The 61,941-nt window shown below is 40.8% G+C and overlaps 2 protein-coding genes across 2 annotated transcripts; one reads left to right on the top strand and one right to left on the bottom strand.

The window, feature by feature from the left end:
- Positions 1 to 3,624: 3,624 nt before the first annotated feature.
- On the top strand, positions 3,625 to 34,687 carry LOC145451745 (uncharacterized). The gene is made up of 26 exons (XM_080329982.1): positions 3,625 to 4,060; positions 4,519 to 4,689; positions 6,192 to 6,368; positions 7,324 to 7,961; positions 13,950 to 14,040; positions 14,095 to 14,147; positions 14,202 to 14,278; positions 15,399 to 15,547; positions 17,806 to 17,856; positions 18,519 to 18,638; positions 19,089 to 19,208; positions 19,278 to 19,451; positions 20,388 to 20,516; positions 20,577 to 20,696; positions 20,764 to 20,913; positions 21,868 to 21,990; positions 22,056 to 22,187; positions 22,671 to 22,793; positions 26,499 to 26,696; positions 26,883 to 27,092; positions 28,686 to 28,774; positions 29,164 to 29,326; positions 32,962 to 33,058; positions 33,143 to 33,282; positions 33,368 to 33,574; positions 33,866 to 34,687. The coding sequence occupies exons 1-26, from the start codon at positions 3,979 to 3,981 to the stop codon at positions 34,414 to 34,416; spliced, it is 4,335 nt and encodes a 1,444-aa protein (XP_080186108.1). The 5' UTR covers positions 3,625 to 3,978; the 3' UTR covers positions 34,417 to 34,687.
- A 2,505-nt stretch (positions 34,688 to 37,192) lies between these two features.
- Positions 37,193 to 47,989, bottom strand: LOC145452507 (lysosomal thioesterase PPT2-A-like). Its single transcript, XM_080330684.1, has 6 exons — positions 47,524 to 47,989; positions 47,135 to 47,288; positions 45,319 to 45,414; positions 45,149 to 45,256; positions 43,253 to 43,485; positions 37,193 to 37,583 (listed from the first exon to the last, which is right to left on the bottom strand). The coding sequence occupies exons 1-6, from the start codon at positions 47,683 to 47,685 to the stop codon at positions 37,431 to 37,433; spliced, it is 906 nt and encodes a 301-aa protein (XP_080186810.1). The 5' UTR covers positions 47,686 to 47,989; the 3' UTR covers positions 37,193 to 37,430.
- Positions 47,990 to 61,941: the final 13,952 nt, after the last annotated feature.

The following is a 61,941-nucleotide window of genomic DNA, read 5'->3' as shown; positions in this document are numbered from 1 at the left end:
AAGTATACCATAGTGAAAACCTCTTTTTTGAAATGACATTAACATGTTTTAAGACCAGTGTTTTAAAACATCTTTTACTTCAAATGCAGCCGTTGTTCGGAAAGAATTTGAATAATTTTAGGATAATTATATACCTTTAAAAAAAAAAATTTGTTTCTTTTAAAAATGCCTTTGTTTAAAACATGTTTTAAACATAGTGTTTTAAACAACTGTTTGTCTTAAATGCCATTCTAAACACAAGCCTGACGCGACACAGTTTTGGCAGTAGAGTTAAAACATAACATTTATTGAAAGCAGCTCCCGAAATTACAGCATATATCTGAAGTCGCCTTGTTCAGCAAGTCGTCAATTTATATAAGTCTTTTACGTTGACTTAGTGATCCTGTGCAGTCACATAGAGCATTGCATGCTGATCTTTCAATGATCAGCATCAATATTACTTGGTAAGATACACTTGCAGAGCGCTTTTACTGGCTGTTCGAAGTGTTGCTTCGTGAATTCGTCGAATGGTCGTATATCCCACCAACACCAACAGTCAACAAGCACCTCTAAATGTATGTTATGCAAGAAACAATATCACGCGGCATTCTTTCAATGGTTACATAATAGTTTCTATAGCCTCGGGTACATCAATGCCAGTTATCAGTATTTAGGGTTGCTCATTTCGAAATATAGCGTGACGCAGTCAATTTTCGTAATAGAAATTTGCGTTAGACGTAATCCCAATGATGACCCAAAAGTAACCAAAGCGCCCTCGTCGTATCATATAAACGTGTACGTATCGCTTCGGATTTGCACATGTGGACAAATTTCCATTTCTTCGCTGCTGCCATGATCAAGTAACCTTGCTGCTGTATTCCGAATTGCTATGCTATGCTATATACTTATACTAAACGTGCGAAAAAAACTTCGTTAACAGTCAGCAAAAGATTGTCACGGAAGGCACCATTTTATTTTAACTATCTCTGTGATATCAAGGACACTCGTTTGCAGCCTATTTTGTTTTGCTAAAAGTAAGCGTACGGAACCGGCACTCAACGGGGGACAACTGAATTGTAGGGTTTGTTCAAATGTGACGAATTTCACAAACAAATGTACCTGGCTGAACGTCATCCGTCGATCACCGGTAATGTATACCCATGCTTAACGTAACCAGACCGCATTGGCTCGCCTAAAAATGTTATCGAATGTGCTTGCATCACTGAAGGTTTTCCACACTTCTGTTATGAACAGATGTGATATCCATACAAACGTTGAGCGGTCATCTTCATCAGAAAGTTGATCAAGCCATCTGCACGGAAGGCCCATTCATTCCGTGTATAAATTGCAATTGAGTGCTGGATCATTCGCCACGCCTCGTGTCCACACTGTCCAACTGTCCGTGTCCATTATTTTGCAGAAGAATTCAAAATTACATGTTAATATTCCTATCAGAAACAAATCGTGAAAATGATATACGATTTGATAAATTTGACTGCAATTAAACGGTGCTTCTAGCCTAGGACGGCGATGTCACCCATTTCCAAGAAATATCTACAGACGCTGAAATATATCTCATGAAATTTTAATTTTAAAACCATGTAGTAGCAACTAATCATTTTTTAACGGAGGTAATAGATGTCCATATGTTCTTGTCAGTGGTAATGGTATCTGAAGCAGAACCAACGTGGGGGAATTTGATGCAGATATTCCTGACTTGAACTTAACAAGTACTTTTTGGTAAGGTTATGGTTAGAACCATATGTTGATTGTTGATAAAATCCCAACAAGACTTCTTCCGCGGTAATTTCTCATGATTTATAATAGTTTGCATATGCACAGGAAGGTTTGAGAAATTAGTAATTAACGCTTGAGCGGGCAAAGACGATTACCCTGTCGCCACTTGCGAGCGATGAGTAACAGTAGCATGCCATATAGTACCCATATCATGCATTGTCAAACTCCATGTATTGTCAAACTCCATGTTCACCTCTGCGATTTAAAATTTCACGGTGGTTGCTGTCTTAACATGGCCAGTGGATTATGTTGACTGAGACATGTCTCTAGAAATATGTAGCAGTGCAAGCATGTCTTGAACAGATTTTGTGTTGCGTGATTTCCCGCAGGCAGCAATACACACGGATGCGTTGTTGTATGCAAAGTGATCAAGTAATCATATCGCATATTGATGGGTAAATGGCAGTCGTATCTGTATTACCTAGCTTCTACAAACCCAAGCTAAGTAATAATTACGTTGCTAAGTAAGCTTGTTTGATTTTAACTTTGTTATCTGCTGTATGCAACACCGCGTAAATTCTGCAAACTTGACGAAAACGTATCGTTTTAATCCAAATTAGGCGTCAGTGGAGATGTCAAGATCGGGAAACCTTTACAATTAGCTTAATCATGAAATACTATTCTTACCACGATTCACTAATGACTCTATTCGTAAATCTCACTCGTGCATGTAACATACAACTACAAAAACAGACAACTTGATGCGCATTTGAACAAAGTCGAGACAAGGATATGAAGATTTAACAAATCGCTTAACATGCCATGAAGAAGATAGCATCAGTCATTATTTATATTTCGGTATTTATAGCCTTGACAAACACGAGTCGAAGGAAACATATCGATCTCTGGCACATGTTGTGTAATTGTTCCTGGCAGCGACGTCATATGTGTGACTCACTACTGGTTTTTCACTGTTTCAATCGTGTATACTCCGATAGAAGTTATTGGATATGGCGAGCAACATCACTTCTTTCCTAATCTCCATATTCAACAACAAGACGAATTTCTGTGAGTCCGAAGAAGATTATGCAATCTCTGTCATATCGTGTATGTAAGTCTACCAAGTATTAAACTTACGCAAATAAGAAGTTTGTGTCAGTATTGGACGTGTATGGCTGTAAGCATTGCCCATGCTGCATTTTATTGTTTGAAGACTAGAAGAATTCTCTCTCACACACACACTCACTCTCTCGCTCTCTCCCACTCTCCCTCTCTCGCTCCGCGTCACATCCACCGCCCTGTTTATCTAATTCACAGGACCAACCATACTTTTCCCATCTAAAAACAACCCAGGATAAACTACCAATTGCATATTGAATTTCTGAACCTCCAAGTGTCTCTTCCAACCCACGATTTCTAGATGACGTCTGCGTTCTGAATTCGTTTTATATCATATCCATGTCCGTTATTTTCCATTCTAGATTCAAATACCTTGTGATTCTGGTGTACGATCACCGTGATAGTAAAGTGATGCGCTGTTACACGTTCTACGATCTCAATGATTTTATTATTATTTGTAGTGAATTGGTATTGAATATTACATTGAACCTGGATCATTGTAATTTGCACAAAAACGCTTTTAAATTAAAGTTGAAGGAGAAAAGATGCCTGAATTGATGGTTTTGAGCCTCATTGTTACATGTAATATCACCGTCGCTTATTTGGGTGAGAAAACGTATCGAGTCGGAAGTAATAGGCAAAGATTGCAGAGATCCGTGCTGCATTACAGCATTTCAACGCTTGACTGAATCTCAAGTACCTGGGAGGTTGCAAATAAGATTATGGACTCCAGACTCGTTTACTTTTGCGCTACGCTGAACTCGATTGTTGGTAAGGTCAAGAAAGCCTTCCGAGTAAAGTCCTTTGATGTGGGGGCCGAACAAAATTAGCAATCAAGTGTAAAATGCGGCACTATGTAGCTCAGTTAAATGAGTAACCTCGAAGCAGAGTTGTGATCCACCAGCGTGCGGTAATAGTCTAGCAGCGTCGTATGTACTATACGGATTATCTGACTGGGCAACGTTTTCAGTAACGTTAAAGACAGCAACTGGAAAACCCTTAATTGGAGACTTTTGAAAGGATATATATTGTTTTGTATCAGCTCGATACCTGCGGTTTTAATGAATTTTGTTGCACAGGATAGTCGATTATTAAGTTTGATATCACATAGCGGCTAGTTGTAGGGCAATACAGCAATATTTCATGAGTATATCGGCGATGAAACTCAACATGAAACTTCTGTTTGGTGTAGTAGGAATTTTCGTGATTTGGAATCATGACGCTGGTAAGTACTATGTGTGGTGAGAATGGCAAGTTTATATATATCGCCTACCCTAAATACGAAGTATTTGTCACGTGGTTTCACTCTGAACAAATGAGATTTCACTGATATATTGTACATTGTAGTCATGAGGAATGCAAAGACAGATGCAAATATGGGGAGACCCGGTCAAACGTGATAGTACAAATTTAATTTGCATCTACTTTTTCTCTGACGTTATATATAATAGTGGCATAAATAGAAACGGATGAGTTTCAATCGCACATAATGAAGATTCGAAGCAAGTAGGCCTATATGCGTAATTGTACTTATATAGGTGTTTTGTGAAGGAGTTATTTAACTTTAAAAGCCTTAAACACTATCTAGCTTTGACTTGAGCGAAAATGATATCGTGGGAGAACGTCGTAAGAGTATTGTGTCAGCTTCAACACGTGCAGGAATGACGGTACATTTAAATTTAGATGCGCAGTCCCGATGTAGCAGCCCTCCGACAATTCAACAAGGATACAGCTTGGTTATTCGAGGTGGTATGCTCGCTCAATATTTCTGCAATAAAAACTACCACGTTTACGGGACTAGAATGCTGTCCTGTGTACAGGGATCCTGGCGAGGAACACCGCCACAATGTGTTGGTAAGTTAGAGATAATTCATCAAAATACTGTAGATGTATGGAGGGGAGGTACACCAAGACCAAAGGTTATATGTTACCGTTAGAAGTATGGTTCACTAACATTGTGCTTTTGTGGTAGACATCCTCTCGTCTTATTCCATAGGATAAGTAACCGAAAATGACGATGTATGTAGACATTGTAGAGGGTGGACCTATTTGAAACAAGCTCAAACATCAACTGACACACAATTGTCCCAGACTTCTACTTCGTGGCTGCTCATATCGTTGGGAGATGATGGGTGTCCTGCAAGACACAGAGGTCTATGTAGTCGGCATTGGTACACAAGTAGAAATCGAATTACCGTCTATTCGATAAATCTCAACTAAAAGTTGAGATTCATAAGACATATCAAAACTATTTCGAGTTGAAAACGCAAGTCTCAATTACTCAAGTAATTAGGTTCAAAAAGTAGTTTCGTTTAGGGGTCGCATACTTTTAATATTGAATTGGAGTTCTCTACTTCCGATGTTACAGATTGCATTTGAGCGACTAACGCAAGATTACCCAATGACAGTATACCCATAGCTGCAATTTTCGAAAATGAATTCAGTACCATGATACTGGAGCGATTTCGGGCAGTTGTCATGACAATTTCATAAATGTGGGCGATTCAAAATTACCCTAAACTGTAAATTCAAAAGTATGACAGGGGAGTAGTTTAGCCTTAATAACCGTTATGTAAAGGTAGACGCAGTCTAACACCTCTAGCACTAGACTAAGCAATACATTTAGGCAAAATCTACTTGAGAACTCCGAAAAGGTAGAAGCACTTGATTACTCACCACCTCAGGTATATAGTATAAACTATATTGTACAGTGGTTCTCGACCTCAACCTGTAATATTGGAAACTTCATGTAATGCTGCCCTTTATATATTGGATAATTATGCGTGTATTGATTGAAGTTTCTGCAAGACGTAGCTCTCGAAATCAGATTTGAAAGATGACTAATTTGTTTTTGATTGTTCAGCATGCTTTGAAAGAAATGCTACTTTGCTGTTTGCTATGGCCTCCTATGCCTAACCCTCCTATGGCTTATACTGCCTATTTCCGCTTAATTGTACTGTCGGAAATAAACAACGTGTGTTCAAAAGTATCAGTCTCTTTCAAATATAAATTCACCGAAGCGATATGTCGGCTACTTTCAAATAATTTCGCAAAACACTTGTACCATTGGAACCTACCCTCAAAGCCAATCATGAACGCTCTATTTACGACACAATGCGGTAAAATACGTTCCAAACTTGTAAATGAATTTAGAAATTGACGTTTCATTTCTCTAAATATTGGGCAAACGTCCAACTTGCATATTGGAACTGAGATTCTAAAAAAATCAAATATATTTGATGCACCGGCTGTTGATAACCACTGCGTTAGTACACAGTAAGTATCAACGACACGCCGTCATATGACTATATGCAAAATGATTCCGACGTTTTAGTAGCATTTGCTTACATTCAAAGCCGCGACATGCGATCGACTTGTCCCGCCGCTGCACGCCGACCGACGAGAGCTCCTCAGAGGATCTGTTATTATTTATACATGCCGTGACGGATTCACTCTCGACGGAGTTGCTGAAATATATTGTGATGGGATGAGGTGGAGCTCGCCTGCGCCGAAATGCCTGGAAAATCGAGAAGGTGCTGCCGTACATTCTTAGCGAGAGGAGTGTTTATTCACACCTAAAATGTCCTACATGAAAACAGAACCTACCCAACAGTTATACTGCAGTATAAATCAAACACAGCATTTAAATCCAGCTGTTGCTCCACAAATTAGAATAACCACAAATGAAGTACCAAGGGACGTTCACACTTGGTCATAACACTGCTGTACACAATGAAACAATGAGTAGCCTACTATCTCCCCCACAAAGTTACGAAAGGGACTAAGCTAGCAATTGAATATATGCGGATAAAGAAAAACGCCGGTTGATAATGATGATTGGTTGATAGTAGGGTTGCATTTAGAACAAAAATCAATTTAAAACAAACATGTTTAAAACAAGGGTCTTGTTTGAAACATGTTTTTTTATTGTTTTTCTTTCAAGCCATGACGTCACGAAAGTTTAATTAGTACGTCATTGACATTTTCAATTGAAAATATAGAGTTAATAAAGCTCCTTTGACGAAGTATCTGTACTATTACTGTTGAACCGACTATTTCGTGGAGGGTTCCAACTATCCCATTTTGATATACGTCGGCTATATCCGGGGGTTTTTGAAAAGCATGTTTTATGGAAAGTATTTACACAATTATGGCAAAACTTTACCACTTGAAAAATACAAAACAAATGTAAAGGCAATATGTTTCAAACACTGTTTTAGAAAATGCTTTGAACAAAGTAATTTAAAACATCCCTTAAGTTAAAACACAAAAACAAGAAAATATTGTGGAGTCGCTTACAGATCCAATGAAGTATTCAATGTACACCTCGAGAACGAAATTTATGAATTTTGAGGTCGGTTGTGTGTTCGTGCGCCGCTTTTTGAGTGTGAATACGCAGCTAAGGGTGCATCTTAGCTTCCAGCTAAGGGTGCATCTGCTTTCCGCATATTTAATGCCAGAAACCATTCACGATACACTGCATTTCAGAGAACCTGCTTCCGCCGGTTGTATCGAAAGAAATTCCCCAGTCCACTACTCCGGAAATTATTCCAAACAGCCCCGAACAAAATTCCAACTCCCAAAATAGCTCAACCTTGTCCCCCATACCGTCTCAGAATTCACCTATCTCTGGGCAACTACCTTCGGGTCGTTACGTCAGCCATTCAGAAAACACTCCGCAATCGCAGTTTAGCAGGTACGGCGCCCTTGGTAAGAACGGTGTACTTAGTTTGTACAAGACGCCTGGCGCGGCTGACGCTGTATCGGCCGAAGACGAGCTGCCTCCAAGAGAACGTATCATGCCACCCGCAGAGGCGAATGGTCCCGACCCGTCGGATTCGATACCGTTGTCGCCCGCTCTACCTCAGCAACAACGATATCCTCAGTATCCACAGCCTGATATCCGCGTTATTCCGACCGAAAGGGTGTTCAACTGGCAATACCCACGTGGTCGGCAGTACTACCAACCGCGGCAACCTTATGTCCCGCAGTTCATTCCGGCCTATCAGATTGGCGGTGCCGTTCCTCCTATGTACCCACAATCCTCTTACTATGGGCGTTCGAATCCGGGAATAATCTCGTCAAATTCGAGGATTATCAACCCACGGCCGAACTTCGCGAATCACGTGAGTTGATTTCTTCATATGCTTGCTATGATATTGCAGTAGATGTTCGACAGATTACGCCGTACGGTGTGCGTCGCGATGCAAGACAGAGTAGTGTGATTTGCGTCACTCAACTTTAAAATATACATTTTTTTCAACTATAATAATAAATTGGGCGCCCAGTATATTGAAAAACTGAGGATTATTAATTCTAGTGATTATCTTTGTAAATAGTTGCATTCGTCACTTGCAATCTTCGGAAGATTTGTTCCGTCTTATGACACAAAGGTGGTTTTGCCAGAACACTGCCTGCGTTGCGAAACATAAATCATCATGCATTACAATATTGGTATTATTATATTGCGGAATAGAAGGTTAAGGTTGGTAGATCTGAGAATGCATATGCAAATCTTAGACATACTCTCGATGCTGTTGAAGTAGGCATATCGGCGCACTTTACAACTAAAGTAACGAAATCGATTTGCGAGCGTTGTCATGTATAAACGAAGGGAACCGAAGGTAAATAGAAAAACTTTGGTAGGTATTCTGGGGCCTCGTATGAAAATGGTTAGCCTTTAAAGCTATTGAATAGGCGGTTCAAGTGGTTTAAAAAATAAAATAAAAAAAGGATAGTAATTATTTGACTTAAGTAGGGCGTAATACGTGATTGTAGAAGTACATCGGTCTCGCAGTTTAACATACATTTGGATATGAAAAGTAGCAATGATATCACTTATTCACAAGATACATTCATTTCATTGACCGTCGTGCAAAAGGCCGTTAGGAGGCAGGCGATAAACGCCAAATCTTTTTGTTAATTTATAAACAATGACAAAAACAACTACAGCAACAGAAGACATTGCCTTCGCACGATTGCAGATTGTTCACAATAGGGTTGTCATACGCCCGGTATTTCCTGGACATGTCCGAAATTTCGCTGCGTACGGGAGGAAATGCTGAAATATGCTCAAATTTTCGGAATTTTGAATGGATGATTGAAGGAAGCTCAATTTTTTTAGTAAATCTATATAAACAATATCTTAATTGGGGAAGATTGATTTTACTTGAAATTCTTCTTCGCGCTGGGCTGCGCGACATTTCGCGTCACGTGTATTGTCCTATTTCATATGCATACCAAGCCTGTCGTGGCAAAAACTGCAATCACAAATAAATTAAAACAACCATTATTTACTGTAATACGTCTAATTGTAATCTCCATTGTAAGAGAACGGTATGCTCGCAGTGTCGGTAAGGCTCCTAGCATAGGCAGTGAGAAAGTCCCGGAAAGGGTGCTGACCTTTTATCAGTAATCAGCTTACCAAATTTTGAGGTAGCAGGGCTGTCAAATATACGATCGGCGGGCAAGATAATTTCATATAGCCCGTGAAGAAGTATGTTGTAGACCCAATAAGAATACTGACCCTTGCAATCACCAGAGCTCAAATTGTAGATATGGCCCAATAGCCTCGTTCAGGGGTCACCAATGCGGCACCCGCGGGCCCCAGATAGCCCGCGAGGACGAGATGAGTAGCCCGCGAGCCTGTTCTAAAAATAGATCGAATAGCAGCACTAACCAGTGAGCCTTTTTGTAGATTGATTGATTTAGCTATTCATGTATAAATCATAATAACATGTAACTTACAAATGGCAAACACTTAAAGTGATGATATCAAATATGCTCGCAAATACAATTAGTAACCATAGGCGTGCCTATATAGGCGACATGACGAAATGCCATCCAGGGTCTTCTTGAAATGGCGGGGAGTACCCTTATGGTAGCTCAACGTCCAAGACAAGGGCAAAGGAGTAAGCAACATTACCATTCGGTAACAGATAGCCGTGAAGCACTAGCAGATTTTCAAGATCTGTATGCCTATTACGTATAGTATCTTTTGACACAGCTTGATTCTCTTACACTCGACGCAGTTGAGTACTATGTTTCTAACTTCTGTAATCATAGCTGCTCTCCGGTAGACTGAAATCCATTGAACCTGGATGCTGAGCAGCTAGAGATAGGAATTGTAACACTGCAACATGACCTCCACCGCAAAGGCCACCAGGCTGCACCAAACCTTTGGTGCATTGTTGACACGAAAAAGTACAATGGTTTATGACAGCGGTTCTCAACCGGGGGTCCGCGACGCAATTTCAGGGGGTCCGCGAGACCTCTAAATGCTTTAAATGGCGATAATGTAATTTTTATTTTATTTTTTAATTTGAGAAAGCATGAAGCAGTTTCGCACCACAACTGCTAAAACCTCATGACTCATATCATCATCATAATCGTCTAACATGAACTATTGTAGTGTGGAAATTCATTTTCATTGCCAATTTTCCAATAACCTGCATATACAAACATTTTGCTGTTTAGAGACGTTTTGTTGATGTTGGTGGAAAATTAAAAATATGGAGATAGTAACGTCAATCAAGGTGACTTCGTAATTTCTGCGAAACCTTCTTGATTTGAAGTTGTCAGTCTCATCAAATTAGTGAACAGTCGTTTGAAATATAAATTTCCGAAGTATTTCCCTAATTTGTCCCAATGCAGGGATTGAAACCTCGCCACGAAATCCATTTTATCCTGTGATATACATAACCACTATTTTGCGCAGCCTCTTGGAGGTACAGAACTTCAATATACAATTCAATAGTATATTCATATTGAAATGAACCCGAATATTTTCGGCTGACACTCGTCATAAATCGGACAATGATATACCTGCTCTTAAAGCTCGGCTATCAGATTTGGCGCATTCTTATTGCGGATGCCCTGTCGACAAGGCTGATTGTTTGATGAACAAGTAGTGTTTTGTTGCTATCAAAGCATTACGCCCCAACCGTTAAATTCATATCACCAGTTATATTGGTATGCAGCCTTGTCTTGGTAATGTTCAATTGTTCATGGTCGAAAATGTTTGCTCGTAAATATATATTTAAACCCGAACGGAAAGTCGTTCATGACAGTCTTTCTCAGGTTGGAAAACTCGGATGCATTCTTAAGCGCATAAAATTTGTCTATACTTTTAGATTAGGATTTCACTTTGATGGTATAAACTCTCTGCGGGCCGATCACAATGCCGTCGCGGGCCGAATCCGGCCCGCGGTCCGTATGTTGGCCGTCCCTGCGCTAGATGCTGGACGTGATATGTTCATAAAATATATATTTCTTCATTTTGTTGTCATAAATGTTGCGATCACGCAAAAAGTATCGTCGGAAGCGTTATGCGTTAATATATTGCATTAGCCTCCAGCTATCTTTGCGGGAATGGTTTTCGGCACTCCTTGCTCATATCAAAACGAAGACGCGGATTTTCAAGACACGACCACGTACTTCAAGAAATACAGCAGCAAAATTAGCTTTGAAATAATAAAAGTTTACCAATTTCTACATAAATAGTATGACGTTATTTTCAAGAAAAATCATTACTTTGCTGTTGATCACAAGCCTACAGTTCATATTTGCAAACGACAGATGAAGGTTGCTCCATAATAGAGCTAAAATTGAACTAAAACTTGATGGGGTCCGCGAGGGTCCGTGACGGTCAAAAGGGGTCCGCGAAGCCAAAAAGGTTGAGAACCACTGGTTTATGAGCATAATTTTCAGTGGGTTGTAGTTCGTAGAATATAGATACTTATACGGTTTTGGTTTCGAATACTTTATATTACCCCACGTGAGCTCACACGATAATCAATAACCAATGGCGCAGACCGCGTGCCATTAAAACTTGAAACAAACAATTTTTTCTCTACGGGTCGCACGTGTTCGACTAGAGAATGACACAATTGAGTAGGGGAGATGTGACACCGATGGATCAAAAATTGGAAAATGTTCGCTGGCCCCAAAATGTTCAGCCGAAAACAGCAGATCTTTTGCCGGCTCAGCACTTTGATACAAGCTCCACCTATCGCGCACATATACATGAATATCCGTCTTTTCAAGAAATATTTATGGACGTTTAAAATTTGTTGCTCGAACGTGTCATCGGTCCCCACCCGGTGGGTCCAATGGCACACGACCCCGGGACCTATGACACATATACCCTAAAAAACTCAGATGTGACAACTTTTCTTGCTCAGTATTATTATCTAAGCTATAGCGAGCCAAAGAAGAATTTTCGGTCGCAACCGTCAAGAAATAGATTAAATATTGACTCAAATGTGATCATAAAATCACGTTTCGATTTAGGCTCGGACTTATAAATTTGAGGGTACATACATATTGCCCGAAAATCGACAGTGTGACGTCCAAAGACCTCGTTATAGAGATAAAACATCATATTCAATTATTACATAAAGATATTCTCTACGTAGTCATGTTTCATTTGTTTCATGATTAGTATGCTTGATTATTTTGCTTGATTTGGCTATTGCATCATCGGTCCCCACCCTACTAATTTTGTACATGAATCGAAAAAAATTCCACTTAAGGAAAGAACTGAAAAAAATAATAGGTTCCATTATATAGCCTGATACAAGCCCTAGACTTCACAATAAAAATGATTGCTGGTTTGTTCGTGTTGAAGGTTACAAAGAAAAATGTATATGTCGATCTAAATTTAGTTTACACCCCCCAAAACAAAAAACATCTGTGAGGGACCCCATAGTTCGCGCATGTCGAATTTTTTTGTATGTGAGGAAAGATGTTGCAAGCATGCAATTGTAGAAAAGTTCACGGAGTGTAATCATGGAATTATCATAGAGAATTTTCAAAGTATTTTCGGTCCCAGTGATCCATCGGTACCACATCTCCCCTACTTTTATGCCACCTTAAAGCAGGGTTTTAATCAAGTCACAAGGTTCCCAGTCGCAAGTCAATTTCACTTCAACAGTTTTGACTCGAGTCAAGTCGAGTCATTTTCAATTCACCACCGAGTCAAGTCCGAGTCCAAGTCACGGAGTAGAGTGTCGAGTCCTAGTTATAGTGTTTTGACTCGAGTCCGAGTCCAAGTCATTGTGTTGACTGTTCAGTTTCGAGTTAGTGTCATCTGAAACCCACTTTTTACAACTCTGCTCGGCGATATTGAATGCTTCGCATTCATAATATACAATAATTTTCTCACTTTTAACAGTTCCTGGTAGCATATCCAAGTACCAGTACTGATGGACGAAATAATAATAGCGTGATTACTTTACTATTTTTCGAAATTACAATCGAATGTCTGTCTTCATCGACTTAGTCTCGAGTCTTATGACTTGGTCCGAGTTATGCGCCATGACTCCATTACAAGTCGAGTCAATACATAAATCGACTCGCGTCGAGTCGAGTCTTTTTTCATTTTCAATAAAATGACTGGAGTCAAGTAGAGTCACTGAAAAATCGTGACTCGTAGCTGACTCGAGTCGAGTTATGCAAAAAGGTTGACCCCTAGCCTTGTTAATTCACTGCCTCTGTTAAAAATATTCACTCCTATATACAATCGATAGGCAAAGCATTGGCAGTGTTGTTGTTTTTGTTGTTTATTAAAGATAAATGATGGCCTTATCGCCTGACGGCCTTTTGCACCACGGCCAACATTGGTAGTGTGATGTCATATGTTTTCATGCGTCATTTTAAAAACAGCTAGCAGGCGCTAAAGAGTAGGCCTATCCGATATTTGGGTCACGAAAATATGGTAACCTCACTCTCAAAATATTAGAACATACTGGATTTAGGGCTCATAATGCTCACCACTGCTAAAAGTGCAGTGTAGAAGTTTCAACCAACAAATAAAACGGGTGGCAATACAATTTCGAGAATCTCGATTTCCAAGCATAAATTCCAGGGGCAGATTTCACCACTACAATAACCTATGATTAGCAAGTCATGTATATAGCGTCGTATATATATTGAATTATAATATAATTGGTATCAACCCTTTTTATGCGGCTGATAAGGACATTGGAAACTGCATGTTGATAGTATTGGACTGTCGACGTAGTTCCGCTGCTCTTGCATAGTGCAGTCATTTAACGGCATAATTAATTCATATGGTTGCGCCATAATATTCCTTATGACTGCGTCATTTCCAGGTGCCTTCCGTGTATCCTGAATATGGGAAGGATGAAACAGCGTTTGAACCAGTCGAGCCGACAGAGTCCATCCCAATTCGTACGAATACAGGTAATGCTGATTAAGATCCGTATGTATGCTGTTCGAAAATCGCTCTTTCTGCAGCCCCTCAGCCCACGCCGCCATCAAGAATAAAAGTTCCACCTTTATCCACTGAGGTAATTCGCTAAATATGTACTCACTTTAAAATAACATGTATATCTTATTTTTAGTCGTCTGAAGTTGCTTCATACAGTGGCATAAGTAAAGCTTGCAGCAAGCCACGCAAGCCCATGCAGGGATATTTTGTGTAAGTAATTCAGGTTTCTCGTATTTCGGTAAAGCTTTATCGAATCTAAGGTGCAAAAGATAAACTATCTCTTTCAAGTTTTGTGTAATGTGTTTCGCACCATAAATTCTCCTAGGTACGTCAACATATATCTATGACGTCACAGGATCGTAAAGATGTTTTTTCCTTTCAAATAATCGCCTATTAGCCTTTTTAAATTCTACTGTTGTTCTGTTAAATGTATTGCATACCATGGATATCATGAATACCATGGGTGTCATCTACTATGTCATGGATTCTCAAACGTTTTTCTGCGCGCCCCCTTATAGTGCGGACCTTGGACCGGAGCCGGATTGGATATCCTGCCGGATATTTTCAATTTGGGCCAGAGCTGGATCAGAGCCGCATCATTACCGGAGCCGGATCGGAGCCGGACCAGAGAATTGAAAAACAGGATCGGAGTTGGACTGGAGAATTTGTCGAACCGCTCCGCACTAACCCTTGATTATAGTGAAAAAAATCGCCCCCTTCCATTATCTCCATATAAACAATATTTAAAAGAACAACAAGAATGTTCGCAATCCCAATGCATTTCTTATTGGCATGAAAGATGTTATGGCTGTCGTTACACTTCTCAAATATGGAATTCGGATTATATCCAGAAAAACAATCTTCAGCTCGTTCTAAATCGCGCCTCCGTCAGATGCGTTCATGCTCCCAGTTGTTTGTTTTTTGTTTGGTTTGGGGTATTCATGGTGTTTGTCGACTACTATGGTCATTTACACCAGGCCGATATTCTTCTTATTTCTCCGTAACTGCCGACTTATAGCACGGCCCACCTCTAGGCTTTTGTAAGACACCGCTGACGCGGATAAGGTGGCGAGGAGGAGCCTAGGTAAACCTCCAACACTTAAGTATCGGAATTCGGAAGTCAACCTCGGTCGGACTCGAACCCGCACCCATTGGTGTTGCAGCCGCGGGTTATACCACTGCGCTATCTCGCCAGTTGTTTGGAAATCACTGTACTATATGCAATTAGTTCCACATTTCTACAATAATACTTAAACATGCAAGCATAATTCCAAACATAACACTTCTTCCCATTATGCTATTTTTACGGTGAAGTTCTAAATTTCCGCAGAACGCACGCGTTACCAAGAGATTATGAAGGCGAAGCGATGTACTTTGTTAAATATCATTGCTTAAGAGGACTATCGTTGGTTGGAGGCGACAGTCAAAGCTACTGCATGAGGAATGGGCAATGGAAAGGAACAGTACCTCAATGCAAAAGTAAGTAGGGTAGCTTTTAGTGTATGCTAAACTGTCGTGGTATGCATTAAGCCTCTCCAACAGCAGCAATTTTAAACCTGGGTTAGGAATGCTCTGTTTGGGGGTACGAAAAGGCTGATTTTTTTTGAAAGGCTACCGAATGGGAGCGCTCAAACTAGATTACCACTCCTTTTTAGTCACGTTGTTATAAGCTTACGAACTGACAAAAAATAGCTTAATCAGGAGTGCAGGGCGGATAGGTGAATTCTCCGAAATATTCGTTTGTAGTCCTGCTCCCTGCTTCAAAAATACTTTCAATCTTATCCAACTCCAGTAGCAGATTTTTTACTTGGCATGATAAAGGTCCGAGAAACTCCGATAGGTCCTGAGAACTCAGTAAGAGACTGCACAAACAAACACTAATTCGATGAAATCTTACCGTTACCTTTGTTGTAGGGAACTGCAAGAACTGGATTAAACAATGAGCAATTGAACGTACATGAATTCCAAGAGACAATTCAGTAAAATTTTGACTGGTCACATTCGTACCCATCAAAAACGCCACTCCGCCTCCAGTTGGACTCCAGTCATACTCCAAAATTCCGATCCAGCTGCAAATAAAGTACAAGTTACAGCTTTGAAATCCGAGCAATACGCAGCGGGCTTTGAATGTATTCTCTTCACTAGCACTGAACTGTTTTAAGTAACTTTCTTGAGTTGAAACATTAATAAAAATCGAACAACCACTATGCCCATTTTGCAGTGTGCTTCGGGTGTGCTAGAGTGAACAACTGGATCTCAGTTAAAGAAAATCCAGTATTAAATAAAAATGCCAACCCACTTATCTTGCCTCTCTTTCACTTGGAACAATAATTGCGCTATACACAATTACGCATACTCTTGAACAGCTTCTTGGAGGTACGGAACTTCAATATATAATTGACTATTGAAATGGACCCGGATATTTTCGGCTGACACTCGTCAGAGGTGATGGTCAGCAACTAGTAGAGAATTCAAAACAACATCGTATATCAACAATCGTATCCCTCTTGAGTAAAACATACTTTTCCGTAGTTAGCTAGAGGCGAGCAAGAGCTGCTTAGTGACTTGAAAAATGGTTCAAACAAGGCAAAAGTGTAAGAGTCACTGTTTTATAAACACCAAAGATTAACCAGTAAATTGGGAATTTTTAATCCTTGTTGAAAAATCCAATTTTTATTGGTTGGTGAGGTCAGGTTAGTGATTTATGTCCGTGGTACTTGGCTGGGAAAAGTGATTCGAGCTCGGGAATACGAGCCGAGTACTTTTTTTAATGAAGTTTGAAAGTGACAGTCAATACTTTTGACTTATTGATTTATACGTCTATGATGGTAAGGAATAATTTTATCAAGGAGGAAAATCTTTTCGATACTCTCTCTCACACCATAGAGACCTTTAAACCTCTGCTCTGCCATATCACAGCATTGAAAACACGATGCAAACGGACACTCACGAATTTCCGTGACGTAGCGATCAAACTCTGGTATTTACTGTAGACCCATGCGCGATTATTTCTTATATGGTTGGACTGGTCATATTTCACTTATGGTATTTGTGGTCGAATAAGCGGTACATATTTCAGCTTTTCTAATTTCCCATATTAGGCATGACGAGAGCATGACGGATACTAAAATACGCGACTCGACGGTTAATAAAATAGACTCGTAAGCAAAGCACCCGGGTACTCGATGTCGGCAGCTCGCGATTGGAAACATTGAATAGTCACGCATACTGAACTAAATTTTATATTCAAAGCCACAATCACGTCAAGTTAACCGGAATCAGGCGAGAGCGAAAACGTTGCCCGGCCTTACTTTAGTGTGCCACGCAAGCTGACCGTCCGGGAATTGTAAGGGCATGCCTCCGAATAGTCGGATTCACAACTATGATTCTTCTCTTCTAAAATGTCTACGTCAGCGGTCGCGTTTGTAGTGATGAAGATGTTGGTTGGCAATGATTACCAATTACGCCGACGAATTCATTGGCATACGATGTAAGGGAGAGGATTAACACATCGGATACGTGCTCAATAGTCGGGTTTACTCTAGCAAGCTGCACACATACACACATTTTGACCACGGCTTGGAACCGGCCCCGGTTTTCCCACCCAGCGGTTTTGTTCTTGGAAGACAGACATAAGAGACAAAAGACGAAGCTTCTGCTTGCAGAGAACAGTGGTGTCACCAGCTGGCCACTGTGCTACTCTGGCTTTTTCTTACAATGTGAACTTAAATTTGCAGAGATTGTCAAGTGCGAAAAAGGATATATGAAGCAGCAAGATGTATGTGTAGGTAAGTTGGTTAGGGTTACCATACGTCCTCTTTTAAGAGGATTTGTTCTCTTTTTTGACTTTTTTGAAAGTGTCCTCGGAGGACGTCCTTTTGTCAAATTTACGGCCAAATTCGACTGACATACCGTAAATCAGCACCGAAGTAACGCGCTCCGGCGAGTATTTCAGGAGCTCAGCCGACAAGTTGACCATTTTCTAGGTCAACCACCTGATAATGTGGAAGAAAAACTGTATTTCTGTATTTTGGGCACTGAGCAAGAAAGTTGACCTTTTTTTAGTCACCCACGTGATAACGTGAAAGAAAAACTATATTTTGGGCATTGAGCGAGAACGTTGACCTTTCATTTTTTTAGTCAACCACCTGATAATGTGAAAGAAAGATTTACCCATTTTCTGGATTTTCCTCCGGTTTTGCAAGTCTGAAAATTCTGAAAAAGTGTCCGTTTTCCAGATTTCCAAAATATGGTAACCCAAAAGTTGGTGGCACACTGATCTCACTGAACATTGTAATTGAAGTTAAACGGATTGTTTAACAATATCAATGTGTCTTCCTTCTATCAATAAACAACTTCATGCTTGCTTCACGGTCAATTGTATTTTTTATTAAATTTTCAGTAAGACAGCATGCCTCAAGAATACCTCATTGCGATTCTATTGCTCTAGATGTAAATGAATGCGAGAAAAACAATGGAGGATGCGCTCACACGTGTATCAATTTTGAAGGGGGTCATAGATGTTCGTGTCGATCTGGGTTTCTGATGTATCGAAAAAACGATTGTGTCGGTAGGTATGAGCAAGTTGTTTGTAAATACTGACGTCGGCAAGTTAAGTCACTATATCTGGGAGGTCCATCCCAGCAGACTGCTGAATTAATCATTGTTATGGCAATATCTTGTCACTTGGTCATAGACTGATAGAGTTTACCTGCATCAGGAAGACGAAGAATAGTAGCCTATGTGTTGATCATCTTTATTCCATCGATCTCCAGTTACGAGAGCCGGTAATATTGGGTGGTTGTGCCATTCATGACTGCATTTGCTCCATACTGCGACGCACATTTGCTGTTAGTATAGCCTACGAGGGAATTGTTGTTTGCAATTGCTGCTCTCTTCCATTACGATTATGCAGGCGCTTTGCAGTCAATTTATTACTCATAGATTTCCTTATGTTTCACAATGCACCAGTGTCATGCTTTATTATATTTCATTTCACGGTTTTCGCAATTAATTGAAGACATCGATGAATGCCAGACTATCGAATGTGAGCACGGATGCAGAAATCTTCCAGGATCATACGAATGTTCTTGCCAAAGTGGATACGTTGTATCGGACCGAGACCCAAGCAAATGTATCGGTAAAATTGCCTTTTTCAGAGAATCGGTGATATTTTTATTAGAAGGTCGTACCGTATTCCAAATTACAGATGCAGACGAATGTGCTTCATCAAGTAGCAGGCCGTGTGATCATCTCTGCCAGAACACGATAGGCAGCTATCGCTGCGCCTGCCAGCCAAATTTTCGACTTGGCGAGGACGGGCGCGCCTGTCTTGAAGTCTGCATGCCCGGATACGCCCCGAGAAATGGCACCGGGTGTTTTGGTATGAAATCACTTCGTTCACGCTATCGGTCAAGCTTCATCGTTGTGTCTCACAATATAACGATATTTTGTGATTTATTTTCCAAGGCAGTGGTTCGCAAACTGGGGAGCGTTCTCCTTTGGGGCGTGAATGTATCAGAAGGAGGGGTGAAGCTACGGTCAAATTGGAATATTTTTCGCGCTCCGCGCGATTTCTCTTCCGATACATAGTTGTTACTCTGTGTATAGTCCTGATTTCATATTTGACAATTCTCTCATCAACAGCAGACATTTCCATCCCATCAAACTATCAGTTGGGATTGCAAGCATTCTGGTTGGATTTTGTGATATAAAGATAAGGGGGCGCGAAATTTTTCACTATCTTAAAAGGGGCGTGTCTGAAAAAGTGTGAGAGCCACTGATCCAATTAAACGTATCAATCCTGAATTCGAATTATGTAAATTGACTGGTCGGTGTAGCCGGGTTACTTTCAGATGTAGTAAAAGTAGTCTGCGTTTCTAATCGAGCAGAAGTAATATAAGTAATCCTTTACTCAACCACAAGTAGCAATTTTAAGGCATGCCGAAAGTAGAAGTGCAAAATGAAGACCTTGAAGAAGTAGCGCAATAATGCAAAATTTATTTGCGTACTCGGAAAACGTAGAAGTAGCCTACTTCGTTACTGATCACCTCTGCCTACTGCAATCATCATGTGGAACATTGCTAGGTGAACTGGCGGTTTAATTCACTAAGATATCTTCAGATTGCTGTAAAAAAAACTTCAGATCATGGCGCTTGGTGCGGCACTGCTTAATCAGACATCGATGGGTGTCCCCCTAAAGAGAAATAACATCGACCTATAGATTATCCACCATATTAAATGCGACCGATTAGATTTCTTCCGGATACCCCTTGTCTCGGAGCCACAAACTTACTTTGGCTGCTGTTATTTTTTTCAGACGAAGACGAATGTGCAGAGCATGGCGGTTTGGGAAACTGCGCGCATGTGTGCAACAACACCGCGGGGTCCTATTTCTGTTCTTGTCACGAGGGCTATACTTTAAAAGCGGACGGACAATCTTGCTCAGGTGCGCAATTCAATAGCACCAATTACATTTGTCTAACTTGGCATGTTTTGAAATGATCAGACGTTGACGAATGTGAATATGTCTCGCAATGCTCATATGGTTGCTTGAACACAGTTGGCAGCTACAACTGCGTATGCCCACCGGATCAAATATCGTCCGAAGACGGCTTGTCCTGTTTAGGTTTGAACCAGTTAATCTTCTCATGTCTATTCATAATATTCATGATGCTATTCAACGATTACTTCAGGTTGTCGTATGAATTATTATCTGGAGGACGTTGAATGCACTGCATGCCCTGGTAACTCTAGAACCGAAAGTATTGGGGCAATTTCAATTGACCAATGCACATGTATTCCGGGATACGGTGGTAACCCGCGTTTGGGGATTCCTTGTACAGGTAAGACAATACCATAGAAATGGGAGAATAAGGTGCTGAACTAAGTACTATATAATGACAGCCGAATAGAACAAAGGACTTAACACGTGATTCACGATTGATTAACCGGATGCAGCTACCGATTGCTTCGTAGATAGATATTGTATGCCAGCGGTAGGATAACATTATGTCTGGGATAGATTAGGACTGTATTGCCACTCGGTCACTCTGCCTGGGCACGTTCGAACTTCGTTGTCACCTCGACGCTCTTGAGTATGTTCGCACAGTACGCTATAGTGACAAAAACTGTCTGAAGTGGTCCCAGATATGATGTAGATCAATGAGTGGAAACACAGTCCGAATACCCCCAGACATGGTGTCCGGGATTTGGCTGCCAGCCGGGAGAGACGAACTAATCTTCTATTACCTGAAGTATATCCGACCGAATAAAGTCGGTGAGACTCCAACCAGCAGATCGAAGGGAAATTCAGTCTTCTTTGCTAACATTAGTTGAGTATCCGTTCCTTAGAGCGACTAAAAATGTTCCAATATGAACGTAATTTGCGTTTCAACATTCAAATTCCGTTCCAAAAGGAACTTACGGTAGGTGAGTGCAGGAGCTATGGAAATGTCTGCTAATAGACTGGGATAGGACACCGATTATTTATACACCACGTCATGATATGACATAGGCCTACACACGATATGTGCGCAATCTGCACCTACATACCGTGAGTCCATAATGTGCATATGCCACTGGACAACGAAGGTTCAGAAATAGCATTGTAAGGCTTTTTAAGTATTGCACCACCCCTAAATGCCATCCCGGTAGTGCTAAGCGGGGACTTCATGGGTATCAGTATTACTATTCATGTCTTTGGTCTGACCCGGTCGGGGTACGAACCCACGACCTACCGATCAAGAAGCCGGACGCTTCGCCATTACGCTATCTAGTCTTCCATTTGATCTTTATAGATGTGGATGAGTGCGAAGATAGTAATTATGGTTGCTCTCATCGATGCGTCAATACTCCAGGCAGTGTTCTATGCGTATGTCCGATCGGATATATACTAGACTTCGACGGGCGTACCTGCATCGGTGAGAACATGAAATAACTTACGCTTTCGTCGAAAGGACGCTGACCTCGTGAAGGTTATATCCAGATGAAGACGAATGTCTCGCGCAGCCTGACATTTGCGGAACGGGGAACGAGTGCAGAAACTCTGACGGAAGTTACTCTTGTGTATGCATGAAAGGATTAGAAAACAGTCAAGTAAACCCAACGAAATGCGTAGGTAACTATAGTTCTAGGATTGTCGACGCATAGTTCTTATATTCATCCATTTAGTTTTAATAATCATGTAGTTTTCGGTGGCATTTTTATTTATTAATAATCGGTTCCGGATCTTTTAATTCAATAGTATATGTTACTATTTTACGGTAGTAGAATATGCATACTGGAGTATCACAACTTTCTAATAACCATGTCCGAGAAAACAATTGAGACCTGCCGACATTATCAAAAGCTCTGTTACTTAACAATATGGCAGATTTCTAGCATCATATGTTCGTACTCCACCCGCAAGTCACTGTCCGATTGATCCAGCATAAATATGCTGATGCCCGAGATCAACTCAAGATTCGTTGTACCGACAAGCCTATGTTGGAGAGGCGTTATAGTTCTCTCTCTTCATTTCCGTAATAATCACGTTCTTATGAAACTTAATATCAATGGATATGTATTGAGTAACCGGATAGATCACAATTTCCCGTTTTAGACGTGGATGAATGCCGAGTAAGAAACGGCGGATGTCAATCCCGTTGCCATAACATGCAACCTGGTTTTCGATGTTCTTGTTACGGCAATAAAGTGCTCGCAAAAGACGGGAAAAGCTGCATTCGTGAGTGCATTCATTTCGACCATTGTAACTCCGTACTGCTAAATCTAATATGAGTCGTGTACCGTTTAAAGCGTGAAATGACTCACATTAACCAGTACTCTGCCAACATCGCAAAGTATATTAAAGAAAGTACTAACGATGCCCTATATGCCTCCTTACACGAAGCCCTACACTCTTAGCGGTAGAACTGTGACTTTTCACCCATGTACGTGCCGTGATTTACGGTTGTAAATACACACTCGTGGTACACGAGTCCAGAACTCACCTCAGACATACACCACAGTATAAATCAAACAAAACATTTTAATCCGAATGATGCTTGCACGCAGGACGTAGAAAGGCATAGCCTACATGCAGTCACGAAGGATTCTTAACCGCGCTATTACTGTGAGTTAGGTTGTCATTTCGTGTAACACCTTTGGGATGCGAATGCACACTGCACAGTCTTAGCCATGAGCAGGCCGTGTTATTTTTGGCATATGCCAAAACTGCCAAAAATAACTTATTTTTGGCATTTTTCGATTTTTATTTTTGGCAGTTTTGGCATCGTCCTCTAAATAGATAGTTTCAGCCTCGAATTAGTCACAAAAACGCTTTATTTGGGCTAGTTTGTCAAAAGACACCACAAAATGTGCAGCATCCACGTATAATCAGTGCCAACGAACAATAAGAAGAAAAAACCTAACGATTTCATATAGGTTAATAATATCAAACAAAACCACAAAATGTGCAGTATCCACCGGAATCAGTGCCAATGAGCAAAAAAAAAGAAAGAAAAGCCTAACAAACACGCTCAACAGCTGATTGTTACAGCTGTTGAATAGACTTAAATTCATTTCTCGCCCAGCGAATCTGGGAAATATCGACTTCAACAGTATAGCCGCTGAGGGAAAGAATGTTGCCAGTCATCCACAAGAGGTTTTCAGAGCTTCAAAATCGTTGGAGGGCCGAACCGGCTTCCATGCATCATGAAAAGAGATCACTTCGCCAGTGCCATCGATCTCATCGCGGAAAGAATTTTCTTCCCGATCCTTTTCCAGGAGTTCCCTGTGTTGTCTCTCAACACATTCTATTTAGTAGCCCGACTATCATTTCTCCTTCAGTATACCGATATATTTTCGGAGGACTTTTGTCACTTCAGGTGGCTTTAATATTACCAACTCGCATGGAAGAGTCCTGGGACGGTTAGATTGTTTAATAACATTGACGCAACAAGACTGTCTGGCAAAACGAGACTATGCAGCTCAGAAATAGCCAGACAGTTTGTTGCGTCACCATGTTCAACTCGATCGCGATGCAAAAATCGCGGTTGATTTTGGGGGTTCCAGTTCCATGAGCAGAATATAATAAGTATAACGTAAACCAAATGCAGTCAGCCGTTCAATCTCGCTGTACCCACACCATTTAGGACACCATGCTTTCACCCCTAATGGGTGGGCTGGACCCAGATTAAGAAACCTGCCTTTCACAAACGCTCTTCTCGCTTGTAAAGCGGTCCTGTTAACACAACACCATTAACGAAATGCACTATTTGGCGGGCCGTGTTATTCTTGGCATATGCCAAAAATTGTTTATTTTTGGCATTTTCAAATTTTTATTTTTGGCAGTTTTGGCATCTGGCTCCTGAAATGCCAAAAATAACACGGCCTGGCCATGAGTGTACTGGGTTGAGCACTGCTTCAATATCTCAGTTGTCAATTACAACTATTGATCGTACACAAAGCATCCGTGTTAGTAAGTGTTAACATGCACAAGCGTGTGGGCCCTATATAAGGCTACATGTTTTACATCAGTGCTTCCCAGCCGGTAGGTCGCAAAGCTATCTCAGGGCGGTCGCGAATAATGTAGCTATGTTACAGTCTCCCCGATGCAATATGCGAAACACTTTCTCTCCTCGCGATTAGACGATCAAATACACGTTCTCCTCCTCTAAATTAAATTGATTTGCGCCCGTGAGCGCCGCAAACCACGTTCTGGTGCTCTCAATAAATTCGTGAGCCATATTTTCGTAGCAGTCATTTTCATTGGAGCGCGCATCTGGACATTGTGTTATTGTCTATACCTGAGAATCGGAATTCATTACTTCCCCAAGAAGTTTCGCGTACGTTGATCGGGAAATACAGCAATCCAGCCCGATTTGGAGCTATAATGAGCGAACAGTTTCCGCGACGCAAGCTATACTCAGTAGCCCGTTGTGTTAGACGCAAAATACTAATTAAGGACGGGATGAGCGCTTTCCCGTTTGTAATCATCCGTTACGTGTATTAATTCATGTCTGCTCGATACACTCGTGTGTTCAAATTATCACGCAATGTCACGTGTCGGTATCTAATTTAACTCGTTAATAGGGCTGGGCAAAATCGAGTACTCGGGTGATTCGATTCTGAACTACGCATTATGCTTCGAGTCGCATATTCGAGTATTACTCATTATGACGTCATAACAGAATGTAATATGTCGAAGTTCAAATATGTACCTTTCATGCCACCACAAAGAATATAATGCCTCTTATCCATCACATTAAAGATACTTTAATATTTTCTCGACCATACCGATCTCATTGTACTATGTGACAATGTTTTGGGATGATCATGACTTTAGAAATGTGATATTTCCAGTCACGTAGGTAACTTTGTAGTATGTAGGCTACTATGTACGATACGGCTAATCAAGGTTTCAAGGCCTCCACATTGGTAAAGAGTATTGAAACTATAGTATATATATATATTTCTTGTTTATAAAATAACTTTCAGTGGTGAGGAGCGTATAGTTTCAGTACTCGAAAAAATCGTCATTTACTACTCGACTCGAATCATTAAAATTAATACTCGATTTAGATTCGAGTACTCGAGTCCTTGTTCCCAGCCCTACTCGTTTCTCATGTGACGCATTGTGTGTTGAATTATGTTCTCATACGTATTTTTCATATCTCATTGTGGGTCGCACAGTGAGACTGTGGTAACAAGTAAGTCGCGAACTGAAAAAGGTTTGAAAATACTGGTCACATACATAACCCTGTTTGAAAACTCATTGATGCTATTTAAATGCCTTTTGTTGACTTGTTTCGTCGCGCATTTCATACCAATATTCAAAAATGACAATATTAGTGAAATCGAATGAAGCACAAATGACTTATTTTGGTCTAGACCAGTGGTTCCCAACCTTTTTCGACCCATCGCCCCCTTCTCAAGGTCCACACCGATCATCGCCCCCCAAATTTTGTGCACCGATAATTGGGCATACAGACTGCAATCACCGGCGGGTTGACTAAAAAAAAAAAAAATAAAAGGTCATCTTTCACCGCTCGCAGCTGAAAATAACGTTTTTTCGCTCCGCATTTGCTAGGTGGATGACTAAAAAAAAAAAAAAAAAAAAAAAAAAAAGGTCAGCCGTTTTTACGCGTCATCGCCCCCCTATCGCCCCCTTCGCTATTTTCGCCCCCCGTCGCCCCCTTTGTCCATTTTCGCCCCCCTGTCGCCCCCTTCGTCATTTTCGCCCCCCTAGATCGCCAAATCGCCCCCTGGGGGGCGATATCGCCCACGTTGGGAACCACTGGTCTAGACAGTTTTTGTGACCTGTAGAACTGAATGTCACGCTCAAGTGGTGCAATATGCTAGCACATATCTTCTATCATCGGTCGTGTAAGTCTTTAAAACGATGCTTCTGTAATCTGACCACCATTACTAAAAACGCAAACGATTTCAGAGACTGGCCAGACTTGCTCGTCTTTGGAACTTATCCCGCACGGCGGAGTGATACCGAGGTCCTCTTGTTCCCTGGTTCAGAGCGTATCAATAGGGAAAGTGTGTTTCTACACGTGCAGGAGTGGCTACAAACGATTAGGACAGTGGCGCGTTACTTGCGGTGAAACTGGCTGGTCCGGCAAGCCACCGCAATGCCTTCGTAAGTTGAAACCTCCTGTGATATGTTTGTATGAGTTGAAATTTCCACAGTTTTGTTACGATTTCTTATCTTCCTTATCTCGATATTGACAGCTGGCTGATATATTTGGCACCTGACTAGGTCTTCCATACCACGAGTTAGGTTTCAAAGACAAAAAGTTGAATATCACATTCATTCCAATTTCAGCCCAAAATGTATGTCCACCTATGGATGTGCCATCCGAAGTTCGCATCTCACCATCATCATGTGGCACTACTACTAGCTTACAATGGAGACTTTGCCGTTTTTCGTGCAAGAACCCATCAGACCGATTGAAAGGGAGTCGTTCAACAAGATGCATGCCTGGAAATCGCTGGGAAAACCACGCACCCACTTGCATAGCCCAGGTATCTATAGGTATGTCGAGCATATGAGATGTTCTATACATTTTCAATTTGCCCACCATTTTTATTTGGATCAAAATTTCGGCGTCACTGACAGTTCAACAGATGCGTCAAAAATTTCTATACATAGAAACATACACTGATCTACTGAAAATTGAACTGTACACACGCAAGATAGCACGAACCCAGGATACCAGTCATTAGGGCTATATACCAGAGGTGGTCAAAGTAGTCAAGAAAGCTACTCAAGTAGAAGTAGAAGTAACGACGAAAAAATCTACTCAAGTACGAGTAGAAGTACTTCTTCCATGAGCAACCTAAAACTACTTGAAGTAGAAGTAGAATTAACTGACTTTAAAAGTACTCAAGTATTAAGCAGTTGTGAAAACGATCCTAATTCGTTCACATGGGTTATAAAAAGGTGCAAATTGAACCATGCGAAAGGTGACGAGCATGATTCATATTAATGCATACCAGCAGATATCCAATTTTCGACAGCATATGCATTCGTCCGCATCATGGGATGAAAATATTAGTATTGATATGGAAATGCGATGCTAATCCTCTGTTTACTCAAACAGCACGTTTTGGAAAATATCATGGTATTGCGCACTCGCCCCATATTATAAGGCCTGTAGTTTAGTCGAAGAGCAATACGGAGATGTTGTGTTGGATGCGGTGTAAACACTTTGTGCGATTAGTAAACGTTAATAAAAAAATATGGTGCACCGTAAAAATGCTATATTGTATAGCTTTAGTTCTGGAAATTGAAGGCATTACTATAGTTGTTTTTATACTTCAAGATGTACGTTATCCAGACAAAAGAACTGATATTAATTAGAAATCAAAATATATGGTACTGGGAATTGAAAGTGAAATATAAATCTAAAAACTGAACATGTATTTAATGTCTTTGAGTCCAGAAAGTTTCGAAGGTTGGTATGCTAAAACAGCTCTAAAACTAAAAAGTCAGAGTCCACTTTTCCAGATTAGGACACGCCATGAACAGCTAGATTACGGTATGATAAGTAAATGCTAGATTGCGAAACATCAGTTTCAAACGTTATGATGAGTCATATATACTGTGATAAAATATTTGATATGGCGAAGGGCGACAATGCGGTGTGAACGGAACCACGCCAACCCGCTACGGAAATTATATTCACCGATACTTTCGTGAAATCATACTGGATACTCCGCAGTCACTGCGCTCGAAGCGCGACGAACATTCTGTGCTTAACTCAGCTATTATGAAAATTAAATGTCTATAGTCCGTGAAAACAGCCCCGCAATTTCTCAGGCTTTTTTCCTGATTGGAGGATTAAACTACTTCTACTTGACAAACTGAAAATAGCGAAAAGTAAGTAAGTAGATCACAAAATATTATGAAGCAGAAGTAGAAGTAGTGAAATTCAGATCTACATGAGTAAGTACCAGAAGTAGAGGAAAACTACTTGAGTACTTCGAAAAAGTAGAAGTACTTCGTCACTGACCAGTGACCACCTCTGCTATATACGCATAAACATAGCCAAACCTCTTCATATTTCAAAGTTTGGATATGAAGCATTATTACGATGTCCCTACATTTCATGTAAACCATTTGCAGCGAGTGAAGAACCCGACTTACCATGGATCAAGTGTCCATTGGACATGAATGTGAGACTCGCTCGAGGGCAGTCCGGTGCACTCGTAAGGGTGAGTAATTGTTTCTCCGACCTATATAGTATTTCATACTTTAAAGCTCATGATCTTGGTCGTGTTACTATAATCTTACGAAATTTTATTCCTGAGAACGTTTTCCTACATAACGGGGCTAATCACAATATGAAACGGAAACGAAAGCAATATATATATGTGATGATAACATTGCTACCTTCCTAGTCTTGCTATCCGCGATTCAAATATATAAATAAAGCACACCGTTATCATTTATTTTGTCGTTAGGACTCAGCCTCGATGATAAATCCGTTGAATTGAGTTTTGTTGAATAAAAACAGGAGAAAATCATTTGCAGTATCGCTCAAATGACTATTGAGTCACACTGAAGTGTCATTGTTGTATTAATCCATGGGATTTTTCGTAAGGTTTTCAGGCCGGTTACCAACATGAACACCACCACGCACGCAAGGAGTGATGGCATCGAATCAATGAATTTCTTTCCAGCAGGAATTACTACTTTGACATTCACCGCTTTCTCGGCTGACCGATTGCAGAACGCGTCATGTGACATGCACATTCGTGTACGAGGTAGGGTCATTTTCATATTCGTGGTATAAGCCATAGTCGCCGAGTTGCAGGGTGGCGGGGTGGCGCAGCCACCGCATACAATAAACTTAAACTCCCGCCGTCTGCAATTTCAAATTATCAGCGCTGTCAATTAGCGAGTCCGTGAATGCATTGCATGTAAATGCCAACTATTTACCATTAACCGATACGCGTGCGAATAATTAAATACGCAGCTTCGTCGGCGACGACGAACTAGTGCTTAAAATGCCCTAATAAATTGTATTCCGTGGTTAGTAATCAGACAATCGAAGTAACCTCGTTTACACGTCGATTTCGACATGGTAAAATGAGCATACAATTGTCGCGATGTCAGACTTGGAACCCCATTGCGCTGTATGCAAGTTGAGGAATTACTGGTCAGATGTGCGCTTTCTCGTTTGCTATCTTCTGTAGGCTACTAATGCTTGTCTGCTTTATACACTCGTATTTCCTCGATGTCACTTGTCAGCGTTTGATTTGTTATTAATACTGCACATTGTGCAGTGCACTGCGTTGAATTACGTTGTCAAATATTGATGCAACACGAGATTATCGGTGGCGCAAATTCTGAATTTAATCGATTAGTTTGAACGGGAAACTTCTATGTTCCAATGAACTTCATTGCTGGACGGACTCTATCGAGCGCAACCATATCGCGGATCGAATTTCAAACCTTTGGGATATGAATTTCTATTGATAAGGTAGCGACATGCGGCCATATTGCTCGTACTGCAATAACACGTGGATATTTAAAACCGCACCATTTTACGATCAAATTCCACTGGCTGATCGGAGCCTACGGTAGGCCCCAAGCTGATATTAACCAGCGCGTTGTCGGGATTAGAACCGCCGGTGCGTAGCCAGGGAGTTTCTCATTTATAACTAGAAATCACGTCCTTTTGAAATGCCAATTCACTAATTCGTATTATCGATGCTGCGTACTACAATTAGCGAGAATCAATTGTATGCGAAATGGGTCATCGATATCTCATGTGCACTGTCGGCGGTGGTTTGATTTAGCGCGTCCGCATGCAGGCCTGCTACCGTCCGCAGAAACGCTTTCACCAAACAGTAACAATCTCTGAGTGTAATATCGTTTGTGTCTATGTATCTTTTTCATTAAAACTTATGCCCGCGTATGAACAAATTGTGCTCGTTGCCATTGCCGAATCAGGGTATTTAGGTATGACTAGCGCACCCTGTAGTATTGCAGGTTTGCGGCATGTCTACAATTTCGTTATCAGCACAACCTTGCCGGCCGATTGTACAGTACGATAAAATTGATCACTATTATGTATTTCGCACAGCGTACTGAGGCTATAATTTCAGCAAACTTACGATCCTTATGAGATGTACAAATTCAACCTCATCGTTAGAAACGTAGATTTCATCGCGCGTTCTGAGAAACTTCATCTCCTATAGCGATTTGACGACCAAATATACGTTGACCTTCTACAAATGAAAGTGCATTATTTGCATCGATGAGGGCCGCCAGCCGCGTTTAATTTATTTTGTGAATCATTTTTGTGATAAATATTCTCGAGGCGCGAAGTTGGACAGTGTTTATTGTGTGTGACTGGTAGTTGGAATTATTCCAGTGCCCATAATATTAATCCAATTATGCTTTGCGAACGTAAATCGGGGAATGCAGCAATGCAGTCAAAATCGATGTTTTAATCAGCAACCAATTTTCGTGATGTGTTGGCGGTAAGTGATAATTACTGATTGGCCGTGCAAGTTTGTAATCATAATTCTTGTCTGTCTTTCGAGTTCCATAGTTATCGCGCAGTGTTACTGCTCAGCCCGGCGACGAATGCCGAGCGCGCGGTCATCAATCACCTAAATTCAGCGGGAGATCGCGTCGCATTACATTATGGATAACTAACCTACGTAGATTAGTTATCTATAATTACTTTGGACGATACGCGCTTATTAGTCGCAGCCCCGCGTAAAACTGCTGATACGACTTGTTTAATGGCAACTGAATATTAGCGTCAGAATGATCATTTCAAAAGGAAGAGGTTTCGATGTACCCCTGGCTACGTGCCTGCCGCCACCCCATGCAAAAATAAAAGTCGGCGCCTATGGTATAAGCTATAGGGAGATATCCACCCGGACATAAGTTATAGGCGGTAACGTTATGTCTACACTAAGATCCATCAAGTGTAAACTTGTTAAGTGTTGTTCGCGGTGTATGGGCTGTCCGAGTGATATAGTCCTACGCTATGGTCTGTGGCACGGATATCTAGAACTCTAGATCAGTGTTGGGATCAAGTCACTACCTTCGAGTCACGAGTCATTTCGAGTCATTGCACATTTTGTCTCGAGTCAAGTCAAGTCAATCGATTTTACAAGGTGACTCGAGTCAAGTCAAGTCACTCGAATTTTGGACGAGACCCGAGTCAAGTCAAGTCAAGTCACGAGTCAAGTCACAATTCAAGTCAAGTTGCCTTTTCGAAGTATGAGGCACGATAACGTCATTGCACTTTGCTAGCCGTCTTAAATACAGATTGAGTGGTCATTGGTCATCGATTTTGAACCGATGAACGAATATAGAGTTTAATATACACGCAAGAAGGCGCTGTATCGATCACATATAAGTAGAACTGCTAAATCTCAGTTTATAGTTACCAGCCAAGATAGAGAATAGATACGAATTGATAAGATGGAATACATTACGCATTTATTAATCATTATGATACAATTCGAGCCTGCTTCAATGGTTGAGGACTATATAAACTATATTTGAATTCAGTTCCAATAAAACAATAGGTTTAGTTAAGGCAAAAACAAAGAACAGAATTTAGTTTACTATACTAGTTTACGACACCGTAAGCTGTAAGCTTCGATCACTTCGTTTGCGGTCAATTTATTTGTGACCGAACAATGGAAGCTCAGTAAAATGCACGATCATTAAATGATCAGGTTCACGGGTTACACCAGCGTTTGGCGAACAATCCGAACATATGCAGTATACAGTGATTTTTATCGACACCTATTACTTAATGACTTGAAATTGACTCGTGAATTTTGCTCCGATTCACGAGTCAATCCACATTTCTGAAAGGCCAAGTTAAGTCATTTTATCAAAGTGTCTCGAGTCAAGTCAAGTCATACGAAAAAGGTGACTCGAGTCATCCCAACACTGCTCTAGATATCCCTGGGTCTGTATTAATATTTTTTATGTGTGACATGTGTAGGCTACATGTCGCGTGGGTTTCTGTATGAAAATGCGTGCGCACAGCTTAATTGATCATAAGGGAGCTTGTCGATAATGAGTAGGCTACCCCGGGTGTAGGCTATATAGCCCTTCCCCAACCATACATGAACAGAACGGAATACTTTCGCTTTTCCTGTGTACGAATATTTAGGCTCGACTTGATATGGAACTAGATGATGTACTTTATATTGTTGCGTTGATTTGATCACCACATTTTTGCCAACTTATAGTGATCTCGTAAGTTGCTCTTACACAATAACTAATAGGGGATTTTATCAATTGGTGCTTGAACCCGTCATTCACCATTTACAGGTAGGCTACAGCACCTAGCTCTCACAAATCGCAGCGATCGAAAGTGAAATCTACTACTTATCTACCTATCTACTTTTACAATTAGATCGTGAAGCTCCCACTATAAGAAAGTGCCCGGGAAAAATAGATATCGAATCGACACATCGCTATCCAGAACGATTATGGAGGAGTCCGGTATTCAGGTAAATACGTAAGACCTAATCCGTGGAAACAGCTCGATGAGCTGAGTGTTTAACTGTATCCACTCACCAACATTTTCTTTTCAGCGACAATGTGGGAGTCGTGTCGGTTAATGAGTCACGATTTCCGTCAGGCAATATAACATGGGGCCGATATAGTGTATCGTACGTGGCGAGCGATGCAGCAGGAAATATGGCGGAATGTGCATTTCTGGTTATCATTAAACGTAAATTTTGAACAATAACAGTTAATTTTCCCGAGTTACTGGATGTTTTCTGTCATTGTTAGCAATCCCTTTGTTCCTTTCCAAGGTCCTGCGTCCCGGAGCCAGGTTATGAGGCGATGTGGGACACCAACCGGGCCACTTAACGGAAATTCGAACTGCCAGACCTGGGCCCGAGGTGTATACTGCGATCCAGCTTGCAATCCCGGTTACGCATTCGAGCAAGTTCCATCTCCATATGTTTGCGGAAGTGATGGTTCGTGGACCCCAGATAACCGAATACCAGACTGTATGGGTGAGTATGAAATGCATAGCCTACTCGTAGGGAACAGAGGCGTCTGCATTCACACTCAAAGGTGGTAAACGAAAAGAGAACGTTCATTGGGGTGTCGATCGAATATTTCACAAGACATGTTAACGAGTGAATAGAATTTTTTTACTATAGTGTGTTTCAATTCAATGATGAATACAGACTCTTTTGGCTGAGTGTGCAGCACGACTACATCAATGGATTGCGATGAAACATTTGCTTGCCACCAAACGTGATACATCTCGTAAGTTATATCGACTGTCTTGTGTTTTTTAGATATGCGCTTGAAAGAGGCGAAAATCAGAAATAATCGATTGCAGACGGGTAACGAACTGTCTGTTGTCGTTAGCACCACGGTTACACCCAGCGCGGTGTCTATTTTCCTACATTCTTCAACGCCTTCCACTACTGAACGGCGCATACCTCATACCACATTACCTCCACGCGAATCAACCCCCAGAGAGCATGCCAAACCACCACAATGTCCTTTCGGAAAAGTTCCCGCGGTCTCAACCGGAGGGCTTGACGCCTGCGTCAATTGCTCTAAGGGATATTATAAGCCGCGTATAAAGACAGCCATGGTTTGCATGCCTTGTTCGCCGGGTTTTTACCAAGATAAGGACGGACAAAGTTACTGCAATCGCTGCCCTAACATACCGTTGCAATCGTCGCGGTCACTGCGAGGAAGGCACGGTCTCATGGGTTTCAAATCGATAGAAGAATGCGAGCTCTTAAGTAGCTACATTGCTGGAAATCGCGCACGGAAGGCGACATCCGAACCAATCAACAGCAGGCCGAAGACCTTACAAGCGATTCCGATAGCGTAGAACAAATTATTCATGTATTTTATTCACTTTGAATGCGTATTACTTTTTATACATATATTTGCTTATATTTCGGAACATTAGTACGAATGTCAGAATCGATGGGAAGCTGTCGCAAGAGGAATGGATTGGTAACATGTACATTGTACAATTTGTACATTGTACAAAGTATGCGATCTAATCACATAAGACGCTTCCGAACTGATAAGAAATACGATTTTAGATGTTCGACCATTCTCTTCGCCGCGTGAGAGAATAACAAAGTTTATCATTATCCGTCTGTATCTGAACAGTGCATAACGTATGCGTGAACTCACATATCACTCAGGGATAGAGATTAAAATCAAATGAATTTCCGGCTTATCCCCTATAGAATCCATCTTGGTGAATGCCCTAATTAACGACATTGAAGGTGCGTGCCGCAGATTACAACCTATGACTCCATAAAGACTCGTGTCAATGAAATTGATTATTAGGATTTCATATGGAACTTGTAATAACAGCATTATGTCACAGTAATCTACCGCTACGACAGGGAAATGTATTCATTGCAGACAGACATTGTACGACCAAAAGGAATTTATACATTAAAATACTATAAAGCACAAATATTAGGACTGTGAAGTAATATTGTCGCTTGCTTCCCAACAAATTTATGACACACACAGAGTTGTTCAAAGTGGTCAGTATTGCTACTCAAGTAGAAGTAATTACGTATGTTTCTATTTGATTACCAGTAACCGAAGTAATTTCCCAGGCTTCGTAAAATTACTTAGAGTGTACTTAGAAATTGATGGTTTGAAAAGTACTCAAGTATGGTGGCACAGAATAAACATGGTGATGAATTCCCATAGTTTTGGCAGTTAGTCAAGAGGTAAATACTTTACCTCGTGCAAGATTCATCTACGCGACTTATGCAAAATGACTAATGTTATTATAATTAGGTACAATCTTCTAAAATATATTCAGCAGTTGCCGTGATGGCGATAACAATTTGTGACTGAGACAATTTAACGCATAAAAGTGATATAAACTTATCCCAAAAATACTTTTTACTTTTACAAAATCCACAATATCATGTAGTTTGCCTAAACACCGTAGACCTAGAATTACACCAAAGTCATACCCACATCAATAAGTAGTGCAATCAGGCAAAGCCTACCTCAGTACTCCAAAACAGTAGAAGAACTTCATTACGTAAAGCACTCGTGTATGATTACCAGTGTTGGGATCAAGTCACTACCTTCGACTCACGAGTCATTTCGAGTCATTGCACATTTTGAATCGAGTCAAGTCAAGTCAATCGATTTTCAAAGGTCACTCGAGTCAAGTCAAGTCACTCGATTTTTGGAGGTGACTCGAGTCAAGTCGAGTCAAGTCAAGTCACGAGTCAAGTCACAAGTCAAGTCAAGTTGCCTTTTCGAAGTATGAGGCGTGGTTACGTCATTGCATTTTGCTAACTGTCTGAAATACTGATTGAGTGGTCATGATTCCAAACCGATGAACGAATATAGAGTTAAATACACACGCAAGAAGGCGCTTTATCGCTCACATATACGTAGAGCTGTTAAACTAAGTAAGTAATTGCATAGCCTCAGTTTATAGTTACCACTTTACCATCCAAAATAGAGAATAGAGAAACGAATTGATAAGATGCAATACAATACCCATTTACAAATTGATTAGATACAATTCCAGCCTGCGCCAATGGTTGAGGTAAGAACACAGAGAGCATAAAAATAGATTTTTCTATTTTATTACTTTACTACTAGTTTACGACAACGTAAGCTGTAAGCTTCTATCACTTCGTTTGCGTTCAATTTATTTGTAAGAGAACAATGTAGGCTCAGTGAAACGCACGATCATTGAATGATTGATCGTTCTCACTAGTTACACTAGCGTTTTGCGAAAAATCCGAACATATGCAAGATACAGTGATTTTTTTGACACCGATTACTTGATGACTTGAAATTGACTCGTGAATACTTGCTCCGAGTCACGAGTCAATCCACATTTCTGATAAGCCGAGTCAAGTCAAGTCAAGTTATTTTAGCAAAGTGACTCGAGTGAAGTCAAACCATACGAAACAGGTGACTCGAGTCTGACCCGAGTCAAGTCATGACTCGAGTCATCCCAACACTGATGATTACGGCAAAAATATATGACAAGTTACATACAGATTACGATTATACCCACGGTTTGCATGTCACGTTCAGTCCTATGTCAAATTTGGTAGTCTAGACGTCTAGCTATATATCCCTCACCGACCAGCCCTCGTTTTGACGCTTGACAACCTCGTCGAATCTATTGACGAAGTTAGAAGATTCTGAAGAGACGCTGGAGGTACAGAACACTATAGTATACAATTGAATAGTATATCCATATTGAAATATACCCGAATATATTCGGCTGTCAATCGTCAGGGTTAATCGTTAGAAACTAAAGTAGACCGGGAAAGAAGATTGTATATCAACGACCGTATTACCAAATATGACGTGACCGATATAAAAACGCGAGTAACTGTTCCCCAAGTTCAATACGCGATGCTTCAAGTTCGACGATCTGTCCGATTTAACGACTGAATTCCCTTGTGGCGTTAGTCCACTAAACCCTCACAAAGCAGGAGGCAATTCGGTTGACATATGTGACCAGCCTATCTCGTGTAAAGTCACATATGTAGCTTGCAATGCATCTCATTCATCGTTCATGCACTTAACCTCGGCCCAACATAAGCTATTTATTTCGGTTACTGCGATATAAGTCCGGGTTCGCGAAGCAATTCATACACGTCTGGAGTATTTATTCTTATAAAATCGAAAAATGGATGTAAAATAGTAAAACAGAAAACGCGTTTAGAAAGCGAACGAAGATATAGGCAGTAAAGGGAGATCGCGGAGGGGTGAAAACCAAATAATACAATAAGAAATGCTTGTCGGATTTTATATTTTCCAGGTCGTGGAATCCGAGATATAACCAGAATCACATTGCTCCTTTGCATAATAATCGTGATTCTTCTTCTACTTCGAGTCACAAAGGAATGGCTCGATGCATTTGTGGAAGACAGTTGCGTCGCCGTGCCATTTGGTGTGTTCGACACCTGGAATCACGCATTCTACGATATTTCCCGCATTATCCAAGGTCTTCAATCCGAAGGAATCATTCTCATAGATCTGCAAAAATGTTTACAAAGATGTATCTGCAATGCATCGTCGCGAAACATTGAATAGCGAAACCGTCCTGAACACTTATATATGCTGGGGTGGAGCATGGACCGGAGCCGGATTGGATATCCGGTCGGATTTTTTCATTTTTGTCTGGAGCCGGATCAGTACTTTTTAATAAGAATATGACAGCCTTACCCTCTTTCACACTCAAATCAATATTTTAAGTGAAATGATCATGGAAATTAACCACATGCCAAGTCCAAGTTCGCACAATTACTTCAGATAAACGCTGGGTTTGATCTTCGAGTCCTGTTTGCATTGTTTCAATTAGGGTTGCATTTGAAACAAAAATCAATTTAAGACAAACATGTCTAAAACAAGGCCCTTGTTCAAAACATGTTTTGTATTTTTTTAAGGCCACGACGTCACGAATATTCAATTTTGACGTCATAGTGGATTGACATTGACGATTGAAAATATAGGGTTAATGTTTATTTCATTCCCATAGTAAAGCATATAGCAACAAAACGGATTTGGGTTGAATTACCTTTGTCGCTATACCGCGTGTTCAAAATGAAGAGGAACAGCCCCATTGGAATGCTCGGAATTGAATGCCAAATCGGAATGCTCGAACGGTGATTACATAGTCAAACGTGTATTTCAACCACAGAAATCTGCATTCTTTCTTTACCACTATGGACATTGTTTTTTTTAATACATATCCAAATACTTTTTTTTACATTTTATTACCCCTGTTGACAGCGCCGCGGTATTTCTTGTATACTTACCCAATAGAGCGGCGGATTTTTAAAACTATGGGTGGCACCTTGGCAAAATCAGATATATTGTGAAACAAAGTATAATATAAGTTTGACTGTGATTTGGAGCACTTTATATAACATGAATCATTCGACTGCATTATATCTTGTTGATAAATAGTAAAAGAAACGCTGCGAATTACAACTACTTCTTTAAATACGAGCCTCTCTTTATAATACGGGCCTTAACATAAGGTCGGCAAAATGGTTTGAAGAAAAAGTTCACGACAAGGCGTCGTAGAATTTTATTCGATTGCATGTATTGTAACGAGGCCGCGACCCGATTTGAAATTTCGGAATAACGCTTAGTAAAGCATTTTAAAACGCTGAAATTGATTTCAGTTTAAACGTATTTTTGTTGTTGTTCAAAGTAAGCTATTTTCCTATGTCTAATATCACTATCCCTCACCCTAGCTTACCCCATATCGATTCTTTGGTCCAGGGGTGGCCAATCTCCGGCAGTAGAATGAAAATTTAGCGGCCGTCGTCATTTATTTCGACTAGGATGTGTTGGCGGCCGTCAATATGCAACTTCAATTTTTGATTTGGCTCCCTATTTCATCAGATGTTTGAATTATTGTTAAAGTTTTCTTCGTGCTAAGCGCTGTTCAATGCGAGTTGATTTTCTATTTGATATGGTAGTGTCCTTTGTAATCCGAGCCCTACAGTACAGATGCGAACAGCAGAGGAAAATGATGTGCCCCATAAAGAAACACCAATTTGTAATCGTGTTCTCCTCATCACGAAGAAAATTTGTTTCTGGTAGGCCTACGTTTGGGTGAATCCAATATGTTCCCACTATACCTAGCGACAATCCTGATGGGAGGTCAAGAAATGACAGCATGCAATAAATGAGGCTAATAACAATTGTCCCACCAAAAAGATGCACAGCAGCATTAATAAATTCCCTAAATTTTCGAAGACCGCAATCCCTACATCAACTCTACCGGTGAATCTGATCACATGGGACGAAAAAGCATAAATATTTGATAGTAATATGTGAAACTATACTAATATCAATAACGAAATTCACTCGTGAGTATCACAAAATTTTCGCGCTTAGCGCGTCCATAAAGCCAATCCCTGTGGCTATTCAAAACATGACTACTGACGATATCGGTGCGCATATTAAGCCGATATGACTAAATAGATCAGTCCGGAGTTTACCGGCAATGGACATGGACAGTTCAAAGTGGATACTTGGCCTCCAGTTAGTTCATTACGACTATACATAAATAATTGACATGCGGCTGTGAATAGAAAAATGGCTGGCCACCCCTATGCTTTAGTTGCCGAAGAGTGTTGTCAGGTATCGTGCGCAGCTCATAGTTCAAAATGGAATGGAAGTGATGATCATGATATTTTTGTTGTGTTTGTGTTTCCTAAATGAAATATTATTTCTTTGGTAGTAACTATGCCCGTCGCTCACGTTAGAGAGCACAGCGTTGTACTGACGTATACAGTTATCAATACGTGGTTGTTATACTGCGTTGCCTATTTTTTATCTTGATACTGAAGTCATTCGGCCGCGGCCTCTACGAATTTTGAAAAGTGGCTCTCGACCCGTTTTGAGTTGGCGACCCCTTGTGTAAATGTATGCAGCTTTCACACTATTACCTTGATATCGTGATACCCAGGGTCGTAACAGCACTTCGCCAGCCCCCCAAAAAAACTTTGGTCGTGGGCCCCCATAGGAATATAGACCGAACTTCTGGGGGCTTCGCGCCCCAGACCACCCTCCGCCGATGCCCTGTTTACCGCTATTTATGATATGCGTTGGGAGTTTGTGTAGGGAATCAGCTTTTGTCGCCTAAGCGCGCGAAGCGCGGGAAATTTCTACAATTAATGACTGAATCGGTCAGTATGATCAGGAATTGCATATATATTATCATCAATTTTTATCTTCTCTCTGCTCACGTAATCAGATTTGCCGGTAGAGCTGAGTGAGGTGTGTTTGAAAAGGTAGGACCACTCAATAATAATTAAACATCTTCGGGCCTATACTCGTTGGTAGGAACGAAACAGCACCTCGTCAGGCCCCCAAAAACGTGGGCCTTGGGCTCCCACAGGGTGATCAAACGACCCCTCCATCACGTTGTTCGCGTTTGTCACGAAATCATTTTTACTGTATTGTGAGCCAGCGCCAAGCGCGAAAATTTCCGATAATTTATGATAAAATCGGTCAATCAGATCGGCGATTGCATATATATTATGCTATCAATTTATTGTCCTCTCTGCTCACGTAATTAGATTTATCGGTAGAGCTGAGTGAAGTGTCTTGAAAACGGGAGGGCCCGTAAATAATAATTAAGCATCTTCGGGCGGGCGGACCCGTTGAACGTTGATATGACTTCGTTACATGATGTTATTTCGTAACTTCCAGTCTGCTATATCAAAAAATATAGAATCGCCCAAACGTAGGCTTCTAAACTAAGAAACGCACACGATTTCAAATTGGTATTTCTTCACTGGCATAAATTTTTCCCGGCGGGATGGTATTTGTCTTGTGAGGTTCAGATTGCAAAGACAGGAACATTCGGCGCCAGTCATTTAGGCGCCTATGGACAATTAAAACTGTATGTATTTTGTATATATAACGAAGTCTTTGGTCAGCATAAGGGCATAGACCCTTTCGGCCAAGGTTTTCTCGATGCCGATCGTTCTGGCAGACTTCTTGGAGTCGCATGTTATATGGCCTAAAACTTGATTGTATGTCTTGGTGAGTCGTGGCGCGGTAATGGCCCAGTACCCAAAAATGAAGATACATGGCTATTAGGGTTGTCCATAATTTGGAAAATCTCACAAATCCTGCGTATCCATTTCTCATTCTATAGATTATTGATAAAAAAACGTCGATGAGCCTGCAATAAGCTCACAGGAAAGTCGTTAAGATTTGTCTGAATGCGTTTGAAAGTGGCTGCCACAGAGTGGGCGTACCAGCGACCATAGAACGGCGAGAAGACTAGTAATCATGAAATCACGGCGCTTGATTGGGTAAGCGGCTATGCCTGAATGATTACGACGGTGACGGCTTGCTGATCAGCTGTTCGAGGAGTCTTCTAACGGCGGTGAATCTGTAAGCGCATTGTAGCTTGGTCCGCAGATGATGATTTGAGATTGATTCGGGATATGTTTAGTAACATACTACAGAACGAACAAGAGATAGCTACTTCACAAAAACGTTTGAAACATGACTGGCTTATTGTGAAGGTAACCGTTGTAGTCTGTGTACCTTGCTTTCATCGAGGGAAAGCACTGAAACACACGAAGAAACATTGCAATGGCACTTATGCAAGCAGCGTACTAATTTCTAGTTTCAGAAGGGATGTACCATCACTGATTTCAAATATAAATCTTAACAGTGATCATACTTTGTCTGATCTTATTAGGCTCTGGTCGTGGTATATAATTTAGGTCTTGAATGCTCTAAGGATGGGCTGAATCGTCCGTTTATGCGTGGCACCTGTCCGATTCTAACAGCATAATGAATCTACCCGTAAGTGCTGTCAAAGTTCTCAATCATACCACAGAAAGAGATCTATAGGTAAGCACAGGCTATGCTGGTAGGGTCAGCAAAACTCCAGTTTGCTTGAAGAGCTTAGCCTCTCCTAAATGAATCATGGATCATCACTGGCTGCATCACGACTAATGTTTGAATCAAACCAGACATGGATATATAAATGCATTTAATCGATGCGGTAGTTACACTTCTTCAGAGTTCCAATGTAAGCTACCTGGTCGGTCCACATATCATCTTATAAGCATACAGGATTGTGCCCCGCAGCATCCGTCTCACATGCTGTGCTGCACCAGTTTGGCGATGGCTAATACTTTACCTGCACCCAGGAAGCAGGAGGACTCGGCGTAATCGCAAGCATATTAGACTAGATGCTTCTGGGATTTATACTCACTTCTACAAGTTCACAATTATTCGCTGTTACACCTCGGCCATGTCTGCAATAGGCTATTGCTGCTATAAACCTATCGTAACCGACTTTTAAACTAAAACATTAAATCACCAGGTGTCACATATTATTGTTAAGTCACCAACCTACAATGCCCTTACAGAATCATCGCCGTTAGCAAACTTCTTTGAAGAGTAGAAGCACGTAATCAGCAAGTTGCTGCGGTCGCGATCATTCAAGCATAACTGATTAACCAATCATGAGACGGAATTTCGTGATTACTAGTCTTCTCGCCGTTCTATGGTCGCTGGCACGCCCACTCTGTGGCAGCCACGCCCACTCTGTGGCAGCCACTTTCAAACGCATTTAGACAAATCTTAACGACTTTCCTGTGAGCTTATTGCAGGCTCATTGACGTTTTTTTATCAATAATCTATAGAATGAGACATGGATACGCAGCATTTGTGAGATTTTCCAAATTATGGACAACCCTAATAGCTATACATGAATTCGCGCCCTGCGCGAAAAATTTTTGAAAAAATTGCATAAATTTTCAAAAAATTCTCTATGATTTATCCTAATTCACGAAAAAAATTTGGGCCCCCTTCGAGCTCGGGCCCCTCCCAATTTGGGGGTTTGGGGTGCGGCAGTTACGGTGCTGGTGATACTTTGGCAGCATCGCCGGTCTGTTATGATAATTTCTATCACAATAGTGATAGGAATCTGCCCAAACACTAGCCTCTACTTCAAAAAATATGAAATAAATCAAGGAGTAGTTTTACATCTAACACATTTGACGTACACGCGGGTGTATTCTAAAAAAATAAACATTTTATTAATGTACGCACTCGCGCAGACGTAGGCTACATAGTTTAATCAAGTCACTACATATCAAGTTAATTTCGAAAAGACTACGATATCGATGCTATTAAAATAAGTTTTGATGCAATACCTGTAAGTTTCTCATGGGAACGACGTTTTCATCAGAGTCAAAAGCACCAAATTGCGAACTTTGCCATGGCGTGATCACTCCATCATCTGGTCCACCCACCAAGACAAGTCGTTTCAACCGCAGAAAGTTCGTCTTCCATGAATTTCGAAAGGAGTTATACTCCACCACCGATTCGTTGTTCAGTTGCGCTAGGAAGCTGCTGTACATGCGGTAACCGTCCAAGTGGTGAGGATCTATTTAATTATAATGAGATTATCCAATCATTAATCTAACTCTATACATTAATAATTTCACAACGGGGTGCTATTGAATGCCGAATGACAACCGTCATCCCACAAATGGCAGGTATTGGTAAATGATCTACGAGCGTTCTCGTGAATCAAGACGTAGTACACCGCATTGTTCGAGTCGGAGTTTGAATTATTGCATATAATTACTTCATAGATAATAAGAAACACTCAAAAATATAATTATGTACTTCTGATTTATAAATGTGCAAACAGAGATAAAATACGATGTATCCTAATCAAGCTATTTTGAAACTCCGCCTTGCTGCTGAGCCCCTCCCCCCACTTTGTATTGGAAATTGTTTCGTATGTACGCACCATTATTATGTGTACTACACCTTTAGACCTTTTAAGTGGCATGATTTCTTGGCAAATAATTAAATATGGTGCTTCTTGGGATTTAGCAAATAGTCAGAGTTTCACCTCTATTATAAGTGTGACCGTGAGCACCGCAAACGTGACCCCCATCAATTTAACATTTTAGCTGAATCCGCCACATTTTATGAAACTTGACACTATCAACTCCATAATTGACCATATCTTCTAACGCTAATCGCAAACCCAAGTAACGGTTAAATCTGTAATCCAAATCCATACCGCTACATATCCTTCACATATCCCTTGGACAAGGGTTGAACAATTGGACATTTTTTAGCTTTTCCTAATTAGATTGGAATTACAATTAGAGCTACACATCTTTTCTATACATAAGAATTAGATTTAGTATTACTACATTCGCTAATACTCTAAACAACAAAAATCGTCTTCAATTTATATCAAATCAGAGTTCTTTATCACGAGGTATGACAATGACAAATGTCAGTACACCAAGCTTGGGTCGTTTCACGCTATACAGTTTTCCTGTATCGTTTTCAGGAAAACGAGAAATTGGATTAGAATTAAAATGAAATTGAAACATTTCACAAAGTAGATTAGAATCAGATTACTAGCGTTTCGCTGTAAGTTCGTCTAATTATACAACTAGAATTATCTATAGTTGCCGAAGTCTACCTCGGACTGATTGATATCCGTGTGAGAAAAGCCAGCTGCGGTACCTAAATAACCATCCATATGTCTACTTGATCCATTCATATTTGGTATTGTTACAAATCTTCGGAGATATTGCCTTCGCCTATATGCAAGAGGTGGGCAAACTGCGGCTTCCGATCCGCATACGGCTCTTTGAGCCTTGTTGCGGTTTTTAAATGCTTGCAAATGCGCTTCGCCTGAGGTTTAATCCGATTTACGGAGTAATAAGATTACCGAGCCGACATCTTCCTTAACTGTTCGGCGTAAATATCAGCCTGATTCCAAGCACCTTGCAGTCCTGGTGGAGACGCAACGTATCACCACACAATAATAGCCTACAATCCGTTGAGACGGAATAAATTCGTATTTTTTAATTTTTGTGGTTGTGTCTTTTTGGAAGCCAAGATTTTGATATGCGACTCGCGCATGAATCAGGTCTGCCCACCCCTGACCTATAATATAGTATTCCGACTTCCTTACCCCCCCCCCCAAAGTCATGCTGGTAGCCGACGTCAGTCTTTTAATACGGGATATATATGGCACGCGCCTGATGCTTTCAAGTCCTAAATAAATATTGTACCTCTCCAATAATTTGCGATTGACCATCTTTGTCCGTATCTTGTATATAGAATCTTGAAAAAGTTCCTTTTCACTATATTAGGAAACACCCATCTGAAGTACGACGTACCTTAATGCAAAGGATAGCAGCGATAAACTACGTACAATTCATCAGCTAAAAGGAACACCCACCTCCATATTGCCCGTTCAATGGGGATGACAAAGCAATGAAGGTATCTACATTGTGATCGTCCATTGTTTGTATGATGCCCCTAGCAACAAGTCCACCTGAAATGGTTACTTGGTGTTATCATATGTCCTCTTTCAAGAGGATCTGTCTTTTTTTAATACATTGAAAGTGTCCACGGAGGGCGCCTAAATGTCCTCGTTTTTTGGGAATTTGTCCACTTTTTCTAGAAAAGTAACAAAATGCCATTAAAATCTCGACTCCGACGCAGTGAACGCCACAGTTGGCAAGACAATCAAAGAAAAATGCAGCGAGACGGATATTTCGGGACTAGAGATGGGAAAGATGACCTTATTTTGGTTATTAGCATTATTACTATTGATGAAAAGGGGAGTGACGCTTTTCGCCTTTGAGGCCAGGTGCGTCACGGACTAGAATGTGCGGTCGGTACACCACAATGTGGGCAATAACCGATTTAGAAGTATGTACCACACGCTAGAACGGACTCTGCAACATTAGATATCATTTCGGGACGATCAGTAGATTTTCGAGTGTTGTAGCGATTTTGAGCTCGCGCGCCCAGTCGAATAAAAAGTTTCGATGAAAATCATATCGATGGCAGTGCAGCAAAAAATGCTCGACTGTTTCAGGTACTGTACAATGGTCATAGATCAGTATCTGCATCCAATTTTGTATAAATGTGCATTAAGGCGGCGATGACCTGAACGAAGCCGAAATATTATTCGTAAGAATGTTGCTTTAATTAAATTGCTTGCATATCCTGTATTTATATTACATAAATTACGAACATAAGAGTCCGCGAAGAATTTTCAGGGGGTCCACGAAACGTCGAAGTTTTTAGGATGATTGATAAACAAATTGTTATTTTTTTTAAATTCGGGACAGCATAAGACAGTTTCACTTTATAATTGTTAAACCTCCAGGACTCACATCATTGAAATGTCGTCTCGGTGAAATATCCTGCTGTGCAAACTCATTTTGATTGCCAAATTGCAAATAGCCTACTGATGCATGCAACGTGCTGTTTGGAGACGTGTTTTTTGGGTTTGTATAGAAATGAAAAGTTCGAACGGGCATTTCTTTAAAATGAAAAGTTGGAGATAGTAAGGTCAAACAGGGTGACTTTGAAATATATACAAAATATTATGGATTTGAAGTTTCAGCAAATTAGTGAACAGTCGTTTGAAATAGAAATTCCTGATTTTTTTTCCTAATCTGTCCCAATGAAGGGATTGAAACCTCCCCGCGAAATCCATTCGCTCCTGTGATATACATAACCACTATTCTAGAATAACTTCAAGACGAGCTACTCGATAAAAAATGACTAGGCTGGACGAGATATGTTCCTTAAAAACATTGTTTGCCAATATTAGTGCCAAATATTGCGATCACACGCAAGGGTGTCGTCGGAAACGTTGCGCGTTAATGTTACATTCGCCACCACCTGTAGTTGTAGAAATGGATTTTTGGAACTCATCAATACCAAATCTGAGACGCGGGTTTTCAAGACAATACATACAGCTGCGAAATTGGCCTCGATATAATTAAAGACTACCCAATTTCTACATATAGTATGATGTTACTCTCAAGAAAAGTCATTTTTGGCGATTTATCACAAGTCTACAGTTAATATTTGCATGATGATTGGTATAATCGTTAACGAAAACTTGAGGGGGCCACAGAGTCCGTGACGGTCGAAAAGGGGTCCGGGAAGACAGAAAGGATGAGAACCACTGGTATAGGCGGAGTGCAAAAATATATCTGAAGGCATAATTACCAAGGCGTCATTGAACTACAAACCTTGTGAAAATCCAATAATATTTACTCCGTTGTCAGCGGAATTCATGATCGACTTGATGTCCCTTCGTATAGCACCTACTTGTTGCCATAGCGGTCGTAAGCTTTCCATGTAATTGAAAAGGTTGATCACGTGAACTGGCGCTCCCGGAAATGTCTGAAAAACGTTTGCGTTTACATGCCGTCAAGTTGAAGGACTACTCGCTCATGTCAATTAGCCATCGTATACTAGGATCGTATATTTTCTGCGATGCACACAAATCAATATTAATTCTCAGACTATTATTGATTCCCATCGAGAGCGCACCAGTGTTTGCTAACGAGTTGCTAACGATTCCTTGCTCATTAATTTCTCGTCCTTGCATTGCCTATCGTGATGTATCTAATCCTACCTGTTCCATTCTGCTTGTCAGATCTTCCATTTCCGATCTTCCATCCAAAATTCCATGTATAATGATAACCGGTTTGCAGGTTAAAGTTTTCGCGTCGATGTCGTAAACCAGACTGCACATCAAAATGCTAAATGAAATCCATCTATGGACACCCATTGACATGGTACAGTTGGTGCGAGCTAGTCTGAATAATTTCAACGACCCATCAAGGAATCTAACGAAATAGGAAAGTTTGCTGCATATAAGTGAACATGAACATATGTTAATCTGTTAAGATAAATACAGCTACCAAACAGCTGTTACAGAAATATGGCAAACACGTCATTAAAATAATTGATATTCCACTCATAGCTCGTAGTCGCCGCCCCACATTGGACGCATAGCATATTGCGGTACTAAGATCTATAACTTTCCGCAACAATCAGAAGTGCAAAAGCCTCCGAGCTTTCCCGGTGTGACCGATCGTTACCTCTAATTATTTCATATCGCGCCAGAATTGCGGGTAACTGCCGCTTACCCGTATATATAATGAACGTTACCGCCGGCGGGAGGCGAGCTACAAGGAGCATCTTGCTCTCAATATGGCGATAACGATTAAATTGGTGCCATTGGACATTAGAATATGGTCACTATACCCCTTCATGCAGTTCATTTCCTTTCCAAGTAGTATGCATATGCGACCACAGCGGGATGTACAGATTGTAAACCGCTTGCCCTGTACGCCACAGCCTCTCTTCGCGCATATTAAGTGGACTAAAGTCCACAATTGTCCATTTCTGTTATGCTAATTAGACTGCACTTTCTAGATGACTTTGAGAGCGCGGCAAGAGAGCTCAGCACCTTACAGCGCCTCCACGAAATCGAATGCGTGAAATGTACTAGCTTATTGAAACAACTCCAGCTCATAAGTAGCCTATATTCTCTATAGGCGCATTGGCGCAATTCAACAATTCAACGACAATTAGGACTATTCTGGGACCACTCTTCCCAGTCGATCAATGCATTCATATAATTTTCACTACAACTGTGTAATGAATAATTGATTCATGGTGTAAGTATGTGACCATAATAAACACTATGAAGACACAGTCTCCAGGTGAATCCAGTCTCGGAATCCCAAAACATAGGAATGAGTATACTTATATCTCGATGTACAATGTAGGCTACATGGATTTGATGTCAGTTGCTTTCATGTGTGCATTGATTTTCTACTTCCAAGGGACATGGCTCATAAAATCGTGCCGCATGCCTGTGCTGTGAACAATTCCTGCCCGTCGGATAGGTCAATGCAGTAACCCAGTTCTGAAAACTTTGCAGTCCAATTAATATGCGCTTCATGTCTGAGTATCGCGAACCTGTGAGGTGACCGAGAGTAATACTGTTGTACTGACCATATCAGACAAATTATAGTTCTATTTGCATGCAGCACAGCGTGATTATATCGTGGCTCAGACGTGATGACCTACTTTACAATGGAATGAGGTGCACAACACCTTGGGCGATAACAGGCAAGGCTCGCAAGGGGTTGTGTAATTGCGACCTCGCGAAAAATGCGATTACTGCAACCTACAATGCCATAATCCCTTATAGATCTAATAAGAGCGTGTAACGTACGACCAACGTCTTATGCAACAATGCGGTAAAAGCCAGTAATATATTCGTGTCTGTGTCTATCATGTGTGAGCATTTCACCAACCAATCATTGAAAAACGCCGCATCATACATTTGGACGAAAGTGAACAATCAACCATTGCTACACCTCTCCTCAGCAGACATGTGGTTATCGTGATTTGTAGTCGTAATCCATAACCACAATTACAGCATTTCAGGTAATCATATAATCCATTAATTCGCATGTGTAAGTGAGCACATTGTAGCATTGTTACAGCACGCATAATCCACTTTTAGTTCTACAAAGACGATTCAAACTGTAGTGTGTGTATAGTGTATACATTAACCACTTCAAGGATTTCAAGACTGTAACTGTGTAAGTGTAAGAGATATGAGTGGTATGATCCCGAAACTTCTAGTGAACAGGTGCTATCGATGCAAAGACTTGGCTGATTGCTGACGGAAGTCCGGTATACAGACTGATTTACTACGAAGGCGTCAGACGGCAACGTCAATTCACTAATACCGGAAGAATTAGTTTTCATCTAACGGTAACTAACGCAATTGATGGAATAAATTTAGATTGACTACGACGATGCACGTGCACATTTATTTGGTCTGCCTTCGTTTACGAATATCAAGATCAATCATTTTAGGAATAATTGATGTGCGACTCCATCAAATATACAACTTATCCACTATTTATTGTATCGCTTATGAATAGCCTATTTTTTAAACTGTCGGAATATATTCATTGTCTCGAACTGATCAATATATTTATTGAGAGAGGATAGCATTGCTTAAATCAGTGAAGAAAATTGGTCTGTTGTAAATGACCGTAGTAATCGGCAAGCACCATAAATACCAAAAACAACGACAAAAATTGTAGCGCTCGTACCCATGAAATGTTTCTCGTACCTCCTATCCAGAATCGAAACAGCGCTGTTTCAAGCCACCCCCAAACGCATTTATCGGGCCCCCATAGGGTTTTCAATACAACTCGCGTAGATTCCAGGGACATAAGGCATTTCAGTGGAGATATTAATATTGAAGGTTTCTCCAAAGTGCTGCGATTTTAGGGACCAAATGTTAATCACCGCCGCCGATGCACCGAAACGCGACAGGTATTAGTGTATTGTGGGGCGGAAATTACGGCCAGCGCCAAAATGTCGGAGAGTATATGGTCCGAGTCAAGCAGTTTTCACACAAGGGTTGGATTATCCATATAACCGTTAACCGATGGTGTGGATACAAGCAATGTTCCCTCTAAGCTGCGCATCGCAATATCCAATAAAGTCCAATAATAACGTCGCCATTCCATGTTTACATTACACATTCGATGGCGAAACTGAACAACAATCAAATATAACGTCACAAAGGCCGTAAAAAATTTATTGAGTCCTAAAGTTTATGGCTCGTGACAAGGGCGTAGCCAGAAAAAATATTTGGGGGGGGGGCGAAAAATTCGATGAAGTAAATGACCCCCCCCCCCCCCCCCCTTAAAGATAAGGAAAAAATAGGTAAAATCGATGGACTTGGGCGCTTATTGGATGATTAACACAACATCTGGGGCGGTCGTTATATATATTCCACTCACAGACGGATGTGAATAATGATGATTGTGGAAAACCAGGACGACAACACTTTCGCGCGAAGCGCAAAAATTTTTCATGGTTAATGAATGAAATTGGTTCATTATATTGGTATTTGCATATTGCAAATACGTTTTCATTATCAGATTTACCGGCAGGGCTGATAGAAGTGGTGTCATCAAACATTCAGCGGGCAATTAATTATACATCTTGAGCAATATGCTCATACCACACGGCAAGACTATTTAGAGTTTCTAGAGCAGGGTGGCCAAAGGGCCACATGAGACTTACGAACCATTGCGTGGGCCACTTGAATGGTGATGAGCTTTTTTAGTCTTCCGATAGGAGCGTACCGGATAATAGGTAACGTTGAAAACAATACTTATATTATACGCATCAAAATCAATAACAATTATGACATGAAGACTTGGTGTCGATCCCCGACCTAGCCGCGCGAAATATTGTACATTATATAGTCATATACCACGATCTGCGAAAATGTGGCTGGCCCCTGGCTACGCCAATGCGTCGGAGCTCGGAACTGATATTTTAGTCGGCAAAATCCCAAATTTCGCGGTCAGGCTAATCAAATTTTGGTTATTCGGTTTTGGTGATTTATTTGTTGATAATATTAGTAATTTCGAGAATGAACCCGCGGGCCTCTCAAAACCTTCTCGCGGGCCATGGGTTGGCCGCCCCTGTTCTATAGAGGGAGGACGCCGGACGAGACAGTTGTCATTTATTGCTGTTACTTGATGACTTGCGTAGAATGCTGTCACCACTCAAGAGATCGAGCACACGCAAGGTCGTAGCCAGAAAAACAATTTATTTGTATTTTTTTTAGGGGGGGTTATGACTTTAGGGGATATCTCGCGTGGGAACATCTCGCAGAACCGTACATCCTGCCATAGGCAATTTCATCACTACCCTTTATACATACGATTCTTAGACGCACACACACACATACTCTATGGAAGCTTCCAGTTGCCAACTATAGCTTGTATTAGGCGGTCGTTGCACGGACGAGCCCAAATCGCTGACATAAAGTGATGAACAATCAGTGTGAATTTCGGCCCCAGTCGCGCGGAGCATAAATGTTTTTTGAAAAAATGAAACAATTTGATCATTAATATTGGTACGTCTATATGAGCAAGTGGTGTCCATTCTTATTACTCCGTTGAAGCACGGTTTGGGCGTAACCTCTGGTAGAGATTGACGCTACTTTAAAGATTGAAATCGCTGATACATACCAGACCAAATTAAAAAAACTCCTTTGATCAGACTCGTTCAATTTCAAATTAGCAATTTTTAACGGGAGGGGGTGATATTTTCCTGTGCCAGTTGCGTTTATGTTGGAGGGGTCTGATTGCAGGGACAGGATCATTAGGTGCCAGCCATTTAAGCACCCGAAAATCTATATCGAAGGCTTCGGAATACATGGGTCGGTTTTATGGTCGTCAATCATTTTGGGAGCGCACTTTGCGGAGTCGCATGTAGCCTATTTTTTATATCTTCGTGTGTCCCGGAACGGAAGTTGCAGGAGCTAACAGTCCCCAACCCCCATACTGAACTGACACTCCTACAGATTCAATCAACCCAACGACCTCAGGCTACTCTAGTGCATCTACTGGTACGGTTGTATTCTCATAATTGAGAATGCAGCTAAATTCAATAATGGGTATTTGCGGAATAATTTTTTTTCGTGATACCGATAATAAAATTAGGACATGAACGGACACTAAATCGCGCGATGCGCGAAGAAAAATTTTAGGTTGCATACATTTGCCCCCAAATAGTCTAATATCTATTGATTTTACGAAAATTTTCAAAAAATTTGGGGGGGGCGACCGCCCCTTTCGCCCCCCCCCCTGGCTACGCCAGTGGCTCGTGAAGTCCGAAATCGCGACGTCAGTGGTGTAGGCCTATTTGAAGATCGAGGGAACGTATTCACTAATTATGGGTCGGCCCGTTGTCATTAATGTCTTTGTTGCATTATTTCGTGGCATTATTACGTAGCACCATAAGACCCCATACCCATACACACATGCATGGGCATCGGGATGACGTAAATCTCTCATGGTATTTCATCGCATCTGCGGTAATCGCTTTGCGCTTACACTCGAGCAATCTACGTTGACGTAACCGATATACTGATATATTTGCATAGCCCTGCAGAGCGTTCGGGCGCTTGTCGTTGAATCACTTGCGAAGGCTATTCCGCGTTATCACCGGAGAGAAAGAGTTCAGCAGGAGCTGCCTTTATAGTAGCATATTTATCTAGTATCGAACGGTAACACATATTCGCATCGTGGACGATGCTTAACAAATCTAACAAATCTTATTCTAACTAGTAAAATGATACAGTGAGAAATTGTTCAGTTATTATTATTGAAGTACTCACCGCTATTTCAAATCCAAGCTTTTGAACATCAATAACTTGTGCCGGTTGGAATTGACCTAAATTTGCTATGCATCATTTTAAAGACGACTTAAAATGTCATGGTAATGCCAGCAGTAATCAGTAATTAAAAACATCTTTCTATTTTTTCAAAGATAAATTTGAAATATTTTAACTCCAATAACGGCGTTACTACGGCCCAAATTTGGTGTGCAGCGTTGTGTTAGCCAGCCTAACAATTCCATCGAATAGCAGTAATATTTGAAGTAAGAAGGTATTTTAGAACAACGCTAATATATACAGCATCAGCGTGTCAAATTCAGATATAACTGTGATAGATCCAGGGATGTCTTGTCGATGGAGTTCTATGTCGTTAGAGTTATCCATGTCCGAACTGTCTGTAATACCGATTATGTACGCCGTAAAAACTGTTTCATGCTGTTCGATAACGAAGGGCAAGTACTTCCTTAGGGTGCGCGTCATCAGTGATTGTATAAAACCGTTGATGATTTGTAATAACACTGGGTTCCAGACCAGGATGCTGTCAGCTTAGATCAGTGGCTTCGGAACTTTTTCGCTGTAAAAGCCGCATGAGTGTAGCATTTTGAGTAGATATTGAAAATATTCATTGACAAATTGACAACAAATCAAAAGGGGTGCAGCATTCATCCTCCTTCGAGCAACGAATAAGGTCACGAGCTCACGACGCAGTTGGCAAATCCAATCTTCTCCACTTTATAATACTGTTGCAAATACTGTTACAAATTTCGGTAACTGTGTTGTGATTACTAATACCCCGCTATACTTTGAGGACGTAAACTGCATAAACTGCATAAACTGCATTTCAAAACGACATTTTATAAAGGAGAATATTACTGTAAAGATTTTTTCAAAGGTGAGTCTATATTCCTCACCTGAAATCCCGAAATTCCCCACCAGTGGCGAATTACCCACCGTTTGGGAACCACTGTTATAGACAGATATCGCAAGCAATTCCATTTTGATCTACTCCAAAAGGCACCAGTAAATCGATTACCATCGTAAAATGATGACGAGAAACATTTGCTTATTACGTCACAAAAGGAATGTACTTTACAAGCTACGAAGAGCTGATCTAAACATTGTACGTTAGTGTTATTCTGAAGCATAAACTTGCCTATTTATTGTGGTTGGAAAATTGCGGCACGCGAGCCTTTGATTGCGGCTCTTTAAGGATTGCACATGCGTTTCACCATTTCGCTAGAGAAGTTCAACCTGATTATTTAGTAATGCACTCTATGACGTAACAACAGCCTGTGTTATGTGTGCATGTGTTGTTTCTTTCCCTATGGTTACGCTACACTTGTCTGCTCGTTGCTTTATTCACGACATTGGACCTTTTAAACTCTGGGGTCATTTGCGGCCGTATTTTAAGTTCAGTAACATCAATCTTCGTGAAGTCTTTTCAGTCGTATTACGGACTACTTCCATTCATTCGCTCACCCGTCATCAGTAAATAAAGCAGTAGGAATTCCAATTAGATCAAAATTAGAATGATAACAACATATTTTTTTCATATTAGATTAGAATTACATAATTCGCGAAAAGTTGGACATCGAATCAGAGTTCATTAATTCATATCAGCATGAGAATAGCAAATATCTGTACAGCAGGCTTGGCTCATTTCGCACTGTACAGTCTTCCTGTAGCATTTACAGAAAAAACAGAAATTAGATTAGAATTAAAATCAGAGCATAGAAACATTTCACAAATTATATCAGAATTAGAACAAAGAAACATTTCACAAATTGGATCAGAATTAGATCACCGACATTCGCTATAATTAGTCTAATTGGACAACTAGAATTATCTAGAATTATCTAGTTGTCCAAGACTGCCGCGAACAATAGTAAAACTTCATTTCACATGGTAATATTTCGATTGGTTACTGGTGATTTATAAATCTGTTCGAATACTTCGAATACGGAGCCACTTGTTGAAAAGGAATCCAGAATTTTTATATCCAAGAATCATTTGCTGACGCGAGGTCATAACTTGGAAGTTGAAGGCACATTCTCCGTAAGTATTAGGGAGCAAATTGCACATGATCTATTATGAATCTTGTTGGTGAGAACCCTCGGCGACTTGAATGCAGTTGGTTATAAATAATGTCAGTGCGGGGCCGACTCACTCGACAGTATCGAGAAGATCCAAAAGCAAAATATCTCCGCAACTGGCCATTGCTTCGACCGAGAATGAAGATTGTAACGAATCTTGCGTCTCGACACCACTTCTTTCCTACCCAAGTGTCCCTGATAACGTCCAACCGGTCTTTGTTCGCGCGCACTGATTTCACAAACGTCACCGAAGTCCACGGAGCTGGAATTTCAAATGTTATTGCGAAAAATGAATACATAATGAGTTTAGATTCCATCGCCTAATGACGATAGAAGCTATTACTTGATAGTGGCTAGAAAATCCAAAAGAGACAAAGACATCAACACATTATTTACCGAAGCACACATGTATTTTCACGACTTTCCTCATACAAAATATATATTTATCTAATGCCAAACTCCATAAAAATCTAACAATCAGTCATGACGATATAAATACTTCATAATTGGTATCCATCTTACGCTCGTATTACGTTGCGGGTTTATCGCGACAGTTGGTTCCTAAAGGAATACATAAGATGACTGATGTTGTTTCAGGCTTTTTTTAAATATCGATGTACTACTTTCGATGTATCCTATGTTCAGTATAAGCCTCTTAGTGAGGCGGTATATTGATGCCGAGCATATAAGAATAGAAAATACCAGAGCGTATCGTCGGATCTTTTTCATAACACTGGTGTGGAAATTCCAAAATGAAGTTGAGGTATGAACTCCTATGGTTGGTTGGGGTCGGTTTTGGTTGCTGAATCCGTAGCACATGTCCCTGTGCGTGTTTCACTTGGACTACGGTTCGCGCGTTACACACTCCTGCCCCACAACTCTAGTTCAAGTTAAAATACACTCAACCTCTAGTTCCAGGCTGAAATACTTGTTGAAGCGGTTTAATTCAAATGCGAACATTCTGACAAGCGAGCGTGACAACTGCGAGCAATCAATATGTGTCTGGTTGACTTGTATGATCGGAAGAACAGCAACAAGAAAAAGAAGAGGGACCAAAAGTTTAGATGCTTTGTGGACGTTCCTTGAACTGATTTCATAATCCCGTGGTATAGAATGAGTGCTCAACCGATGTCACTGGATGGTTTCCATCTCCAACACGATTGCTGGTAAATTACACTGGTCTGCAAATTCCCAAAATGTTTCTGCACCAAAAACTTTGATGATTTATACTTACGCTAACTTTAGGTTGAATATTGCCTAATTTCATAAATATATCATATTTTGACTTTGGGCAATGTCGTCGCGTTGATTCGAGAGTGGAAGAGGATAACACTGTCATATTCTTACTAAAATGTACCGATCCGACTCCGTCAGTATCAGAAAAACTACTGCTCCGGCTCCGGCCAAAAATGAGAAAATCTGGCCGGATATCCAACCCAGCCCGATCCATTGTCCGTCCTGTTACATAATTTGAATACCATAGTCTCCTCTTGAACATTGCTCGGGTCCAATTACTATTTTTTCATACGCTCGGCCTGACCACGTTTCAGTTTTCCGACGGTATCCGTTGTCGTGATAATCATCCCGTCATTGGACAGTACCATTATGTTGGATGCCATTCGAACTTTAGTAGCATAAATGCAGCTTTTAGCGTATTTAATATTTTAAGTAAAATAGGTTTTCGACCTAATTTCTGAAGCTATATCGTACTAATAATATTAAACCATTCATGCTGGTATTCATATCTTACGACCATTAGAACGCGTTACGCAGACGAAATCAATGCACGACTTGGGTAATGACATTTCACACTATTTCGCGGTTCACCTTGACTTGGTGTAGAAAATAAACGAAAACATCCTAGTGGTTTATCAAACGTTCTACTCGTGGGTCAACTGCGCACTCTCCGCTGAAAGAGTGTACATTCACACCCAAAAGGTTTTAAAAACGATAACAGTGCCTTTATACTAGAGAATTCAGAAACAAGGTTTTCGAATATTTCGCAGGAATTTTTAGCCGCTGTACAGAATGCATGTTTCAATATAATTATTGCACGATTTGAGCCAAAAATTACGCCGGGAAACGACTTTGAAAGAAAAATTTGTTCTCTACAAAGCAGGGGTCGCGGGTCACTTTTTAATCTTCGTAGAGGCCGCGGACCGCAAGAATGTTTGATTGTTTTATTGACGCAATTGGGGCTTATCAACACTTCGGTCATTTGCGCCCGCACCGTAATTTCATAAGTTCGTGTCTTTTTGAAGTCTTTCCGCTTTCTTGCGTATTTTTCCGGTCTCTGATGCCAGCTTTATCGAGTTCTTCTCTCTCTTCATCTGGACTTTAGGAGGCGTTGTATTTACGGCGGGAGCCCGCCTACATTTCCGACACATAGAAACGTGGCCGAGCCGAGACTAGAACCAGCAACCATTGGTGTCGTGGCGGTGTCGCTTAGCACACTGCGCCACTCACTTCCTCCGCCCAATGCTTCAAAGCGCTTTGTAATGATTAAGGCCATCTGCCCAGTGCCCAATCATATCAGCAGATTCTTCCTCGATGGACTGCCACTGCGATCGCCTGGGCCATTTCTGCTAATGAGGAATAGGGATGTTTGAACAGGTGAATAACTTATTTTTAAACAGCAACAAGAATAATGTGAACGTGAAATCAATTTCAGCATAACAAAATGCTTCACTTCGCGTTTTTCTTTTTGTGCAGGCCGCGTTTTCGCGATCCCAACTCTACAGCATTGGTCGGGCCGTGGTCAAAAATAACTTTGTTGTATGATGTTTTGTCCTGGCTTCCCCGTCTGCTATATCCAAAATATATTGGAATCGCCAAATCGCACGGACACAGCTGAAAGAAAAGCTTCCTCCGGCTTTTTTCACGATGGGCATAATTTTTATCTGCGAGTACTTAACATTTGTCCTGTAGGGTTCAGATTGTAAGGACAGAAATATTCGGCGCCCGTAATTCAGGCAACCCGTGGACAAACGACAATTGGACGCCTATACATCGACGGCTTCGGTCTTCATGCGGCGATCGTTAAAAATAACTTTGTTGTATGCTTTTTTGTCCTGGCTTCCCCGTCTGCTATATATAAAAAAGATATTGGAATCGCCAAATCGCACGGACAAAGCTGAAAGAAAAACTTCTTCCGGCATTTTTCACGATAGGCATAATTTTTCTCTGCGGGTGCTTAACATTTGTCCTGTTGGGTGCAAATTGTAAGGACAGTAATATTCGGCGCATGTTATTTAGGCACCCCGTGGACAAAAGACAATTGGACGCCTGTACATCGACGGCTTCGGTCATCATGCGGCGATCCTATTCGGCCACGATTTTCGGCAACGCACTTCGTGGAGTTGCGCGTCTGCGCACACTTCACATGTATTGATGTTGTGGCGTCGAAATGAACGGCGATTATATACCTATCTCCATGAATTTTGCCTTATTTTTTCTTAGAGGATAGGTGTCCCTGTTTAAATCAAAACATTTATGGACATTGAATCGCGCGGGACGCGAGGAAGATTTGAAAACAGCTGTATATATTTCAAAAAACCTCCATAATCGATGTTGATTCAATAAAGGATTTTCTCTCCCCCCTGGCAGTAACTTTCATCTAACCCGTTACTTACACCCCTTAGTCTGTTAGATTTATTAGTCACAGACGCGAAACGAATTTTCTGATATAGTAACATTCATAGCGAATCAATTTATTAATTCATATCGGCAGACTAATTAAACTTTTGTATGTTTACTGTCACTATCATATCAAATAAATCGGAAAATATTAAATATAGTTTGGTTTTAACTTTGCCTAAATATGCTTTTCACGCAGATATTCCGTTTTTAACTGATTCAGGAGAAATGGTGAAATTAGATATGAGCTGTTATTATCAATATACACGTAACCATCCGGCAAGATAAGGCTTTCTTACTGTTTGATTCCCGTTTTACTTTCATTGTCGGATACCCACAACCTATATATACCGCTTTCCTTCGCATAGAGCGGTCACCTAACGAGGTACAATGTATATTGTACCAGTGATGGGATCAAGTCACTACTTTCGAATCACGAGTCATTTCGAGTCATTGCAAATTTTGACTCGAGTCAAGTCAAGTCAATCGATTTTTGAAGGTGACTCGAGTCGAGTCAAGTCACTCGATTTTTGAAGGTTACTCGAGTCACGTCGAGTCAAGTCAAGTCAAGAGTCAAGTCACAATTCAAGTCAAGTTGCCTTTTTGAAGTCTGAGGCATGATTACGTCATTGCATTTTGCTAGCTGTCGGAAATACAGATTGGGTGGTCATTGATTTTGAACCGATGAACGAATATAGAGTTTATTATACACGTAAGAAGGCGCTGTATCGCTCACATTTACCTAGAACTGCGGAGCTACGTAAGTAATTTCATAGCCTCATCAGTTTATAGTTACCAGTTGTTAATAGTTGCAATTCATTACCCATTTACAAACTAATATGATGCAATTCGAGCTGTGCTAATGGTTGAGGACTTCAAAAACTATATTCGAATTCTATTTCAATAAAACAAAAGGCTTGGTTAAGGTAAGAACAGAGAACAGAAATAGACATTTTGCTCTCAAATTACTTTACTATACTAGTTTACGACAATGTACACTGTAGCTTCGATCACTTCGTTTGCTGTCAATTTATTTGAGAGAGAACAATGGAGGCTCAGTAAAACGCACGATCATTGAATGATTGGTCGATATCACGGGTTACACCAGCGTTCCGCGAACAATCCGAACATATACAAGATTGGGTAATTTTTGTCCACACCGATTACTTGATGACTTGAAATTGACTCTTCAATTTTACTCCGAGTCACGAATCAATCGACATTTCTGATACGCCGAGTCAAGTCAAGTCAAGTCATTTTAGCAAATTGACTCGAGTCAAGTCAAGTCATACAAAAAAGGTAACTCGAGTCTGACTCGAGTCAAGTCATGACTCGAGTCATCCCAGCACTGTATTGTACACTCATGCGGTCAAGTACGGACTCAACTTACTGAGAAGACACTATGGCTCGCTCAGTAAAGCAACTTAAAAGCCCATTCCATAAATACATGAATGGGCATCGGGGCGACGTAACTGTCATGGTATCTGATCGAGACTGCGGCAATGACTTTGCGTTTACACTCGAGCAGTCTAACTTGTCGCAACCGAATCCGAGATACTGATATGCTTGCTTATCACTGCAGAACGAGTCCGGTTGACTCGTTAGCTTTGAAAGAAATGCAAAAAATCGCACAATTGAAGCCACCAGCCTTTTACAACCGCCATATCATATCCATTACTTAGATTTTCAGAGGACGGATTCCAGCCGCTAGTCTACATATATATGATACGATAACCTATCAGCCGATTCCAATCTCATTTCAATTTCGCCAAATATGGAGACGGCGATGGTAAAATGCTAGTAGTATGAGTAATGGGCGATTTGCCCGCATGCACCCTATTTACTTAAACAAACAAAAATTATCAATATAATAAACAGTGAAGGAATTAGCTCATTCTCAGTTTTGCAGCAATACTGGAGGGGAATTCCCTTCTGACTGTGCGGCAATTAAAAAAGGGGGAATAATTACAGATAGAGAGAAAACGAACAAAGAATCTGGATTGACCTTTGTACTCAGACATGAGACTGGAGTACTTCTCCTTGTACTTTTCCACTCGCCTCCTGATTATAATACATTGTAATTTTACTGTATTTTTCCACGATTCACAGCTGACTTCGGTCGTACACGACGGTGATCATAGTTGCTTGCCCTGACCTGTTGTTCCGTGGTCCAATTTCGTGGCTTGGGAACAATAACCCGTAAAACTGGTTGACTTGTTGTTCCGCGGTTGATTCATTTTCGTGTACGGTGGGTCATAGGAATAATTGTCGGTCGTGACGTAAGTATAGTTTTCTTCTGATCTGTGAGATCCTGGTGCGTGTTTTAGGTGTCCATACGTTCGGCTGTGCAAGGTGACGCTTGTGGTCTGTCTCATACTGTCGTACTTGAACCCGCTTGCTTTGTTGTCAAACCAGACAGTAACGAGAAATGATCTGTTATTATTATAAATATGTGTGTCATTTCGAGTCATACCGAGAATCAGAATGAATGTCCTAGTAGAAATTTGTATCAAGCGACCCGACATAGATTAGCTTAAATAAAGTAACATTATGAATATAATAAGTAATTAAACAAATAGCTGATTCTCAATTTTGCTCGCATCAACGTGTTAACCCCCAGTATTACGTACCTAGTATTCGGTGCAAGCAACAAATGTGGCTGTTCCATACCTATACCGCGTTCTAGCGTCTTCATAAGGACAGACAGTCCCAACCAAACAATGTATTTATGATGGGTTCTTTTACTGCTTCACGTCTGGTCAAGCGTAATCGTGCCGGTGCTTGTAAATGATATACAATTTACCGCGGCATATTATTTTTGTATGCTGTATAATGTACACGAGGTACAACTTGAATCGATCAGTTGGCGAACTAATGCTTTACCCGTCTGTACGATCGATCGCGAGCTCACCACGCACTTGTCGGTCGAGAGCGACTCATTTCGCTATAGACAATCAGTTGTGTTCGCGTGTACTGTAACATATCCTTAACACTTGTTATGCCAACACCTCCAAGCATATTTACAATATCATGCTAAGGAACTATTGCTTCGGCAGCCACGCACTGTCGTTCGAATTCGACTAAT

The sequence above is a fragment of the Botryllus schlosseri genome, chromosome 12 (genome assembly GCF_051294905.1).
Source record: "Botryllus schlosseri isolate E-star chromosome 12, Bs_hap1, whole genome shotgun sequence".
NCBI lineage: Eukaryota > Metazoa > Chordata > Ascidiacea > Stolidobranchia > Styelidae > Botryllus > Botryllus schlosseri.
Note: the sequence above shows the minus strand (reverse complement) of the source record. Positions and strands in the feature narration are given on the sequence as shown.

Excerpts from the sequence above, each read along its gene's own strand:
- LOC145452507 (XM_080330684.1), bottom strand. The coding sequence starts at position 47,685 with ATGTCAATGGGTGTCCATAGATGGATTTCATTTAGCATTTTGATGTGC. Across the intron at positions 47,289-47,523 it reads TGACAAGCAGAATGGAACAG|ACATTTCCGGGAGCGCCAGT; the intron begins GTAGGATTAGAT and ends AACGTTTTTCAG. Across the intron at positions 45,257-45,318 it reads ATTGAACGGGCAATATGGAG|GTACGTCGTACTTCAGATGG; the intron begins GTGGGTGTTCCT and ends CTTTGCATTAAG.
- LOC145451745 (XM_080329982.1), top strand. The coding sequence starts at position 3,979 with ATGAGTATATCGGCGATGAAACTCAACATGAAACTTCTGTTTGGTGTA. Across the intron at positions 4,690-6,191 it reads AACACCGCCACAATGTGTTG|CCGCGACATGCGATCGACTT; the intron begins GTAAGTTAGAGA and ends TTACATTCAAAG. Across the intron at positions 27,093-28,685 it reads CATAGCCCAGGTATCTATAG|CGAGTGAAGAACCCGACTTA; the intron begins GTATGTCGAGCA and ends AACCATTTGCAG.